Source organism: Scyliorhinus canicula, chromosome 8 (genome assembly GCF_902713615.1).
Source record: "Scyliorhinus canicula chromosome 8, sScyCan1.1, whole genome shotgun sequence".
Lineage (NCBI taxonomy): Eukaryota > Metazoa > Chordata > Chondrichthyes > Carcharhiniformes > Scyliorhinidae > Scyliorhinus > Scyliorhinus canicula.
The window spans coordinates 196,985,814-197,056,888 of record NC_052153.1 but is presented as its reverse complement, the minus strand read 5'-3'; the positions used below and the strand labels follow the sequence as shown (position 1 = coordinate 197,056,888).

General features: G+C 49.7%; 2 protein-coding genes across 2 annotated transcripts in view; one reads left to right on the top strand and one right to left on the bottom strand.

Moving 5' to 3' along the window:
• LOC119970796 (UDP-glucuronosyltransferase 3A1-like) overlaps nt 1–6,558 on the bottom strand; it is a 69,011-nt gene extending 62,453 nt beyond the window's left edge. Inside the window, exon 1 of the mRNA XM_038805970.1 lies at nt 6,150–6,558. Coding sequence (XP_038661898.1) covers nt 6,150–6,243 — 94 coding nt within the window. The 5' untranslated portion in view covers nt 6,244–6,558. The remainder of the gene's footprint in view (nt 1–6,149) is intronic.
• Nucleotides 6,559–25,793: 19,235 nt separating this feature from the next.
• On the top strand, nt 25,794–68,477 carry LOC119970795 (UDP-glucuronosyltransferase 3A1-like). The gene is made up of 7 exons (XM_038805969.1): nt 25,794–26,089; nt 48,379–48,480; nt 48,662–48,782; nt 51,446–51,980; nt 52,184–52,415; nt 59,426–59,645; nt 68,049–68,477. The coding sequence occupies exons 1-7, from the start codon at nt 25,996–25,998 to the stop codon at nt 68,323–68,325; spliced, it is 1,581 nt and encodes a 526-aa protein (XP_038661897.1). The 5' UTR covers nt 25,794–25,995; the 3' UTR covers nt 68,326–68,477.
• Nucleotides 68,478–71,075: the final 2,598 nt, after the last annotated feature.

Here is a 71,075-nt window from a genome sequence, read left to right as displayed (position 1 = left end):
CCAGCGAGTCTGCACCGGCTCTTGGAAAGAGCACCCTACCCAAGGTCAACACCTCCACCCTATCCCCATGACCCAGTAACCCCACCCAACACTAAAGTCAATTTTGGACACTGAGGACAATTTATCATGGCCAATCCACCCAACCTGCACATCTTTGGACTGTGGGAGGAAACCGGAGCACCCGGAGGAAACCCACGCAGACACGGGGAGAACGTGCAGACTCCGCACAGACAGTGACCCAGCGGGGAATCGAACCTGGGACCCTGGAGATGTGAAGCAATTGTGCTATCCACAATGCTACCGTGCTGCCCTTAAGAACAAATTAATCTACATTCCATCATTCTACCACAATCCATGAACCTATCCAATAGCCGCTTGAAGGTCCCTAACGTTTCCGACTCAACTACTTCCACAGGCAGTGCATTCCATGCCCCCACTACTCTCTGGGTAAAGAACCTACCTCTGACATCCCCCCATGTCTTCCACCATTTACCTTAAATGTATGTCCCCTTGCAATGGTTTGTTCCACCCGGGGAAAAAGTCTCTGACTGTCTACTGTATCTATTCCCCTAATCATCTTATAAATCTCTATCAAGTCGCCCCTCATCCTTCTCCGTTCTAATGAAAAAAGGCCTAGCACCCTCAACCTTTCCTCGTATGACCTACTCTCCATTCCAGGCAACATCCTTGTAAATCTCCTTTGCACCTTTTCCAAAACTTCCACATCCTTCCTAAAATGAGGTGACCAGAACTGCACACAGTACTCCAAATGTGGCCTTACCAAGGTTTTGTACAGCTGCATCATCACCTCACGGCTCTTAAATTCAATCCCTCTGCTAATGAACGCTAGCACACCATAGACCTTCTTCACAGCTCTATCCATTTGAGTGGCAACTTTCAAAGATCTATGAATAAAAACTCCAAGATCTCTCTGCTCCTCTACATTGCCAAGAACCCAACAGTTAACCCTGTATTCCGCATTCATATTTGTCCTTCCAAAATGGACAACCTCACACTTGTCAGGGTTAAACCCCATCTGCCACTTCTCAGCCCAGCTCTGCATTCTATCTATGTCTCTTTGAAGCCGACAACAGCCCTCCTCACTATCCACAACTCCACCAACCTTCGTATCGTCTGCAAAATTACTGATCCACCCTTCAACTCCCTCATCCAAGTCATTAATGAAAATCACAAACAGCAGAGGACCCAGAACTGATCCCTGCGGTACGCCACTGATAACTGGGCTCCAGGCTGAATATTTGCCATCCACCACCACTCTCTGTCTTCTATCGGTTAGCCAGTTTGTTATCCAACTGGCCAAATTTCCCACTATCCCATGCCTCCTTACTTTCTGCGTAAGTCTACCATGGGGAACCTTATCAAATGCCTTATTAAAATCCACGTACACTACATCCACTGCTTTACCTTCATCCACATGCTTGGTCATCTCCTCAAAGAATTCAATAAGACTTGGAAGGCAAGACCTACCCCTCACAAATCCGTGCTGACTATCCCTAATCAAGCAGTGTCTTTCCAGATGCTCAGAAATCCTATTCCATTACTTTCCCTACCACCGAAGTAAGACTGACTGGCCTGTAATTCCCAGGGTTATCCCTATTCCCTTTTTTGCTGTTTTTCTTTCATATGTCATTTGCACCGATGTGTCCCACACCACAGGCTGTTCACACTGCCCCAGCAGAATGTCCTGTAGCCGCTCCGAGACATCCTTGACCTGGGCACCAGGACTGGGAGAGTCAGGTGACTCAAGGGCCTCTGGAGCTCCCTCCAGCAGCCCCTCCATCCAGTGGAGACCCCCAGGGCTCTACGGCCACCATCCGGGAGGAGGAAGTGCTGAAGGCCAACCCAGGGCCACCAAGGAGACGATGGCTGTCTCCAGTTCTTCCAAATCCGCCGCCCCCTCCTGTCACTGACTCATCTCAAGGGCAGCGGGCAAAGCAGGGTGTCGCCCGGCGATGCCAGTGACACTGAGAAGTTGGCCGGGGCCCTCAGCTCCAGGCCCCTCCAGACTACATCCCCAAAGGAATGGAAAGCAGCAGGCTGACTCCAACCCTGATGTGCACCCTGGGGACACACCGAGATGCAACAGTAGACCACAGAGGATCAAGAAGAGTGAGGAGCACTGAGTGGGAACAGTGGGGTGGGGACACACCATCTGCATCAAGGGGCAATAGAAATGTCCAATGTTCAGAAGTAGGCTTACATTAACGCTACAATGATGTTACTGTGGGAATCCCCTCGTCGCCACTTTCCAGCTCCTGTTCAGGTAAACGAAGGGAGAATTCAGAATGTCCAATTCACCCAACAGCACGTGAAGCCTCTGTCATGTGACTCTGCACAGAGGCCTACAGGACGATTCAGCATCGGTGACCTCACCAATGACCTCAAGGATACACCTGTGGGCTGTAGCTTGGGAAATGCCGCATTAGTCTCCGGCCGAGCCCTGGAATGAACAGGTTGCTTGGAGGTTGTGGGCTGCAGTGACCTTCATGGCCACCGGGTGGAGGTGTCCCCGTCCTCCACACGGTGCCAAGCCCACGAGGAGGTGGCACAGGTTCTGCACTGTCTCTCTGTGCTGAGAAACAGTATTCCGCGGCCATCAACTGCGCAAAAGACCAACGGTGCCTGTACACCTCTGGGTTCCTGCTCGGCCTGATGGGCGGCTGCGTCTTCAACCCTGCACATGGGTTCTGCCTTCAGGATGTGCCGATGCTGCCACCTTCGCCGGGGTTTGTCTGTCCAGGCTGCCCACAAGCACACCGGGGTGCGGGACCGACATAACCAGCCATCTTGTTATATCTGTAAGGAATGGGCAAAGGACAGCGACCAACAATCAGTTAGAGCTTCTACCCCGGGATCCTCAAATCCCCCAAACCTACCCCAGCCCTATGTGTTCATCCTTCTCACAGGGCCTGGTTTAGCTCACTGGGCTAAATCGCTGGCTTTTAAAGCAGACCAAGCAGGCCAGCAGCACGGTTCGATTCCCGTACCAGCCTCCCCGAACAGGCGCCAGAATGTGGCGACTAGGGGCTTTTCACAGTAGCTTCATTGAAGCCTACTCGTGACAATAAGCCATTTACATTTCATTTTCATATCAGAGTGCCATCCAGCGAGCTGGTTGTGCTGGAGAACCTCGCTCTGTACACCCACCCCGGGCACAGCAGGAGCCCCAGGATCCCTGCCGGGAATATCAGGGAGATGGTGCTCAGGTACCCTCCCCGATCCACACACTTTGCCCTTGGTCGCAAGGATATCCCCAATACTGAAACCCAGCTATTCCTCTGAGTGTTTGATTGTTGGCTGCTGCCTCCGTGGTGCTGACGTTTCTGGAGGTCAAGCGAAGTGTTCAGGAGTCAACATTTGATTAAAATGCGATGCAATAACCATCGGAGACACGGCCCGTGTACCCACGAGAAGCCACTTGAGAATATTTTGTTTATTAAATGGGCAACTGTAACAGAGATTTAAAAATCAACCAAGTAACATTCCAAATATCACATTAACCATTAAACAAGAAGGAAACGTCACTGTTCCATATTGATTTGATTTGATTTATTGTCACATGTACCGAAGTACAGTGAAAAGTATTTTTCTGCGGCCGAGGGAACGTACACAGTACGTACAGAGTAGACAAAAGAATAATCGACAGAGAACATTGAGAAATGATACATCGACAGTGATTGGCTACAGTGCGGAACAAGGGGCCAAACAAAGCAATTACATGAGCAAGAGCAGCATAGGGCGTCGTGAATAGTGTTCTTACAGGGAACAGATCAATCCGAGGGGGAGTCGAGGAGTCTGGTAGCTGTGGGGAAGAAGCTGTTCCTATGTCTGGATGTGCGAATCTTCAGACTTCTGTACCTTCTGCCTGATGGAAGGGTCTGGAAGAAGGCAATGCCTGGGTGCGAGGGGTTTCTGATAATGCTGTCTGCCTTCCTGAGGCAGCGGGAGGTGTAGACAGAATCAATGTGAGGGTGGCAAGCTTGTGTGAAGCGTTGGGCTGAGTTCGCCACTCTCTGCAGTTTCTTGTGATCTTGGGCCGAGCAGTTGCCATACCAGGCTGTGATGCAGCCGGATAGGATGCTCTCTATGGCACATCTGTAGAAGTCTGTGAGAGTCGATGCAGACATGCTGAATTTCTTTAGCTTCCGCAGGAAGTAGACACGTTGTTGGGCTTTCTTGACTGTTACATCAACGTGAGTGGCCCAGGACAGACTGTTGGTGATGGTGACCCCCAGGAACTTAAAGCTATTGGTACCAATACAAAGCTACATCAGCTCATTTTCACAAAAAAAATCAAAGACATGGTATCGCCTCTCGCTGGCCTGCCCTGGTCTGCTTTCAAAGCCAGCGATTTAGCCCTGTGCTAAATAGCCGCTGCTGTTAAAGTGACCTTCAGCATATAACCAAGAGCAGGGCTCTGTACTGGAAGAGTTTTGCAGGATAGACCGGCAGCAGCTGTAGTTGCCCCTGTTCTGAGTATCCACAATATTTAAAGATGGTTTTAAGGCCTCACACAGCACCCACCGGGGTAGATGGTCCAGTCCCCTTCAGCTGAATGCTGGAAACTGGAAATGGTTACTCCCCTCCTCGGTTCCCCTCAGCAGCAATTATACCAGCTTCACATTTATTACAAACCACGCCCAGGTGATTTCCCGCTGGGGAGCCGGTTAATTCCTGGGAGGCTATTGCATTCTCGCTAATGAGATTGAAATGAATGCAAATGAGAGTTAATGACATGCTCGACATATTTGGGTTTGATCAGGACTCAGTCTGGGCTTATGTAGGGTGCTCGTTCCAAGGGCAGGTGCAGTCTCGATGGGCTGAATGGCCTCCTCCTACACTGTAAATTCTATGATTCATCATCGGGAGTGGACCAGTTAGATAGCAAACTGATCTGTGCACAGTATAAATCTCTATTTTAGACATTCCTGCTCTTTAACCGGAGCGGTGGTTAAATCGCTTCCTCCATCTAATTACTCTGAACACTAAGTCCTTTTTAAATATATACTGGATTGGATTTGTTTATTGTCACGTGTACCGAGGTAAAGTGAAAAGTATTTTTCTGCAAGCAGCTCAACAGATCATTAAGTACACGGGAAGAAAAGGGAATAAAAGAAAATACATAATAGGGCAACAATAGAACAATAGAACAATAGAAGGGCAGCACGGTAGCATGGTGGTTAGCATAAATGCTTCACAGCTCCAGGGTCCCAGGTTCGATTCCCGGCTGGGTCACTGTCTGTGCGGAGTCTGCACATCCTCCCCGTGTGCGCGTGGGTTTCCTCCGGGTGCTCCGGTTTCCTCCCACAGTCCAAAGATGTGCGGGTTAGGTGGATTGGCCATGCTAAATTGCCCTTAGTGTCCTTAAAAAGTAAGGTTAAGGGGAGAGTTGTTGGGTTACGGGTATAGGGTGGATACGTGGGTTTGAGTAGGGTGATCATTGCTCGGCACAACATCGAGGGCTGAAGGGCCTGTTCTGTGCTGTACTGTTCCAATTCTAATGTAACTACATAACACCGGCATCGGGTGAAGAATACCGGGTTAGTATTTTTAGAGCAAAGTATACTTTTCTGTTCTTCCTATCCAAGTCAATAACCTCACTCCCTGTTCCGTCTGACCAAAATGACCCATTTAACCGACTCTCAGTTTTCCATCCATTAACCAAACTTCTGTCTGTGTTAATATATTACTCACCCCTTTGATCTGTCACCTTGAGCAATGACCTGATTAAAAGCCATTTGAATATGTAAATATGAAAATGAAAATAGTTTATTGTCACGAGTAGGCTTCAATGAAGTTACTGTGAAAAGCCCCTAGTCGCCACATTCCGGCGCCTGTCCGGGGAGGCTGGTACGGGAATTGAACCTTGCTGTTGGCCAGCTTTCAAAGCCAGCAATTTAGCCCAGTGTGCTAAACCAGCCCCTAGACATGTAAACATGTAAAATACTTTCTCAAACATAAGGCACAAAAATCGAAATGTGTCTTTACAACACTCTTAACAAAGAGAACCTCAAATAACTTGCTAATTAAGTGAGATTTCACAGCATAAATCAGTCCCTGTTAAATTGGGAAGTGTTAAAAGAGGGTCAGAGGCGGCCCCCACTCTGGGCAATGCAGCCTGGACTTACCCAGCAGGACGGTAACCAGCATCTTGGCTGATTCTGCAGAGGTTAGAAACACGAATAGGAAAGGAAACTGGAGCAGTTTGACTCTCCCCGCCATGATCCAGTTGGAGGGCAGCTGGGGGATTGGGAAAGTTGGATCCAACAATCCTAGAAATGCTAGAAATATTCCAAACAGGAAGAAGCTATTGCTGAAAGAGCAACAACAGAAACAGCGAGAGCTGAACAATATTCCCCTCCTCCAGCAACAGCTAACTCCTCCTCGGCAACTCCCAGCTCCGCTAGCAATCTACTAGCTTGTTTTCACACTGTTACTGGCTGCCTCTGCAGCTCTGAGAACTAATCCATTAATGGTTATATTGGACCCACGCTGCTGAGAACAGTTGGTTAAAATTGTCCTTTGAGGCTAAGCCCATTCCCTTCCCCCAGAAACAGGAACAAGTTCTGACAACACCTCCAACGCACTTTCACCCTCTTCCTCAAATCAGTTTCCACAAACAAACATTTCTCACGCGATATTTACATAACTGAACCGCCCCCAGCCACTAGATCTTTGTCCAAAATCTTCCCAGATTGGTAACAGGGTGGGGAGGACAAACATGAGCCAGGGAGACAGAGAGAATAGAGAGCCCTCACTGTCACAGCTCAGTGTGAAGCACAGTGTCCTCACTGTCACAGCTCAGTGTGAAGCACAGTGTCCTCACTGTCACAGCTCAGTGTGAAGCACAGTGTCCCCACTGTCACAGCTCAGTGTGAAGCACAGTGTCCTCACTGTCACAGCTCAGTGTGAAGCACACAGTGTCCTCACTGTCACAGCTCAGTGTGAAGCACAGTGTCCTCACTGTCACAGCTCAGTGTGAAGCACAGTGTCCTCACTGTCACAGATCAGTGTGAAGCACAGTGTCCTCACTGTCACAGCTCAGTGTGAAGCACAGTGTCCTCACTGTCACAGCTCAGTGTGAAGCACAGTGTCCCCACTGTCACAGCTCAGTGTGAAGCACAGTGTCCTCACTGTCACAGCTCAGTGTGAAGCACACAGTGTCCTCACTGTCACAGCTCAGTGTGAAGCACAGTGTCCCCACTGTCACAGCTCAGTGTGAAGCACAGTGTCCTCACTGTCACAGCTCAGTGTGAAGCACAGTGTCCTCACTGTCACAGCTCAGTGTGAAGCACAGTGTCCTCACTGTCACAGCTCAGTGTGAAGCACAGTGTCCCCACTGTCACAGCTCAGTGTGAAGCACACAGTGTCCTCACTGTCACAGCTCAGTGTGAAGCACAGTGTCCCCACTGTCACAGCTCCGTGTGAAGCACAGTGTCCTCACTGTCACAGCTCAGTGTGAAGCACAGTGTCCTCACTGTCACAGCTCAGTGTGAAACACAGTGTCCTCACTGTCACAGCTCAGTGTGAAGCACACAGTGTCCTCACTGTCACAGCTCAGTGTGAAGCACAGTGTCCTCACTGTCACAGCTCAGTGTGAAGCACAGTGTCCTCACTGTCACAGCTCAGTGTGAAGCACACAGTGTCCTCACTGTCACAGCTCAGTGTGAAGCACAGTGTCCTCACTGTCACAGCTCAGTGTGAAGCACAGTGTCCTCACTGTCACAGCTCAGTGTGAAGCACACAGTGTCCCCACTGTCACAGCTCAGTGTGAAACACAGTGTCCTCACTGTCACAGCTCAGTGTGAAGCACACAGTGTCCTCACTGTCACAGCTCAGTGTGAGGCACAGTGTCCTCACTGTCACAGCTCAGTGTGAAGCACACAGTGTCCTCACTGTCACAGCTCAGTGTGAGGCACAGTGTCCTCACTGTCACAGCTCAGTGTGAAGCACAGTGTCCTCACTGTCACAGCTCAGTGTGAAGCACAGTGTCCTCACTGTCACAGCTCAGTGTGAAGCACAGTGTCCTCACTGTCACAGCTCAGTGTGAAGCACAGTGTCCTCACTGTCACAGCTCAGTGTGAAGCACAGTGTCCTCACTGTCACAGCTCAGTGTGAAGCACACAGTGTCCTCACTGTCACAGCTCAGTGTGAAGCACAGTGTCCTCACTGTCACAGCTCAGTGTGAAGCACACAGTGTCCTCACTGTCACAGCTCAGTGTGAAGCACAGTGTCCTCACTGTCACAGCTCAGTGTGAAGCACAGTGTCCTCACTGTCACAGCTCAGTGTGAAGCACAGTGTCCTCACTGTCACAGCTCAGTGTGAAGCACACAGTGTCCTCACTGTCACAGCTCAGTGTGAAGCACACAGTGTCCTCACTGTCACAGCTCAGTGTGAAGCACAGTGTCCTCACTGTCACAGCTCAGTGTGAAGCACAGTGTCCTCACTGTCACAGCTCAGTGTGAAGCACAGTGTCCTCACTGTCACAGCTCAGTGTGAAGCACACAGTGTCCTCACTGTCACAGCTCAGTGTGAAGCACAGTGTCCTCACTGTCACAGCTCAGTGTGAAGCACACAGTGTCCTCACTGTCACAGCTCAGTGTGAAGCACACAGTGTCCTCACTGTCACAGCTCAGTGTGAAGCACAGAGTCCTCACTGTCACAGCTCAGTGTGAAGCACACAGTGTCCTCACTGTCACAGCTCAGTGTGAAGCACACAGTGTCCTCACTGTCACAGCTCAGTGTGAAGCACACAGTGTCCTCACTGTCACAGCTCAGTGTGAAGCACACAGTGTCCTCACTGTCACAGCTCAGTGTGAAGCACAGAGTCCTCACTGTCACAGCTCAGTGTGAAGCACAGTGTCCTCACTGTCACAGCTCAGTGTGAAGCACAGTGTCCTCACTGTCACAGCTCAGTGTGAAGCACAGTGTCCTCACTGTCACAGCTCAGTGTGAAGCACAGTGTCCTCACTGTCACAGCTCAGTGTGAAACACAGTGTCCTCACTGTCACAGCTCAGTGTGAAGCACACAGTGTCCTCACTGTCACAGCTCAGTGTGAAGCACAGTGTCCTCACTGTCACAGCTCAGTGTGAGCACACAGTGTCCTCACTGTCACAGCTCAGTGTGAAGCACAGTGTCCTCACTGTCACAGCTCAGTGTGAAGCACAGTGTCCTCACTGTCACAGCTCAGTGTGAAGCACAGTGTCCTCACTGTCACAGCTCAGTGTGAAGCACACAGTGTCCTCACTGTCACAGCTCAGTGTGAAGCACAGTGTCCTCACTGTCACAGCTCAGTGTGAAGCACACAGTGTCCTCACTGTCACAGCTCAGTGTGAAGCACACAGTGTCCTCACTGTCACAGCTCAGTGTGAAGCACACAGTGTCCTCACTGTCACAGCTCAGTGTGAAGCACAGTGTCCTCACTGTCACAGCTCAGTGTGAAGCACAGTGTCCTCACTGTCACAGCTCAGTGTGAAGCACACAGTGTCCTCACTGTCACAGCTCAGTGTGAAGCACACAGTGTCCTCACTGTCACAGCTCAGTGTGAAGCACAGTGTCCTCACTGTCACAGCTCAGTGTGAAGCACAGTGTCCTCACTGTCACAGCTCAGTGTGAAGCACAGTGTCCTCACTGTCACAGCTCAGTGTGAAGCACACAGTGTCCTCACTGTCACAGCTCAGTGTGAAGCACAGTGTCCTCACTGTCACAGCTCAGTGTGAAGCACAGTGTCCTCACTGTCACAGCTCAGTGTGAAGCACAGTGTCCTCACTGTCACAGCTCAGTGTGAAGCACACAGTGTCCTCACTGTCACAGCTCAGTGTGAAGCACAGTGTCCTCACTGTCACAGCTCAGTGTGAAGCACACAGTGTCCTCACTGTCACAGCTCAGTGTGAAGCACAGTGTCCTCACTGTCACAGCTCAGTGTGAAGCACAGTGTCCTCACTGTCACAGCTCAGTGTGAAGCACAGTGTCCTCACTGTCACAGCTCAGTGTGAAGCACAGTGTCCTCACTGTCACAGCTCAGTGTGAAGCACAGTGTCCTCACTGTCACAGCTCAGTGTGAAGCACAGTGTCCTCACTGTCACAGCTCAGTGTGAAGCACAGTGTCCTCACTGTCACAGCTCAGTGTGAAGCACAGTGTCCTCACTGTCACAGCTCAGTGTGAAGCACACAGTGTCCTCACTGTCACAGCTCAGTGTGAAGCACAGTGTCCTCACTGTCACAGCTCAGTGTGAAGCACACAGTGTCCTCACTGTCACAGCTCAGTGTGAAGCACAGTGTCCTCACTGTCACAGCTCAGTGTGAAGCACAGTGTCCCCACTGTCACAGCTCAGTGTGAAGCACAGTGTCCTCACTGTCACAGCTCAGTGTGAAGCACAGTGTCCCCACTGTCACAGCTCAGTGTGAAGCACACAGTGTCCTCACTGTCACAGCTCAGTGTGAAGCACACAGTGTCCTCACTGTCACAGCTCAGTGTGAAGCACACAGTGTCCTCACTGTCACAGCTCAGTGTGAAGCACACAGTGTCCTCACTGTCACAGCTCAGTGTGAAGCACAGTGTCCTCACTGTCACAGCTCAGTGTGAAGCACAGTGTCCCACTGTCACAGCTCAGTGTGAAGCACACAGTGTCCTCACTGTCACAGCTCAGTGTGAAGCACACAGTGTCCTCACTGTCACAGCTCAGTGTGAAGCACACAGTGTCCTCACTGTCACAGCTCAGTGTGAAGCACAGTGTCCTCACTGTCACAGCTCAGTGTGAAGCACAGTGTCCTCACTGTCACAGCTCAGTGTGAAGCACAGTGTCCTCACTGTCACAGCTCAGTGTGAAGCACAGTGTCCTCACTGTCACAGCTCAGTGTGAAGCACAGTGTCCTCACTGTCACAGCTCAGTGTGAAGCACACAGTGTCCTCACTGTCACAGCTCAGTGTGAAGCACAGTGTCCTCACTGTCACAGCTCAGTGTGAAGCACAGTGTCCTCACTGTCACAGCTCAGTGTGAAAGCACAGTGTCCTCACTGTCACAGCTCAGTGTGAAGCACAGTGTCCTCACTGTCACAGCTCAGTGTGAAGCACAGTGTCCTCACTGTCACAGCTCAGTGTGAAGCACAGTGTCCTCACTGTCACAGCTCAGTGTGAAGCACACAGTGTCCTCACTGTCACAGCTCAGTGTGAAGCACAGTGTCCTCACTGTCACAGCTCAGTGTGAAGCACACAGTGTCCTCACTGTCACAGCTCAGTGTGAAGCACAGTGTCCCCACTGTCACAGCTCAGTGTGAAGCACAGTGTCCTCACTGTCACAGCTCAGTGTGAAGCACACAGTGTCCTCACTGTCACAGCTCAGTGTGAAGCACACAGTGTCCTCACTGTCACAGCTCAGTGTGAGGCACAGTGTCCTCACTGTCACAGCTCAGTGTGAAGCACAGTGTCCTCACTGTCACAGCTCAGTGTGAAGCACAGTGTCCTCACTGTCACAGCTCAGTGTGAAGCACAGTGTCCTCACTGTCACAGCTCAGTGTGAAGCACAGTGTCCTCACTGTCACAGCTCAGTGTGAAGCACAGTGTCCTCACTGTCACAGCTCAGTGTGAAGCACACAGTGTCCTCACTGTCACAGCTCAGTGTGAAGCACAGTGTCCTCACTGTCACAGCTCAGTGTGAAGCACAGTGTCCTCACTGTCACAGCTCAGTGTGAAGCACAGTGTCCTCACTGTCACAGCTCAGTGTGAAGCACAGTGTCCTCACTGTCACAGCTCAGTGTGAAGCACAGTGTCCTCACTGTCACAGCTCAGTGTGAAGCACAGTGTCCTCACTGTCACAGCTCAGTGTGAAGCACAGTGTCCTCACTGTCACAGCTCAGTGTGAAGCACACAGTGTCCTCACTGTCACAGCTCAGTGTGAAGCACACAGTGTCCTCACTGTCACAGCTCAGTGTGAAGCACAGTGTCCTCACTGTCACAGCTCAGTGTGAAGCACAGTGTCCTCACTGTCACAGCTCAGTGTGAAGCACAGTGTCCTCACTGTCACAGCTCAGTGTGAAGCACAGTGTCCTCACTGTCACAGCTCAGTGTGAAGCACACAGTGTCCTCACTGTCACAGCTCAGTGTGAAGCACAGTGTCCCCACTGTCACAGCTCAGTGTGAAGCACACAGTGTCCTCACTGTCACAGCTCAGTGTGAAGCACAGTGTCCTCACTGTCACAGCTCAGTGTGAAGCACAGTGTCCTCACTGTCACAGCTCAGTGTGAAGCACAGTGTCCTCACTGTCACAGCTCAGTGTGAAGCACACAGTGTCCTCACTGTCACAGCTCAGTGTGAAGCACAGTGTCCTCACTGTCACAGCTCAGTGTGAAGCACAGTGTCCTCACTGTCACAGCTCAGTGTGAAGCACAGTGTCCTCACTGTCACAGCTCAGTGTGAAGCACACAGTGTCCTCACTGTCACAGCTCAGTGTGAAGCACAGTGTCCTCACTGTCACAGCTCAGTGTGAAGCACAGTGTCCTCACTGTCACAGCTCAGTGTGAGGCACAGTGTCCTCACTGTCACAGCTCAGTGTGAAGCACACAGTGTCCTCACTGTCACAGCTCAGTGTGAAGCACACAGTGTCCTCACTGTCACAGCTCAGTGTGAAGCACAGTGTCCTCACTGTCACAGCTCAGTGTGAAGCACAGTGTCCTCACTGTCACAGCTCAGTGTGAAGCACAGTGTCCTCACTGTCACAGCTCAGTGTGAAGCACAGTGTCCTCACTGTCACAGCTCAGTGTGAAGCACAGTGTCCTCACTGTCACAGCTCAGTGTGAAGCACAGTGTCCTCACTGTCACAGCTCAGTGTGAAGCACAGTGTCCTCACTGTCACAGCTCAGTGTGAAGCACAGTGTCCTCACTGTCACAGCTCAGTGTGAAGCACAGTGTCCCCACTGTCACAGCTCAGTGTGAAGCACAGTGTCCTCACTGTCACAGCTCAGTGTGAAGCACAGTGTCCTCACTGTCACAGCTCAGTGTGAAGCACAGTGTCCTCACTGTCACAGCTCAGTGTGAAGCACAGTGTCCTCACTGTCACAGCTCAGTGTGAAGCACAGTGTCCCCACTGTCACAGCTCAGTGTGAAGCACAGTGTCCTCACTGTCACAGCTCAGTGTGAAGCACAGTGTCCTCACTGTCACAGCTCAGTGTGAAGCACACAGTGTCCTCACTGTCACAGCTCAGTGTGAAGCACAGTGTCCTCACTGTCACAGCTCAGTGTGAAGCACAGTGTCCTCACTGTCACAGCTCAGTGTGAAGCACAGTGTCCTCACTGTCACAGCTCAGTGTGAAGCACAGTGTCCTCACTGTCACAGCTCAGTGTGAAGCACAGTGTCCTCACTGTCACAGCTCAGTGTGAAGCACAGTGTCCTCACTGTCACAGCTCAGTGTGAAGCACAGTGTCCCTCACTGTCACAGCTCAGTGTGAAGCACAGTGTCCTCACTGTCACAGCTCAGTGTGAAGCACACAGTGTCCTCACTGTCACAGCTCAGTGTGAAGCACAGTGTCCTCACTGTCACAGCTCAGTGTGAAGCACAGTGTCCTCACTGTCACAGCTCAGTGTGAAGCACAGTGTCCTCACTGTCACAGCTCAGTGTGAAGCACAGTGTCCTCACTGTCACAGCTCAGTGTGAAGCACAGTGTCCTCACTGTCACAGCTCAGTGTGAAGCACAGTGTCCTCACTGTCACAGCTCAGTGTGAAGCACAGTGTCCTCACTGTCACAGCTCAGTGTGAAGCACAGTGTCCTCACTGTCACAGCTCAGTGTGAAGCACACAGTGTCCTCACTGTCACAGCTCAGTGTGAAGCACAGTGTCCTCACTGTCACAGCTCAGTGTGAAGCACAGTGTCCTCACTGTCACAGCTCAGTGTGAAGCACAGTGTCCTCACTGTCACAGCTCAGTGTGAAGCACAGTGTCCTCACTGTCACAGCTCAGTGTGAAGCACACAGTGTCCTCACTGTCACAGCTCAGTGTGAAGCACAGTGTCCTCACTGTCACAGCTCAGTGTGAAGCACAGTGTCCTCACTGTCACAGCTCAGTGTGAAGCACAGTGTCCTCACTGTCACAGCTCAGTGTGAAGCACAGTGTCCTCACTGTCACAGCTCAGTGTGAAGCACAGTGTCCTCACTGTCACAGCTCAGTGTGAAGCACAGTGTCCTCACTGTCACAGCTCAGTGTGAAGCACAGTGTCCTCACTGTCACAGCTCAGTGTGAAGCACACAGTGTCCTCACTGTCACAGCTCAGTGTGAAGCACAGTGTCCTCACTGTCACAGCTCAGTGTGAAGCACAGTGTCCTCACTGTCACAGCTCAGTGTGAAGCACAGTGTCCTCACTGTCACAGCTCAGTGTGAAGCACACAGTGTCCTCACTGTCACAGCTCAGTGTGAAGCACAGTGTCCTCACTGTCACAGCTCAGTGTGAAGCACAGTGTCCTCACTGTCACAGCTCAGTGTGAAGCACAGTGTCCTCACTGTCACAGCTCAGTGTGAAGCACAGTGTCCTCACTGTCACAGCTCAGTGTGAAGCACAGTGTCCTCACTGTCACAGCTCAGTGTGAAGCACAGTGTCCTCACTGTCACAGCTCAGTGTGAAGCACAGTGTCCTCACTGTCACAGCTCAGTGTGAAGCACAGTGTCCTCACTGTCACAGCTCAGTGTGAAGCACAGTGTCCTCACTGTCACAGCTCAGTGTGAAGCACAGTGTCCTCACTGTCACAGCTCAGTGTGAAGCACACAGTGTCCTCACTGTCACAGCTCAGTGTGAAGCACAGTGTCCTCACTGTCACAGCTCAGTGTGAAGCACAGTGTCCTCACTGTCACAGCTCAGTGTGAAGCACAGTGTCCTCACTGTCACAGCTCAGTGTGAAGCACAGTGTCCTCACTGTCACAGCTCAGTGTGAAGCACAGTGTCCTCACTGTCACAGCTCAGTGTGAAGCACAGTGTCCTCACTGTCACAGCTCAGTGTGAAGCACAGTGTCCTCACTGTCACAGCTCAGTGTGAAGCACAGTGTCCTCACTGTCACAGCTCAGTGTGAAGCACACAGTGTCCTCACTGTCACAGCTCAGTGTGAAGCACAGTGTCCTCACTGTCACAGCTCAGTGTGAAGCACAGTGTCCTCACTGTCACAGCTCAGTGTGAAGCACAGTGTCCTCACTGTCACAGCTCAGTGTGAAGCACAGTGTCCTCACTGTCACAGCTCAGTGTGAAGCACAGTGTCCTCACTGTCACAGCTCAGTGTGAAGCACAGTGTCCTCACTGTCACAGCTCAGTGTGAAGCACAGTGTCCTCACTGTCACAGCTCAGTGTGAAGCACACAGTGTCCTCACTGTCACAGCTCAGTGTGAAGCACAGTGTCCTCACTGTCACAGCTCAGTGTGAAGCACAGTGTCCTCACTGTCACAGCTCAGTGTGAAGCACAGTGTCCTCACTGTCACAGCTCAGTGTGAAGCACAGTGTCCTCACTGTCACAGCTCAGTGTGAAGCACACAGTGTCCTCACTGTCACAGCTCAGTGTGAAGCACAGTGTCCTCACTGTCACAGCTCAGTGTGAAGCACACAGTGTCCTCACTGTCACAGCTCAGTGTGAAGCACAGTGTCCTCACTGTCACAGCTCAGTGTGAAGCACAGTGTCCTCACTGTCACAGCTCAGTGTGAAGCACACAGTGTCCTCACTGTCACAGCTCAGTGTGAAGCACAGTGTCCTCACTGTCACAGCTCAGTGTGAAGCACAGTGTCCTCACTGTCACAGCTCAGTGTGAAGCACAGTGTCCTCACTGTCACAGCTCAGTGTGAAGCACCAGTGTCCTCACTGTCACAGCTCAGTGTGAAGCACAGTGTCCTCACTGTCACAGCTCAGTGTGAAGCACAGTGTCCTCACTGTCACAGCTCAGTGTGAAGCACACAGTGTCCCCACTGTCACAGCTCAGTGTGAAGCACACAGTGTCCTCACTGTCACAGCTCAGTGTGAAGCACAGTGTCCTCACTGTCACAGCTCAGTGTGAAGCACAGTGTCCTCACTGTCACAGCTCAGTGTGAAGCACAGTGTCCTCACTGTCACAGCTCAGTGTGAAGCACAGTGTCCTCACTGTCACAGCTCAGTGTGAAGCACACAGTGTCCTCACTGTCACAGCTCAGTGTGAAGCACAGTGTCCTCACTGTCACAGCTCAGTGTGAAGCACAGTGTCCTCACTGTCACAGCTCAGTGTGAAGCACACAGTGTCCTCACTGTCACAGCTCAGTGTGAAGCACAGTGTCCTCACTGTCACAGCTCAGTGTGAAGCACACAGTGTCCTCACTGTCACAGCTCAGTGTGAAGCACAGTGTCCTCACTGTCACAGCTCAGTGTGAAGCACCAGTGTCCTCACTGTCACAGCTCAGTGTGAAGCACAGTGTCCTCACTGTCACAGCTCAGTGTGAAGCACAGTGTCCTCACTGTCACAGCTCAGTGTGAAGCACAGTGTCCTCACTGTCACAGCTCAGTGTGAAGCACACAGTGTCCTCACTGTCACAGCTCAGTGTGAAGCACAGTGTCCTCACTGTCACAGCTCAGTGTGAAGCACAGTGTCCTCACTGTCACAGCTCAGTGTGAAGCACCAGTGTCCTCACTGTCACAGCTCAGTGTGAAGCACAGTGTCCTCACTGTCACAGCTCAGTGTGAAGCACAGTGTCCTCACTGTCACAGCTCAGTGTGAAGCACACAGTGTCCTCACTGTCACAGCTCAGTGTGAAGCACAGTGTCCTCACTGTCACAGCTCAGTGTGAAGCACACAGTGTCCTCACTGTCACAGCTCAGTGTGAAGCACAGTGTCCTCACTGTCACAGCTCAGTGTGAAGCACAGTGTCCTCACTGTCACAGCTCAGTGTGAAGCACAGTGTCCTCACTGTCACAGCTCAGTGTGAAGCACAGTGTCCTCACTGTCACAGCTCAGTGTGAAGCACAGTGTCCTCACTGTCACAGCTCAGTGTGAAGCACAGTGTCCTCACTGTCACAGCTCAGTGTGAAGCACAGTGTCCTCACTGTCACAGCTCAGTGTGAAGCACAGTGTCCTCACTGTCACAGCTCAGTGTGAAGCACAGTGTCCTCACTGTCACAGCTCAGTGTGAAGCACAGTGTCCTCACTGTCACAGCTCAGTGTGAAGCCACAGTGTCCTCACTGTCACAGCTCAGTGTGAAGCACAGTGTCCTCACTGTCACAGCTCAGTGTGAAGCACAGTGTCCTCACTGTCACAGCTCAGTGTGAAGCACAGTGTCCTCACTGTCACAGCTCAGTGTGAAGCACAGTGTCCTCACTGTCACAGCTCAGTGTGAAGCACAGTGTCCTCACTGTCACAGCTCAGTGTGAAGCACAGTGTCCTCACTGTCACAGCTCAGTGTGAAGCACAGTGTCCTCACTGTCACAGCTCAGTGTGAAGCACACAGTGTCCTCACTGTCACAGCTCAGTATGAAGCACACAGTGTCCTCACTGTCACAGCTCAGTGTGAAGCACACAGTGTCCTCACTGTCACAGCTCAGTGTGAAGCACAGTGTCCTCACTGTCACAGCTCAGTGTGAAGCACACAGTGTCCTCACTGTCACAGCTCAGTGTGAAGCACAGTGTCCTCACTGTCACAGCTCAGTGTGAAGCACAGTGTCCTACTGTCACAGCTCAGTGTGAAGCACAGTGTCCTCGTGACTTAATAAAACTCGTAGTCTCAAATGTGGAGAAGATGCTTTATTGTGAATTTGTTCTCTCTTCAGGTGTTACCTACGGCTACCTCAAGTGCTACTAGCTGGTGTGTCTGTCCTGCTACAAGTTCTGCCTTCCGTGAAGTGTGTCCTCACTTCCTGTCCTGGTCTATTTATATGGCTCTCTCGTGCTCCCTCTAGTGTTTGCTCAGTTGTATTGCATCTAGTTAACTTGTGATCACCACATCCCCCTTTTTTTCTTTACATATTTTCTGTACATCGTTAAAGAAAATTGTACATCCTGTCCCGGTGTATTAATAGCTCTCCCTCTAGTGTTTGCTCAATTGTATTGTATCTAGTCAATCTACGATCACCACATCCCCCTTTTTCTCTTTACATATTGTCTGTACATCGTTAAAGAAAATTATACAAAACAGTTACTTATGATATGCGTATCTATACAAGTGATGGTGCTATTGCATATTTTTACAAAGCCAATGTATTTATGAGTCCAATCTTAATAAAACATTTATGAGTCCAAACTTGATGAATTTGTTCAGTTTTTTTTTTCTTTTTGTTGTTGATGACGTGGTGATATTGATATTGCAGCTCCGTTGTGACTGTTGTTGGTGTTCCTTGTTATTTTAAGTACCCAATGCGTCATCCCGAGGTGTTTGCATGGTCACATCACTGATGTTGACTGGCATGGACTTTTTTCTGTGCTTGTGGTATTGATTTATCATCTCATCCGCCTTGGATGCTGGCGTGCTTGCTTGTTCTGGAGCAGATGTGAGTTTGTGCGATTCGTTGTCATCCCATGACATGTTTGTAGTCTTGTCATCGTTTTGCAGTGTGCTGTGGCATTGTCCTTCATGTGCCGAGTAGTACCATTGTGTACAAGTCGTTGTTTCATTGCTGTTGTTTCTGTCATTCCTGTCTTTGTTGTTTTCGTTGCCGTACTTGTTGCTGTTTTTGTCATTTCTGTCTTTGGTGTTGTCGCCGTCGTTGTTCCTGACTTTGTTGTTTTCATTGCCGTTCTTGTTGCTGTTCTTGTCGTTTCTGTCTTTGGTGTTGTCGCTATCTTTGTTCCTGACTTTGTTGTTTTCGTTGCTGTTCTTGTTGTTTCTGTCTCTGTCGTTGTCGCTATCTTTGTGCCTGACTTTGTTGTTTGTCTTGTCGTGCTTCATGTTGCTTTTGTTCTTGCTGTTGTTGTTCTCGTTTCTGCTGTGCTTCTTTTGACTTTTGTTTTTCTTGTTATACTCTATGAGTGTCCCGTGTGGATAATTTGAGTCATTGAGCATTTCGTCTCGAGAGTGGTGCGAAAGATCTGATGTTGCATCGGTGCTGGTGACATCAATCATTTGTGGAGGATTTGATTCCTCATCTTTGCTTTCTTGGTGCTCCTCTTCTGGAGTCAAATTCTTCTCGATTTCATTTGACGCGGTGTCTCTGGATTCTTGGCGCTCCTCTTCTGGAGTCAAAATCTGCATGATTTCAGTTGACGTGGTGTCTCTGGACTCTTGGTGCTCCGCTTCTGGAGTTAAAATCTTCATGATTTCTGTTGATGTTGTCTCACTGGACTCCAGGTGCTCCTCTTCTGGAGTCAGAATCTGCATGGTTTCTGTTGGCGTGGTCTCTCTGGACTCCAGGTGCTCCTCTTCTGGAGTCAAAATCTGCATGTTTTCATTCGGCGTTGTCTCTCTGGACTGTTGGGTGGCCCGACTCTGTGCTTCTGTACAGACAAGCTGAGAACTGTCAGTCTCGCTGTGATCCTGTACGTCGAGTGTGATCACCTTGTCACTGTTTTCGCTCTGTGCTGTCATCCAATGTATCGACGAGCTGCCATGGCATCATGGCATCATGGTGTTGGATTAATCTACCACGAGTAGATTCGTGTTGAGCTTTGCAACGGTGTCGCTGATGCTGTGATCAGCATATCCAAATAACTCAGCCATCTCTGAGTAGTATTCTCTGAAACCCAAATCAGCTTGGTTGGCTTCTTCTACCACGAGTTGATTTGTGTTGAACTTTGCGACCGTGTCGCTGATGCTGTGATAAGCATATCCGACTGACTCAGCCATGTCTGAGTAGTATTCTTTGAAAACCAAATCATCTTGGTTGGATTCATCTACCACGAGTTGATTTGTGTTGAACTTTGCGACCGTGTCGCTGATGCTGTGATAAGCATATCCGACTGACTCAGCCATGTCTGAGTAGTATTCTTTGAAAACCAAATCATCTTGGTTGGATTCATCTACCACGAGTTGGTTCGTGTTGTGCTTTGTGACCGTGTCGCTGATGCTGTGATAAGCATATCCGACTGACTCAACCATGTCTGAGTAGTAATCTTCGAAAAACAAATCCTCTTTTGTTGTTGCGGAATTCTTTTTGTTCTCTTCACTTGGGGTGGTGCAGACTGCTTTTTTCAGGGTGTTGTGCAAGTTGTTTTTAACTGTTGGTTTAAGTTCAGGCGTTTTTCTGTGTTCTGAGGCAAGAAAATTTGTGTTTACCACTTTAAGTGTCTTGTTTTCAATTTTCGGGCATTTCCCTTTTAAGTGGGCGTGGTCGGGATGCTCAGACGTCAAGACGTCACGCGTAGGAATGAATTGCGCACGCGCAAATCGGCCTTCCTCCTTCACTGTGCGGTTTTGTGTCCATTGCGCATGCGCGGCTTCCGGTTCCGGCGCATGCGCAGACGCAATTTGTAGTTTTTTGCTCGCCCGAGACTGCAAAATGTGCTCCGACGCAATTTTATCGCGGATTTCAGCGTTTTTTTCTTCCTAAAAGTTGTGAGTTACCTTTTCTTTCCGATCTGGACTGGATTTCAGCGTTTTGGCTTTGTGAAAAATTCATGTTATTTCTTCTTTTTGATCTGTACTTTTCATTCGCGATCTCTTGTTCTTTTCGTGATTTTTTAAGTTTTGCATCACTCAGTCTCTGTGCAGTTTGGCCTCTGAGCATGCCTTGCTGTTCAAATTCCTGGCAGTACTCTTCAAATTTGTTTAGTATCGTTTGTAAGCTGTTTCTGTCTTCACCTTTTGAGTATTTAAATCGATTATAAACTTTCGTAGCTTCATGTCCTTCGATGAGAATTGCTATTTTAATTTCGTCTGAGGCTGCTTCTGCATCATTTGCTATGATACCGTAATTGAACCATTGTTTAAACCTTTCCCAGACAGTTTTTACATTTCCAGTCGTGACCAGCTGAAGTGGGAATCCAAGGCACGTCCTCCCATCAGCGATGTCTTCCCAAGTCAAATGTCCAGTAGGAGATTTCCATTCCATTTTGAGCTTTCTGTGTCTGCCACTGAGTTGTCCTGTAGTAAGTGTCTGAAGCCACTCCTGGGTACCATGTGTTGTTACTCGTGTCTTAATAAAGCTCGTAGTCTCAAATGTAGAGAAGATGCTTTATTGTGAATTTGTTCTCTCTTCAGAGCGTTACCTACGGCTACCTCAAGTGCTACTAGCTGGTGTGTCTGTCCTGCTGCAAGTTCTGCCTTCCATGAAGTGTGTCCTCACTTCCTGTCCTGGTCTATTTATATGGCTCTCCCGTGCCCCCTCTAGTGTTTGCTCAGTTGTATTGTATCTAGTTAACTTGTGATCACCACAACACTGAGCTGTGACAGTGAGGACACTGTGCTTCACACTGAGCTGTGACAGTGAGGACACTGTGTGCCTCACACTGAGCTGTGACAGTGAGGACACTGTGCTTCACACTGAGCTGTGACAGTGGGGACACTGTGTGCTTCACACTGAGCTGTGACAGTGAGGACACTGTGCTTCACACTGAGCTGTGACAGTGGGGACACTGTGTGCTTCACACTGAGCTGTGACAGTGAGGACACTGTGCTTCACACTGAGCTGTGACAGTGGGGACACTGTGTGCTTCACACTGAGCTGTGACAGTGAGGACACTGTGCTTCACACTGAGCTGTGACAGTGAGGACACTGTGCTTCACACTGAGCTGTCACAGTGAGGACACTGTGCTTCACACTGAGCTGTGACAGTGGGGACACTGTGCTTCCCACTGAGCTGTGACAGTGGGGACACTGTGTGCTTCACACTGAGCTGTGACAGTGAGGACACTGTGTGCTTCACACTGAGCTGTGACAGTGAGGACACTGTGCTTCACACTGAGCTGTGACAGTGAGGACACTGTGCTTCACACTGAGCTGTGACAGTGAGGACACTGTGTGCTTCACACTGAGCTGTGACAGTGAGGACACTGTGCTTCACACTGAGCTGTGACAGTGAGGACACTGTGCTTCACGCTGAGCTGTGACAGTGAGGACACTGTGCTTCACACTGGGCTGTGACAGTGAGGACACTGTGCTTCACACTGGGCTGTGACAGTGAGGACACTGTGCCTCACACTGAGCTGTGACAGTGAGGACACTGTGCTTCACACTGAGCTGTGACAGTGAGGACACTGTGCTTCACACTGAGCTGTGACAGTGAGGACACTGTGTGCTTCACACTGAGCTGTGACAGTGAGGACACTGTGCTTCACACTGAGCTGTGACAGTGAGGACACTGTGCTTCACACTGAGCTGTGACAGTGAGGACACTGTGTGCTTCACACTGAGCTGTGACAGTGAGGACACTGTGCTTCACACTGAGCTGTGACAGTGAGGACACTGTGTGCTTCACACTGAGCTGTGACAGTGAGGACACTGTGTGCTTCACACTGAGCTGTGACAGTGAGGACACTGTGTGCTTCACACTGAGCTGTGACAGTGAGGACACTGTGTGCTTCACACTGAGCTGTGACAGTGAGGACACTGTGTGCTTCACACTGAGCTGTGACAGTGAGGACACTGTGCTTCACACTGAGCTGTGACAGTGAGGACACTGTGCTTCACACTGAGCTGTGACAGTGAGGACACTGTGTGCTTCACACTGAGCTGTGACAGTGAGGACACTGTGCTTCACACTGAGCTGTGACAGTGAGGACACTGTGCTTCACACTGAGCTGTGACAGTGAGGACACTGTGCTTCACACTGAGCTGTGACAGTGAGGACACTGTGTGCTTCACACTGAGCTGTGACAGTGAGGACACTGTGCTTCACACTGAGCTGTGACAGTGAGGACACTGTGCTTCACACTGAGCTGTGACAGTGAGGACACTGTGCTTCACACTGAGCTGTGACAGTGGGGACACTGTGCTTCACACTGAGCTGTGACAGTGAGGACACTGTGCTTCACACTGAGCTGTGACAGTGAGGACACTGTGCTTCACACTGAGCTGTGACAGTGAGGACACTGTGTGCTTCACACTGAGCTGTGACAGTGAGGACACTGTGCTTCACACTGAGCTGTGACAGTGAGGACACTGTGCTTCACACTGAGCTGTGACAGTGAGGACACTGTGCTTCACACTGAGCTGTGACAGTGAGGACACTGTGCTTCACACTGATCTGTGACAGTGAGGACACTGTGCTTCACACTGAGCTGTGACAGTGAGGACACTGTGCTTCACACTGAGCTGTGACAGTGAGGACACTGTGCTTCACACTGAGCTGTGACAGTGAGGACACTGTGCTTCACACTGAGCTGTGACAGTGAGGACACTGTGTGCTTCACACTGAGCTGTGACAGTGAGGACACTGTGTGCTTCACACTGAGCTGTGACAGTGAGGACACTGTGCTTCACACTGAGCTGTGACAGTGAGGACACTGTGTGCTTCACACTGAGCTGTGACAGTGAGGACACTGTGTGCTTCACACTGAGCTGTGACAGTGAGGACACTGTGCTTCACACTGAGCTGTGACAGTGAGGACACTGTGCTTCACACTGAGCTGTGACAGTGAGGACACTGTGCTTCACACTGAGCTGTGACAGTGAGGACACTGTGCTTCACACTGAGCTGTGACAGTGAGGACACTGTGCTTCACACTGAGCTGTGACAGTGGGGACACTGTGCTTCACACTGAGCTGTGACAGTGAGGACACTGTGCTTCACACTGAGCTGTGACAGTGAGGACACTGTGTGCTTCACACTGAGCTGTGACAGTGAGGACACTGTGCTTCACACTGAGCTGTGACAGTGGGGACACTGTGCTTCACACTGAGCTGTGACAGTGAGGACACTGTGCTTCACACTGAGCTGTGACAGTGAGGACACTGTGTGCTTCACACTGAGCTGTGACAGTGAGGACACTGTGTGCTTCACACTGAGCTGTGACATTGGGGACACTGTGCTTCACACTGAGCTGTGACAGTGAGGACACTGTGCTTCACACTGAGCTGTGACAGTGAGGACACTGTGCTTCACACTGAGCTGTGACAGTGAGGACACTGTGCTTCACACTGAGCTGTGACAGTGAGGACACTGTGTGCTTCACACTGAGCTGTGACAGTGAGGACACTGTGCTTCACACTGAGCTGTGACAGTGAGGGACACTGTGCTTCACACTGAGCTGTGACAGTGAGGACACTGTGTGCTTCACACTGAGCTGTGACAGTGAGGACACTGTGTGCTTCACACTGAGCTGTGACAGTGAGGACACTGTGCTTCACACTGAGCTGTGACAGTGAGGACACTGAGCTTCACACTGAGCTGTGACAGTGAGGACACTGTGCTTCACACTGAGCTGTGACAGTGAGGACACTGTGTGCTTCACACTGAGCTGTGACAGTGAGGACACTGTGTGCTTCACACTGAGCTGTGACAGTGAGGGACACTGTGCTTCACACTGAGCTGTGACAGTGAGGACACTGTGCTTCACACTGAGCTGTGACAGTGAGGACACTGTGCTTCACACTGAGCTGTGACAGTGAGGACACTGTGCTTCACACTGAGCTGTGACAGTGAGGACACTGTGCTTCACACTGAGCTGTGACAGTGAGGACACTGTGCTTCACACTGAGCTGTGACAGTGAGGACACTGTGTGCTTCACACTGAGCTGTGACAGTGAGGACACTGTGCCTCACACTGAGCTGTGACAGTGGGACACTGTGCTTCACACTGAGCTGTGACAGTGAGGACACGTGTGCTTCACACTGAGCTGTGACAGTGAGGACACTGTGCTTCACACTGAGCTGTGACAGTGAGGACACTGTGCTTCACACTGAGCTGTGACAGTGAGGACACTGTGTGCTTCACACTGAGCTGTGACAGTGAGGACACTGTGCTTCACACTGAGCTGTGACAGTGAGGACACTGTGCTTCACACTGAGCTGTGACAGTGGAGGACACTGTGTGCTTCACACTGAGCTGTGACAGTGAGGACACTGTGTGCTTCACACTGAGCTGTGACAGTGAGGACACTGTGTGCTTCACACTGAGCTGTGACAGTGAGGACACTGTGTGCTTCACACTGAGCTGTGACAGTGGGGACACTGTGTGCTTCACACTGAGCTGTGACAGTGAGGACACTGTGCTTCACACTGAGCTGTGACAGTGAGGACACTGTGCTTCACACTGAGCTGTGACAGTGAGGACACTGTGCTTCACACTGAGCTGTGCACAGTGAGGGACACTGTGTGCTTCACACTGAGCTGTGACAGTGAGGACACTGTGCTTCACACTGAGCTGTGACAGTGAGGACACTGTGCTTCACACTGAGCTGTGACAGTGAGGACACTGTGTGCTTCACACTGAGCTGTGACAGTGAGGACACTGTGCTTCACACTGAGCTGTGACAGTGAGGACACTGTGCTTCACACTGAGCTGTGACAGTGAGGACACTGTGCTTCACACTGAGCTGTGACAGTGAGGACACTGTGTGCTTCACACTGAGCTGTGACAGTGAGGACACTGTGCTTCACACTGAGCTGTGACAGTGAGGACACTGTGTGCTTCACACTGAGCTGTGACAGTGAGGACACTGTGCTTCACACTGAGCTGTGACAGTGAGGACACTGTGTGCTTCACACTGAGCTGTGACAGTGAGGACACTGTGTGCTTCACACTGAGCTGTGACAGTGAGGGCTCTCTATTCTCTCTGTCTCCCTGGCTCATGTTTGTCCTCCCCACCCTGTTACCAATCTGGGAAGTTTTTGGACAAAGATCCAGTGGCTGGGGGCGGTTCAGTTATGTAAATATCGCGTGAGAAATGGCAGCGTTTGTTTGTGTGAAAACAAGCTAGTAGATTGCTAGCGGAGCTGGGAGTTGCCGAGGAGGAGTTAGCTATTGCTGGAGGAGGGGAATATTGTTCAGCTCTCGCTGTTTCTGTTGTTGCTCTTTCAGCAATAGCTTCTTCCTGTTTGGAATATTTCTAGCATTTCTCGGATTGTTGGATCCAACTTTCCCAATTCCCCAGCTGCCCTCCAACTGGATCATGGCGGGGAGAGTCAAACTGCTCCAGTTTCCTTTCCTATTCGTGTTTCTAACCTCTGCAGAATCAGCCAAGATGCTGGTTACCGTCCTGCTGGGTAAGTCCAGGCTGCATTGCCCAGAGTGGGGGCCGCCTCTGACCCTCTTTTAACACTTCCCAATTTAACAGGGACTGATTTATGCTGTGAAATCTCACTTATTTAGCAAGTTATTTGAGGTTCTGTTTGTTAAGGGTGTTGGAAAGACACATTTCGATTTTTATGCCTTATGTTTGAGAAAGTATTTTGCATGTTTACATGTATAGGGGCTGGTTTAGCACACTGGGCTAAATCGCTGGATTTAATAAAAGACCAAGGCAGGCCAGCAGCACGGTTTGATTCCCGTACCAGCCTCCCCGAACAGGCGCCGGAATGTGGCGACTAGGGGCTTTTCACAGCAACTTCATTGAAGCCTACTCGTGACAATAAGTCATTTTCATTTACGTATTTACATACTCAAATGGCTTTTAATCAGGTCATTGCACAAGGTGACAGATCAAAGGGGTGAGTAATATATTAACACAGACAAAAGTTTGGTTAATGGATGGAAAACTGTGAGTCGGTTTTGGTCAGACGGAACAGGGAGTGAGGTTATAGACTTGGATAGGAAGAACAGAAAAGTATACTTTGCTCTAAAAACACTAACCCGGTATGCTTCACCCGATGCCGGTGTTATGTAGTTACATTGTTGCCCTATTATGTATTTTCTTTTATTCCCTTTTCTTCCCATGTACTTAATGATCTGTTGAGCTGCTCGCAGAAAAATACTTTTCACTTTACCTCGGTACACGTGACAATAAACAAATCCAATCCAGTATATATTTAAAAAGGACTTAGTGTTCAGAGTAATTAGATGGAGGAAGCGATTTAACCACCGCTCCGGTTAAAGAGCAGGAATGTCTAAAATAGAGATTTATACTGTGCACAGATCAGTTTGCTATCTAACTGGTCCACTCCCGATGATGAATCATAGAATTTACAGTGTAGCAGGAGGCCATTCAGCCCATCGAGACTGCACCTGCCCTTGGAACGAGCACCCTACATAAGCCCAGACTGAGTCCTGATCAAACCCAAATATGTCGAGCATGTCATTAACTCTCATTTGCATTCATTTCAATCTCATTAGCGAGAATGCAATAGCCTCCCAGGAATTAACCGGCTCCCCAGCGGGAAATCACCTGGGCGTGGTTTGTAATAAATGTGAAGCTGGTATAATTGCTGCTGAGGGGAACCGAGGAGGGGAGTAACCATTTCCAGTTTCCAGCATTCAGCTGAAGGGGACTGGACCATCTACCCCGGTGGGTGCTGTGTGAGGCCTTAAAACCATCTTTAAATATTGTGGATACTCAGAACAGGGGCAACTACAGCTGCTGCCGGCCTATCTGGCAAAACTCTTCCAGTACAGAGCCCTGCTCTTGGTTATATGCTGAAGGTCACTTTAACAGCAGCGGCTATTTAGCACAGGGCTAAATCGCTGGCTTTGAAAGCAGAGCAGGGCAGGCCAGCGAGAGGCGATACCATGTCTTTGTTTTTTTTGTGAAAATGAGCTGATGTAGCTTTGTATTGGTACCAATAGCTTTAAGTTCCTGGGGGTCACCATCACCAACAGTCTGTCCTGGGCCACTCACGTTGATGCAACAGTCAAGAAAGCCGAACAACGTCTCTACTTCCTGCGGAAGCTAAAGAAATTCAGCATGTCTACACCGATTCTCACAAACTTCTACAGATGTGCCATAGAGAGCATCCTATCCGGCTGCATCACAGCCTGGTATGGCAACTGCTCGGCCCAAGATCACAAGAAACTGCAGAGTGTGGTGAACTCAGCCCAACGCATCACACAAGCTTGCCACCCTCCCATTGATTCTGTCTACACCTCCCGCTGCCTCAGGAAGGCAGACAGCATTATCAGAGACCCCTCACACCCAGGCTTTGCCTTCTTCCAGAACCTTCCATCAGGCAGAAGGTACAGAAGTCTGAAGATTCGCACATCCAAACATAGGGACAGCTTCTTCCCCACAGCTACCAGACTCCTCGACTCCCCCTCGGACTGATCTGTTCCCTGTAAGAACACTATTCACGACGCCCTATGCTGCTCTTGCCCATGTATTTGCTTTGTTTGGCCCCTTGTTCCGTACTGTAACCAATCACTGTTTGTCGATGTATCATTTGTCAATGTTCTCTGTCGATTATTCTTTTGTCTACGATGTACGTACTGTGTACGTTCCCTCGGCCGCAGAAAAATACTTTTCACTGTACTTCGGTACATGTGACAATAAATCAAATCAAACCAATATGGAACAGTGACGTTTCCTTCTTGTTTAATGGTTAATGTGATATTTGGAATGTTACTTGGTTGATTTTTAAATCTCTGTTACAGTTGACCATTTAATAAACAAAATATTCTCAAGTGGCTTCTCGTGGGTACACGGGCCGTGTCTCCGATGGTTATTGCATCGCATTTTAATCAAACGTTGACTCCTGAACACTTCGCTTGACCTCCAGAAACGTCAGCACCACGGAGGCAGCAGCCAACAATCAAACACTCAGAGGAATAGCTGGGTTTCAGTATTGGGGATATCCTTGCGACCAAGGGCAAAGTGTGTGGATCGGGGAGGGTACCTGAGCACCATCTCCTTGATATTCCCGGCAGGGGTCTCGGGGCTCCTGCTGTGCCCGGGGTGGGTGTACAGAGCGAGGTTCTCCAGCACAACCAGCTCGCTGGATGGCACTCTGATATGAAAATGAAATGAAAATGGCTTATTGTCACGAGTAGGCTTCAAATGAAGCTACTGTGAAAAGCCCCTAGTCGCCACATTCCGGCGCCTGTTCGGGGAGACTGGTACGGGAATCGAACCGTGCTGCTGGCCTGCCTTGGTCTGCTTTCAAAGCCAGCTATTTAGCCCAGTGAGCTAAACCAGGCCCTGTGAGAAGGATGAACACATAGGGCTGGGGTAGGTTTGGGGGATTTGAGGGTCCCGGGGTAGAAGCTCTAACTGATTGTTGGTCGCTGTCCTTTGCCCATTCCTTACAGATATAACAACATGGCTGGTTATGTCGGTCCCGCACCCCGGTGTGCTGGTGGGCAGCCTGGACAGACAAACCCCGGCGAAGGTGGCAGCATCGGCACATCCTGAAGGCAGAACCCCATGTGCAGGGTTGAAGACGCAGCCGCCCATCAGGCCGAGCAGGAACCCAGAGGTGTACAGGCACCGTTGGTCTTTTGCGCAGTTAATGGCCGCGGAATACTGTTTCTCAGCACAGAGAGACAGTGCAGCACCTGTGCCACCTCCTCGTGGGCTTGGCACCGTGTGGAGGACGGGGACACCTCCACCCGGTGGCCATGAAGGTCACTGCAGCCCACAACCTCCAAGCAACCTGTTCATTCCAGGGCTCGGCCGGAGACTAATGCGGCATTTCCCAAGCTACAGCCCACAGGTGTATCCTTGAGGTCATTGGTGAGGTCACCGATGCTGAATCGCCCTGTAGGCCTCTGTGCAGAGTCACATGACAGAGGCTTCACGTGCTGTTGGGTGAATTGGACATTCTGAATTCTCCCTTCGTTTACCTGAACAGGAGCTGGAAAGTGGCGACGAGGGGATTCCCACAGTAACTTCATTGTAGCATTAATATAAGCCTACTTCTGACAATAATAATGATTATTATTTTAATAGTGAACATTGGACATTTCTATTGCCCCTTGATGCAGATGGTGTGTCCCCACCCCACTGTTCCCACTCAGTGCTCCTCACTCTTCTTGATCCTCTGTGGTCTACTGTTGCATCTCGGTGTGTCCCCAGGATGCACATCAGGGTTGGAGTCAGCCTTCTGCTTTCCATTCCTTTGGGGATGTAGTCTGGAGGGGCCTGGAGCTGAGGGCCCCGGCCAACTTCTCAGTGTCACTGGCATCGCCGGGCGACACCCTGCTTTGCCCACTGCCCTTGAGATGAGTCAGTGACAGGAGGGGGCGGCGGATTTGGAAGAACTGGAGACAGCCATCGTCTCCTTGGTGGCCCTGGGTTGGCCTTCAGCGCTTCCTCCTCCTGGATGGTGGCCGTAGAGCCCTGGGGGTCTCCACTGGATGGAGGGGCTGCTGGAGGGAGCTCCAGAGGCCCTTGAGTCACCTGACTCTCCCAGTCCTGGTGCCCAGGTCAAGGATGTCTCGGAGCGGCTACAGGACATTCTGCCGGGGCAGTGTGAACAGCCTGTGGGGTGGGACACATTGGTGCAAATGACATATGAAAGAAAAACAGCAAAAAAGGGAATAGGGAAACCCTGGGAGTTTGGTGACTGAGGGAGTTAGGTGACTGAGGGAGTTTGGTGACTGAGGGAGTTAGGTGACTGAGGGAGTTTGGTGACTGAGGGAGTTTGGTGACTGAGGGAGTTAGGTGAGGAGGGAGAAAGGTGCTCCTTTCATTTCATTTCCGCAAAGAGCGAGAAGGGAGCCAGGAGTTTGCAGAGTGCAGCTGGCTGGGAGCAGAGTCAGAGGGCGGAGGTCCAGTTGGTCCACAGGGCAGTCTTACTTCGGTGGTAGGCAAAGTAATGGAAATGACATATGCAAAAAAATACAGAGTATAGCGAGTTAGGAAGGAATTTTTAAAAGTAGGACTCCGAAGTGAATGATCATGTTAGTCAGAGCAGAATAAACAGGATATATCGGATGAATACGTGGCTGAAGGGATGGTGTGAGGGGGATGGTTTCAGATTCCTGGGGCATTGGGGCCAGTTCTGGGGGAGGTGGGACCTGTACAAACTGGACGGGTTACATCAGAAGAGTGGTTGGGGAGAGTTTAAACTCTTTTTGTTGGCACAGAGTGCTGAACTTGGTGCATTTGAGTGCTATAGTGAAAGTTTGGTGACTGAGGGAGTTAGGTGACTGAGGGAGTTTGGTGACTGAGGGAGTTAGGTGACTGAGGGAGTTTGGTGAGGAGGGAGTTTGGTGACTGAGGGAGTTAGGTGACTGAGGGAGTTTGGTGACTGAGGGAGTTTGGTGACTGAGGGAGTTAGGTGAGGAGGGAGAAAGGTGCTCCTTTCATTTCATTTCCGCAAAGAGCGAGAAGGGAGCCAGGAGTTTGCAGAGTACAGCTGACTGGAAGCAGAGTCAGAGGGCGGAGGTCCAGTTGGTCCACAGGGCAGCTGTATTCTGTAAAGTAAGAGGGGGTGGAGGTTAGGGCAGTTGCCTGCTCCTCCTGTAGTATGTGGGTGGTGTCCCCGCTGACTATACCTGCGGGAAGTGCACCAACTCCAGCTCCTCCAGGGAACTGGAGCTCAAGCTGGATGAACTTCAGATCATCCGGGAGGCAGAGGGGGTTATAGAGAAGAGTTACAGGGAGGTAACCACACCCAAGGTATAGGACAAGAGTAGCTGGGTTACAGTCAGGGGAAGGAAAATGAACGGGCAGACCGTGCAGGGATCCCTCGTGGCCGTTCCCCTTCAAAACAAGTATACCGTTTTGGATGCTGTTGGGGGGGATGACCTACCGGGGGAAGGACCTCGCGGCCAGGTCTCTGGTTACTGAGTCTGGCTCTAGGGCTCAGAGGGAAGGGGGAGGTATATAAAAGCAATAGTGATAGGTGATTCAATGGTTAGGGGTATAGATAGGAGATTCTGTGGTCGCGAGCGAGACTCCCAGAAGGTATGTTGCCTCCCGGGTGCCATGGCCATGGATGTCTCGGAACGTGTCTTCAGGATCCTGAAGGGGGAGGGTGAGCAGCCAGAAGTCGTGGTGCACATTGGTACCAACGACGTAGGTAAGAAAAAGGATGTGGAGGTAATAAACGAGTTAGGTTAGAAGTTGAAAGCCAGGACAGACAGATTTGTCACCTCTGGTTTGTTGACGGTACCACGTGATAGCGAGGCTAGGAATAGGGAGAGAGTGCAGTTGAACATGTGGCTGCAGGAATGGTGTAGGAGGGAGGGCTTCAGGTATTTGGATAATTGGAGCGCATTCTGGGGGAGGTGGGACCCCGGACTGGATGGGATCTATCCCAGGTTACTGAGGGAAGCGAGGGACGGAATAGCTGGGGCCTTAACAGATATCTTTGCAGCATCCTTGAGCACGGGTGAGGTCCCGGAGGACTGGAGAATTGCTAATGTTGTCCCTTTGTTTAAGAAGGGTAGCAGGGATAATCCAGGGAATTATAGACCTGTGAGCTTGACGTCCGTGGTAGGCAAACTGTTGGAGAAGATGCTGAGGGATAGGGTCAATTCACATTTGGAAGAAAATAGACTTATCAGTGATAGGCAGCATGGTTTTGTGCAGGGAAGGTCATGTCTTAAAAACCTAATAGAATTCTTTGAGGAAGTAACAAAGTTAATTGATGAGGGAAGGGCTGTAGATGTCGTATACATGGACTTCAGTAAGGCTTTTGATAAAGTTTCCCATGGCTGGTTGATGGAAAAAGAGAAGTCGTATGGGGTTCAGGGTGTACTAGCTAGATGGATAAAGAACTGGCTGGGTAGCAGGAGACAGAAAGTAGTGGTGGAAGGGAGTGTCTCAAAATGGAGAAAGGTGACTAGTGGTGTTCCACAGGAATCCGTGCTCGGACCACTGTTGTTTGTGATATACATAAACGACCTGGACGAAGGTATAAGTGGTCTGATGAGCAAGTCTGCAGATGATACTAAGTTTGGTGGAGTTTCAGATAGCGAGGAGGACTGTCAGAAAATACAGCAAAATATAGATAGATTGGAGAGTTGGGCAGAGAAATGGCAGATGGAGTTCAATCCAGGCAAATGTGAGGTGATGCATTTTGGATGATCTAACTCAAGAGCGGACTATATGGTCAATGGAAGGGTCTTGGGGAAAATTGATGTACAGAGAGATCTGGGAGTTCAGGTCCATTGTACCCTGAAGGTGGCAACGCAGGTCGATAGAGTGGTCAAGAAGGCATACAGCATGCTTGCCATCATCGGACGGGGTATTGAGTACAAGAGGCGGCAGGTCATGTTACAGTTGTATAGGACTTTGGTTAGGCCACATTTGGAATACTGCGTGCAGTTCTGGTCGCCACATTACCAGAAGGATGTGGATGCTTTAGAGAGGGTGCAGAGGAGGTTCACCAGGGTGTTGCCTGGTATGGAGAGTGCTAGCTATGAAGAAAGGTTGAGTAGATTAGGATTGTTTTCGTTGGAAAGACGGAGGTTGAGGGGGGACCTGATTGAGATCTTCAAAATTATGAGAGGTATGGACAGGGTGGATAGCAACAAGCTTTTCCCAAGAGTGGGGGTGTCAATTACAAGGGGTCACGATTTTAAGGTGAGAGGGGGAAAGTTTAAGGGAGATGTGCGTAGAAAGTTTTTTACGCAGAGGGTGGTGGGTGCCTGGAACGCTTTGCCAGCGGAGTTGGTAGAGGCGGGCACGATAGCATCATTTAAGATGCATCTGGACAGATATATGAACGGGCGGGGAACAGAGGGAAGTAGATCCTTGGAAAATAGGAGACAGGTTTAGATAAAGGATCTGGATCGACGCAGGCTGGGAGGGCCGAAGGGCCTGTTCCTGTGCTGTAATTTTCTTTGTTCTTTGTACAAGCTGGACTGGTTGCATCCGAACCAGAGGGGCACCAATATCCTGGGGGGGAGGTTTTCTAGTACTCTTCGGGAGGGTTTAAACCAATTTGGCAGGGGAATGGGAACCGGATTTGTAGTCCAGCAACTAAGGAAGCCGATATTCAGGACGCCCAAGCACGTAGTGATGCAGTGGGGAAGGGAACACTGTCAAAGGAGAGCACTTGCAGGCACGAGATGGGTTGAAGTGTATATACTTCAATGCAAGAAGCATCAGGAATAAGGTGGGTGAATTTAAGGCATGGATCGGTACTTGGGACTACGATGTGGTGGCCATCACGGAAACTTGGATAGAAGAGGGGCAGAAATGGTTGTTGGAGGTCCCTGGTTATAGATGTTTCAATAAGATTAGGGAGGGCGGTAAAAGAGGTGGGGGGGGGGGGGGATGAAATTGTTAATTAGAGATAGTATAACAGCTGCAGAAAGGCAGTTCGAGGGGGATCTGCCTACTGAGGTAATATGGGTTGAAGTCAGAAATAGGAAAGGAGCAGTCACATTGTTGGGAGTGTTCTATAGGCCCCCCAATAGCAGCAGAGATGTGGAGGAACAGATTGGGAAACTGATTTTGGAAAGATGCAGAAGTCACAGGGTAGTAGTCATGGGTGACTTCAACTTCCCAAACATTGAGTGGAAACTCTTTAGATGAAATAGTTTGGATGGGGTGGTGTTTGTGCAGTGTGTCCAGGAAGCTTTTCTAACACAGTATGTAGATTGTCCGACCATAGGGGAGGCCATATTGGATTTAGTACTTGGTAATGAACCAGGGCAAGTGATAGATTTGTTAGAGGGGGAGTATTTTGGAGGTAGTGACCACAATTCTGTGACTTTCACTTTAATAATCAGAGGGATAGGTGCGTGCAACAGGGCAAGGTTTACAATTGGGGGAAGGGTAAATATGATGCTGTCAGACAAGAATTGAAGTGTATAACTTGGGAACATAGGCTGTCAGGGAAGGACACAAGTGAAATGTGGAACTTGTTCAAGGAACAGATACTGCGTGTCTTTGATATGTATGTCCCTGTCAGGCAGGGAAGAGATGGTCGAGTGAGGGAACCATGGTTGACAAGAGAGGTTGAATGTCTTGTTAAGAGGAAGAAGGAGACTTATGTTGGACTGGGGTGGGCACAGTAAGAAGTCTTACAACACTAGGTTAAAGTCCAACAGCACTGCTCCGAAAGCTCGTGTTTGAAACAAACCTGTTGGACTTTAACCTGGTGTTGTAAGAGGTCTGACAAGGATTTAATAGCAGAGCACTTGGAAAGCAGTGGCAGGATCAGACAGAGTCAGCATGGGTTCATGAAGGGGAAATCATGCTTGACAAATCCACTAGAATTCTTCCAGGATGTAACCAGTAGAATTGATGAGGGGAACCAGTGGATGTGGGTTATTTGGACTTTCAGAAGGCTTTCGACAAAGTCCGATGAAGAATTTAGCGTGTTAAATTAAAGCGCATGAGATTGAGGGCATTACATAGAACATAGAACAGTACAGCACAGAACAGTCCCTCCGGCCCTCGATGTTGTGCCGAGCTTTGTCAGAAACCAAGATCGATCTATCCCATTCCCTGTCATTCTGATGTGCTCCAATAACCATTTGAAAGTTCCTAAAGTGTCCAACTCCACAGCAGGCAGTCCATTCCACACCCTAACCACTCTCTGAGTAAAGAACCTACCTCGGACATCCCTCCTATCTCTCCCACCCTGAACCGTATAGTTATGCCCCCTTGTAACAGCAACATCCACCCGAGGAAATAATCTCTGAACGTCCATTCTATCTACCCCCGTCATCATCTTATAAACCTCTATTAAATCGCCTCTCATCCTCCTCCGCTCCAAAGAGAAAAGCCCTAGCTCCCTCAACCTTTCCTCATAAGACCTAGGCAGCATCCTGGTAAATCTCCTTTGCACCCTTTCCAATGCTTCCACATCCTTCCTATAATGAGGTGACCAGAACTGCACACAATACTCCAAATGTGGTCTCACCAGGGTCCTGTACAGTTGCAGCATAACCCCGCAGCTCTTAAACTCAAGCCCCCTGTTAATAAACGCTAACACTATAGGCTTTCTTCACGGCTCTATCCACTTGAGTGGCAACCTTCAGAGATCTGTGGACATGAACCCCAAGATCTCTCTGTTCCTCCACATTCCTCAGAACCCTGCTGTTGATCCTGTAATCCACATTCAAATTTTTTCTACGAAAATGAATCCCCTCGCACTTATTAGGGTTAAACTCCATCTGCCATTTTGTGGCCCAGTTCTGCATCCTATCAATGTCTCTTTGCAGCCTCCAACAGCCCTCCAGCTCATCCACTACCCTACCAATCTTAGTGTCATCAGCAAATTTACTGACCCACCCTTCAGCCCCCTCCTCCAAGTCATTGATAAAAATCACAAATAGCAGAGGACCCAGCACTGATCCCTGTGGTACACCGCTGGTAACTGGTCTCCAGTCTGAAAATTTTCCATCCACCACCACCCTCTGCCTTCTATGTGACAGCCAGTTACTTATCCAATTGGCCAAATTTCCCTCTATCCCACACCTCCTTACTTTCTTCATGAGCCGACCATGGGGAACCTTATCAAACGCCTTACTAAAATCCATGTAAACGACATCAACTGCTCTACCTTCATCTACACACTTAGTTACCTCCTCAAAGAATTCAATCAAATTTGTGAGGCAAGACTTACCCTTCACGAATCCATGTTGACTATCCCAGATTAAGCTGCATCTTTCCAAATGGTCATAAATCCTATCCTTCAGGACCTTTTCCATTAACTTACCGACCACCGAAGTAAGACTAACCGGCCTATAATTACCAGGGTCATTCCTATTCCCTTTCTTGAACAGAGGAACAACATTCGCCACTCTCCAGTCCTCTGGCACTCTCCCCGTGGACAGTGAGGACCCAAAGATCAAAGCCAAGGGCTCTGCAATCCCATCCCTTGCCTCCCAAAGAATCCTTGGATATATCCCATCTGGCCCAGGGGACTTGTCGACCCTCAGGTTTTTCAAAATTGCTAATACATCCTTCCTCAGAACATCTACCTCCTCCAGCCTACCCGCCTGTATCACACTCTCATCCTCAAAAACATGGCCCCTCTCCTTGGTGAACACTGAAGAAAAGTATTTATTCAAAGCCTCTCCTATTTCTTCTGACTCCTTGCACAAGTTCCCACGACTGTCCTTGACCGGCCCTAACCTCACCTTCGTTATTCTTTTATTTCACACATAAGAGTAAAAAGCCTTGCAGTTTAACTTGATCTGACCCGCCAAGGACTTCTCATGCCCCCTCCTAGCTCTCCTAAGCATTTTTTAAGCTCATTCCTTGCTACCTTCTAACCTGTTGTTGAAAACTCACCACTATTCTTAGAATTACCCCGATACCAAAACGGGCCAACATTCTAAATGGTGAGCCGGGATTCTCACTCCCTGACTCCGATGCAGGCTTCAGTGGGTGCTATTCAGGTCAAACTATGTTTTCAAGTTATCCCCCGGTATAACCCATACCTTCACCGAAGATTTCATCTACTTACCCCTTAGTAGCATCGATCCTGGGTCCCGCATTGCTAAGTAAGTAAAGTAGACTTAAGAATAACCACTGTTTCAGGTTAAATTAAGTTATTTTATTATATTTTTTCTTTTAAAAGCTGCAATCCCTTTCTTTACAGAAAAGTAAAAAGATCTTGCTGCTGGATCCTGCTGGTTGGTTGTAGAGACCTTCAGGCCCACCTTGACAATCAATCTTCTTTTTAAAATCTGGTCTTCTTTAGCTCTGTTGCTCTGTTAGCTCTGTTGCTGTGTTTTGTTGATCCCATGTACTAAGCTATGAGAGCTGGCTCTGCTGGCTATCTCTGAGCTGACTCTGACTCCTGTTTAAATTCTAGTCTTCCTTAGATGTATTAGCTGTTTTAGCTCGGCTGCTATGTCTTATCTTTCCCATGACCGAGCTGGCCGTAAGATGAATCTGCTTGCTTCTCTTCATAGAATTATAGATTATCATAGAATTTACAGTGCAGAAGGAGGCCATTCGGCCCATCGAGTCTGCACCGGCTCTTGGAAAGAGCACCCTACCCAAGGTCAACACCTCCACCCTATCCCCATAACCCAGTAACCCCACCCAACATTAAGGGCAATTTGCGACACTAAGGGCAATTTTGGACACTAAAGGCAATTTATCATGGCCAATCCACTTAACCTGCACATCTTTGGACTGTGGGAGGAAACCGGAGCACCCGGAGGAAACCCACGCACACACGGGGAGGATGTGCAGACTCTGCACAGACAGTGACCCAAGCCGGAATCGAACCTGGGACCCTGGAGCTGTGAAGCGATTGTGCTATCCACTATGCTATAGTGCTGCCCTCTTGTTCCTTCTCTCCTTCTCTGTGAATTCTGGTAGTTCCTGCCCTGGTCTCTGGTTTTATATTCTCTTTCTAACAGTTATTAAGTTTTTATGACCTTATTGTAAAGTAACTATTATTTCACTTTGATTGTAAAAAGTATCTTTGGTCTAAACAGTCTAATGCGACTAAGTATTCATTTTGACATGACCTCACCTCTCAGGTCTCTGATTACATTGTTTCCTTTGTGATGTTCAAAGTTCCTTTGTGATATTCAAAAACGCTTTAGTTTCAATGGGGGTGTGAATTTTGGTTTGGTTCCTGTCATTTCTATAGTTTTATTTTCCAATTGTGTCCTCAGCTCATAATTTTGACTTTGATTTTGGCTTTAAATTATGTTTCTCGTAGACTGATAGTCTCCAATTTTCTTTAATTTACTTGGTGTTCACAGAATTTCACACCTAGAATTGTCACCAAATTCAACTGACCCTCATCCTTTCCTTTCCAGTGCTTACTAAGATAGTTACTTTCAATGAAGGTGTGAATCATTGCTTTTAGCTGGATGCTAAAATCCACTTGGTTATAACTTGAAAGGTTTCCATTTATCACCGAGCTCAACTGAAACCCTCATCCATGTTTTTCCAGCTGCTTACTAAGATAGCTACTTTCAATGAAGGTGTGAGCCATTGATTTTAGCTTCATACAAAAATCCTGTGTGTTTCTTTGGTAGAAGGAATCTGCATTTTATAATCCTGCTCTTTGCAGCTGCTATTAACCCTTTGTGGGATCTTGCCCTGTATTCTCTCATGTTTCTCTCAGACCAGATATTGCCAGACTTCCATGTTTCAAATGACACATCTTTCCATAAAATCAATTACCCTCAAGTGACCCAACTGAACCTTGTTTTCCCATCCTTACATACTCTTCCTTTTTCACCTTGACAAGACATTCAACCTCTTTTGTGAACCATGGTTCCCTCGCACGGCCATTTCCTCCCTGCCTGACAGGGACATACCTTTCAAGGACACGCAGTATTTGTTCCTTGAACAAGCTCCACTTTTCATTTGTGCCTTTCCCTGACAGTTTTTGTTCCCATCTTATGCTCCCTAATTCTTGCCTAATCACATCATAATTACCCCTCCCCCAGTTATAAACCTTGCCCTGCCGTATGGCCCCCATCCCCCTACATTGCAATAGTGAAAGACACCGAATTGTGGTAGTGTATTGAGATGGATAGAAAACAGGTTGGCAGACACGAATCAAAGAGCAGGAATTAATGGGTCCTTTTCAAATTGGCAGGCAGTAACCAGTGGGGGTACCACAGGGATCGGTGCTGGGACCCCAGCTATTCACAATATATATTAATGATTTGGATGAGGGAACAAAATGTCATATCTGTTTTGTTATGCTCTTGACGTAGCATAAGCTGCTTCCTTGATGTGCTCTCTGCCAAAGGAAGGTTCAGACTTGGAGATAGCTTTAACACATTTATTAAACTGTTAACAATTCTCCTTCTTGGATTCGATCCTCCTGTTAATCCTGCGAAAGCTACTCAGACTGACAGAGCAGTCTGCTACAATCCACGTGGTAGGTGGAATGTGTTCAATCAACCCTGTATGCACTCACTAAGTGTCTCCACTGGAAAGATGAAGATCATGTGTGTTGTGTCCTTATATATGGGTTGGTGTAATGCCCTCCTGTGGTAGTGTCACCTCTGTGTGGTGTGTCGTGAATGCCCATTGGTCGTGTCCTATTTTACTGGCCTATTGGTTGAATGTCTGTGTGCCATGTTTCTGGTGCTCCCTCTAGTGTCTAGCTTGTCTACGTGTATTTACATTAACCACTTGTATATTTACAGTGATGCATATCACCACATCCCCCTTTTTTCGTGTTACATATTTTCTGTACAGTGTTGAAGAAAATTGAACAAAAACAGGTAGATAAGTAATGCTTTGTACAAGTTATGATAACAGTAATGACTATACAATAGTATACAAGACCAAATAATAGTTGCAATATTACTTTAAGGATAAGACAATACAAAATAAAAGTTATGAGTCCAATTGTTCATGAATTTATATGGTCTGGTATGGAAGTGTCAATGTGACGTTGTCATACCACTGTGAACGCCGTCAGTGTCCTAGTGTTTGGTCATCAGGAGGTGTTCAAGTGTTCAAATCACTTCATTGACTGATTTGGAGTCTTTCTTTTTTTTTTCAATGCTTATGGTAGCAATTCTTGATTGGATTTGTTTATTGTCACGTGTACCGAGGTACAGTGAAAAGTATTCTTCTGCGAGCAACTCAACAGATCTTTCAGTACATGGGAAGAAAAGGGAATTGAACAGAATTCAAGAAAATACAAGAAAATACATAATAGGGCAACACAATATATACAATGTACTACATAAGCATTGGCATCGGATGAAGCATACAGGGTGTAGTGTTAATGAGGACAGTCCATAAGAGGGTCATTTAGGAGTCTGATGGCATCAGTCCTGAAAGTTGGGTTGCCTGTTGGTAGTGTAGCAAACGTGAATTGGTAAGATGCATCGCCCTGCCGTGGTATGTCATTGTACTGAGCTGAGCAGTAACAGTGTCCCTCATGAGCAGAGTTGTACCATGTCATACCAGGTGTTGTTTCTGTCGTGCTTGTTGTCGGCGTTGTTGCCGCTGGTACGCTTCTTGTTATTGCCTTTGATGTGTTTGCTGCGATCAAGGACCACACTCTGTGGGTAATATGAGTCCTTCACACAGTTACTCGTGTCAGTGTGCTTTGTGGCATCCGCTGTTTTGTTGAGCGTGCCGTCGCTGAGTTTGCAGGGCTCCCTGTCTGGATTCATGTCTGGCTTACTTGAATCAGCTTTGGCCTGTCGATGCTCTCCGTCTGGAGTCTGGTCTGTTTCACCTGCGTCAGTTTTGGCTTGTCGATGCTCCCCATCCAGAGTCATTTCAGGTTCACTTGAGTCAGCTGAGGTTTCTTGATGCGCCACGTCCGGAGTCAAAACATTCAGGAATTCATTTGCTTGTGGAGAGGCTCGAGCGGATGAGGATTGAATTAACGTGGTGTTACCGGGAGTCACCAGTAGTCTCACCATGATTGTCGAGTGCCTCTGTACAGACTCGCTGAGGTCTGTCACATTGCACATCTTGTATGGGAAGTGGGATGCCGTCGTCACTCGTCTCACATACAGTGGGTAGAGCTTCAGTGTCTTCTTGCTGTTCACTGGAGCTGGGCAGACTGTCACAAACTTTCTGTTGTTCACTTGAGCGCGGCAGACCTGCATCGTCTGCTGCTGGTTGCTCAGAGGAGGTTGCTAGACCCTCATGGTCTTGTTCATGCAAGGACTGCGCTTTGGAGTCCAGCTTTGCTTCCATCATGGAGTCTGTCCACGAGCTCGCTGTGGAGGCTTGTGTCACTCCCTCAGTGGAGTCTTGCAGCGTTCCCTGTGTGGAATCGTGTATTAGCCTCGATGTGGAGACTGTCATCCCTTCTTGTTCATTTGTGGAGTCTTTCATCGCTTTCTGTGTGGAGTCGGGGACTCTTTGCGGTGTGTGGACCACTCTCTGTGTGGCAGCAGGCCGCTGTCTGTGTGGCAGCAGGCCGCTCTCTGTGTGGCAGCAGCTCTCTGTGTGGCAGCAGGCCGCTGTCTGTGTGGCAGCAGCTCTCTGTGTGGCAGCAGGCCGCTCTCTGTGTGGCAGCAGCTCTCTGTGTGGCAGCAGGCCGCTCTCTGTGTGGCAGCAGCTCTCTGTGTGGCAGCAGCTCTCTGTGTGGCAGCAGGCAGCTCTCTGTGTGGCAGCAGGCCGCTCTCTGTGAGGCAGCAGGCCGCTCTCTGTGTGGCAGCAGGCCGCTCTCTGTGTGGCAGCAGGCCGCTCTCTGTGTGGCAGCAGGCCTCTCTGTGTGGCAAGCAGCTCTCTGTGTGGCAGCAGCCCGCTCTCTGTGTGGCAGCAGGCCGCTGTCTGTGTGGCAGCAGGCCGCTCTCTGTGTGGCAGCAGGCAGCTCTCTGTGTGGGAGCAGGCCGCTCTCTGTGTGGCAGCAGGCCGCTCGTCTGTGAGGCAGCAGGCCGCTGTCTGTGTGGCAGCAGGCCGCTGTCTTGTGTGGCAGCAGGCCGCTCTCTGTCTGTGTGGCAGCAGGCCGCTCTCTGTGTGGCAGCAGGCAGCTCTCTGTGTGGCAGCAGGCCGCTCTCTGTGTGGCAGCAGCCGCTCTCTGTGTGGCAAGCAGCTTCTCTGTGTGGCAGCAGGCCGCTCTCTGTGTGGCAGCAGGCCGCTCTCTGTGTGGCAGCAGGCCGCTGTCTGAGTGGCAGCAGGCCGCTCTCTGTGTGGCAGCAGGCCGCTCTCTGTGTGGCAGCAGGCCGCTCGTCTGTGTGGCAGCAGGCCGCGTCTGTGTGGCAGCAGGCCGCTCTCTGTGGGCAGCAGGCCGCTCTCTGTGTGGCAGCAGGCAGCTCTCTGTGTGGCAGCAGGCCGCTGTCCTGTGTGGCAGCAGGCCGCTCTCTGTGTGGCAGCAGGCCACTCTCTGTGTGGCAGCAGGCCGCTCTCTGTGTGGCAGCAGGCCGCTCTCTGTGTGGCAGCAGGCCGCTCCTCTGTGTGGCAGCAGGCCGCTCTCTGTGTGGCAGCAGGCAGCTCTCTGTGTGGCAGCAGGCCGCTGTCTGTGTGGCAGCAGGCCCTCTGTGTGGCAGCAGGCCGCTCTCTGTGTGGCAGCAGCTCTCTGTGTGGCAGCAGGCCGCTCTCTGTGTGGCAGCAGCTCTCTGTGTGGCAGCAGGCCGCTCTCTGTGTGGGCAGCAGCTCTCTGTGTGGCAGCAGGCCCGCTCTCTGTGTGGCAGCAGCGCTATCTGTGTGGCAGCAGGCCGCTCTCTGTGTGGCAGCAGGCAGCTGTCTGGTGGCAGCAGGCAGCTGTCTGTGTGGGAGCAGGCCGCTCTCTGTGTGGCAGCAGGCCGCTCTCTGTCTAGCAGGCAGCTGTCTGTGTGGGGCAGCAGCTCTCTGTGTGGCAGCAGGCCGCTCTCTGTGTGGCAGCAGGCGCTCTCTGAGTGGCAGCAGGCGCTCTCTGTGTGGCAGCAGGCCGCTCTCTGTGTGGCAGCAGGCCGCTCTCTGAGTGGCAGCAGGTCGCTCTCTGTGAGGCAGCAGGCCGCTCTCTGTGTGGCAGCAGGCCGCTCTGTGTGGCAGCAGGCCGCTCTCTGTGTGGCAGCAGGCCGCTTCTTGTGGCAGCAGCTCTCTGTGTGGCAGCAGGCCGCTCTCTGTGAGGCAGCAGGCCGCTCTCTGTGTGGCAGCAGGCCGCTCTCTGTGTGGCAGCAGGCCGCTCTCTGTGTGGCGCAGGCCGCTCTCTGTGTGGCAGCAGCTCTCTGTGGTGGCAGCAGGCAGCTCTCTGTGTGGCAGCAGCTCTCTGTGTGGCAGCAGCAGCTCTCTGTGTGGCAGCAGCTCTCTGTGTGGCAGCAGGCCGCTCTCTGTGTGGCAGCAGGCCGCTCTCTGTGTGGCAGCAGCCCGTCTCTCTGTGTGGCAGCAGGCCGCTCTCTGTGTGGCAGCAGGCCGCTGTCTGTGTGGGAGCAGGCAGCTCTCTGTGTGGCAGCAGGCTCTCTGTGTGGCAGCAGGCCGCTCTCTGTGTGGCAGAGGCAGCTCTCTGTGATGGCAGCAGCGCTCTGTGTGGCAGCAGGCTCTCCTGTGAGGCAGCAGCCGCTCTCTGTGGGCAGCAGCCGCTCTCTGTGAGGCAGCAGGCCGCTCTCTGTGTGCAGCAGCCTACTCTGTGTGGCAGCAGGCCGCTCTCTGTGTGGCAGCAGCCGCTCTCTGTGTGGCAGCAGGCCGCTCTCTGTGTGGCAGCAAGCCGCTCTCTGTGTGGCAGCAGGCCGCTTGTGTGGCAGCAGGCCGCTCTCTGTGTGGCAGCAGGCCGCTTCTGTGTGGCAGCAGGCCGCTCTCTGTGTGGCAGCAGCTCTCTGTGTGGCAGCAGGCCGCTCTGAGTGGCAGCAGACCGCTCTCTGTGTGGCAGCAGGGTGTGGCAGCAGGGCCGCTCTGTGTGGCAGCAGAGCATGCCTCTGTGCAGCAGGCGCTCTCTGTGTGGCAGCAGGCGCTCTCTGAGTGCATCAGGCCGCTCTCTGTGTGGCAACAGGCCGCTCTCTGTGTGGCAGCAGGCCGCTCTCTGGGGGCAGCAGGCAGCTCTCTGTGTGGCAGCAGGCCGCTCTCTGTATGGCAGCAGGCAGCTCTCTGTGTGGCAGCAGGCCGCTCTCTGTGTGGCAGCAGGCCGCTCTCTAGTGGCAGCAGGCCGCTCTCTGTGTGGCAGCAGGCCGCTCTCTGTGTGGCAGCAGCTCTCTGTGGGGCAGCAGGCAGCCTCTGTGTGGCAGCAGCTCTCTGTGTGGCAGCAGGCCGCTCTCTGTGGGCGCAGCTCTCTGTGTGGCAGCAGGCTCTCTGTGATGGCAGCAGGCAGCTCTCTGTGTGGCAGCAGCTCTCTGTGTGGCAGCAGGCCGCTCTCTGTGTGGCAGCAGCTCTCTGTGTGGCAGCAGGCCGCTCTCTGTGTGGCAGCAGGTCGCTCTCTGTGTGGCAGCAGGCGCTCTTGTGTGGCAGCAGGCAGCTCTCTGTGTAGGCAGCAGGCAGCTCTCTGTGTGGCAGCAGCCGCTCTCTGTGGGGCACGCAGGCCGCTCTCTGTGTGGCAGCAGGGCAGCTCTCTGTGTGGCAGCAGGCCGCTCTCTTGTGTGGCAGCAGGCCGCTCTCTGTGTGCAGCAGGCCGCTCTCTGTGTGGCAGCAGGCCGCTCTCTGTGTGGCAGCAGGCCGCTCTCTGTGTGGCAGCAGGCCGCTCTCTGTGTGGCAGCAGGCCGCTCTCTGTTGAGGCAGCAGGCAGCTCTCTGTGTGGCAGCAGGCCGCTCTCTGTGATGGCAGCAGGCCGCTCTCTGTGAGGCAGCAGGCCGCTCTCTGTGTGGCAGCAGGCCGCTCTCTGTGGTGCAGCAGGCCTCTCTGTGTGGCAGCAGCCGCTCTCTGTGTGGCAGCAGGCCGCTCTCTGTGTGGCAGCAGGCCGCTCTCTGTGTGGCAGCAGGCCGCTCTCTGTGTGGCAGCAGGCCGCTCTCTGTGTGGCAGCAGGCCGCTCTCTGTGTGGCAGCAGGCCGCTCTCTGTGTGGCAGCAGGCCGCTCTCTGTGTGGCAGCAGGCCGCTCTCTGTGTGGCAGCAGGCCGCTCTCTGTGTGGCAGCAGGCCGCTCTCTGTGTGGCAGCAGGCCGCTCTCTGTGTGGCAGCAGGCCGCTCTCTGTGTGGCAGCAGGCCGCCCCTGTGTGGCAGCAGGCGCTCTCTGTGGGACAGCAGGCCGCTCTCTGTGTGGCAGCAGGGCCTCTCATGTGTGGCAGCAGGCCGCTCTCTGTGGGCTTGTACCGCTCTCTGTCTCTTGCTTCAGGCCGCAGCATAATCCTGCACTCACGAGTCGGGATGTTACACTTCTGGGCTGAAGATTCCCCAATCCGAAGAATTCGTCGTCGGGTCTTCAATGTACAACACGTCTAGTTGCGGCTTGGATTTGGTACTGGGGTAGCCACCTCCCAAGGTGAAATCTTCGTCTGAGTCCGTTGTCTTCAAGACCATATCATCTCTAGGGCGGTGCTTACTGCTTGTTGCAGGGTTCTGCGGAGGTTACCTTCAGCTACTGGTCGAATTTCAGGCATTGTGCTGTCGTTCCAGGTGAAAGAATCGGTTTTAACGGCTTTAAAAACTTTTTTCCCGTGTTTGGGACATTTCTCATTTAAGTGGGCGCGGTCCGGGGCCTCTGATGTCACGAAACGTGTGACGTAGGTCGTAGGAAGTGATTGCGCATGCGCAGATCGGTGTTCCTTTGCTTGGCATCTTTTTCGCAGTTGCGCATACGCGGCTTCTCGCGCATGCGCAAACGGACCTTCCCGTTCTGTGCGCTCTTCGCCTAACTGCGCATGTGCAGCTCAATTTTCAAGATGGCTGCAAATGAAAACTGCCGTTTGTTGCTGCACGCCTACATCGTGGTGAGTTTTGGCGCCTGTTTTACCGCTTTTTCTTGTATGTTCCTCGCAGAATTCTTGGAATTTATCCAGGATTACCTGGAAGTCGCTCTTGCTTTGCCTCTTTGAGTATTTGAAGGGCTGGAAGATTTCAGCTGCTTCTGGACCCGCAATGGTAAGTAGAAGCTTTATTTGGTAAGTAGAAGCTCTGTATCCCCCACGCCATCCAAGTGGGACTCTACCAGATAGATCTCGAATCTCTGCCTGAACGCACGCCAGTTTTCACTGAGATTGCCGTGGTACCTGAGCTGCTGTGGAACCGGAATCTTGAACATCATCTTGCCTGGCTGCTGTTGCTGTTTGTCCCTGTTCGCTGAGTTGTAACTATACGGATTTAACAGTCACTCCTGGGTACCATGTTTTGTTCTGCTCTTGGCGTAGCATAAGCTGCTTCCTTGATGTGCACTCTGACAAAGGAAGGTTCAGACTTGGAGATAGGTTTAACACATTTATTAAAACTGTTAACGATTCTCCTACTTGGATTCGACTCTCCTGTTAATCCTTCTATAGCTACTCAGACTGACGAACCAGTCTGCTACAATCCACGTGGTGGGTGTGATGTGTTCAATCAACCCTGTTTACTCACTGAGTGTCTCCATTGGAAAGAGGAAGATCATATGTGCTGCGTCCTTTATATATGGGTTGGTGTAATGCCCCGCTGTGGTAGTGTCACCTCTATTGTGTGTCGTGAATGCCCATTGGTCGTGTCCTATCTTACTGACCTATTGGTTGAGTGTCTGTGTGTCATGTCTCTGGTGCCCCCTCTAGTGTCTAGCTAGTCTACGTGTATTTACATTAACCCCTTGTGTATTTACAGTGATGCGTATCACCACAATATCTACAAATTTGCAGATGACACCAAGTTGGGTGGGAGGGTGAGCTGTGAGGAGGATGCGGAGATCCCTCAGTGTGATTAGGACAGGCTGAGCGAGTGGGCAAATGAATGGCAGATGCAGTATAATGTGGATAAATGTGAGGTTATCCACGATGGTGGCAAATACAAGAAGGCAGACTATTATCTGCTTGGCTATAGATTGAAGGAGGGGAATGTGCAACGAGATCTGGGTGTCCACATACACCAATCACTGAAGGTAAGAACAAAGAACAATACAGGAACAGGCCCTTCGGCCCACCAAGCCTGTACCGGTCATGATACCCCCTTGGCCAAAATCCTCAGCACTTCCTTGTACCGTTTCCCTCTATACCCATTGTTGTCCCTTCTAAACTACAGTGTGCATTTCACCCGTATATAATGGACAAATGATCACAAAAGTTGGTTAATACAATAATAGTTTACTAACAAATACACAAGGTTAATATTAATCAATCACACACACATGCAAGTTGAACTCTAAACTAATACACTAAATGACCTGAAGTTAACTTGCAGGTGGCAAGTACAGAGCAGATATGGCCGTATCTGTCATCCTGTAGTCTGGCAGGGCTGGAGATCTTGTAGCTGGTCATCTCTGTCCTCTGCTCTGCTCCCTCTGTGGATGGGGTGGATGGTCTTCTTCTTGGCTGGTGAAGGGTTCACCATTGTTGTAGGTTGTCAAAAGCTGTAGTTGAGAGAGTGAGTGGTGGGCTGCGCAGCTCTTTTGAGGCCGTCCCAGGTGAAAATCCAATTAGGTTTGGATCACCTTAATCGATCTTAGCCAATTGGGGGCGGACACCTTGATGGTTGGGCAGGTCCCGGTTGGCCATGGCCGTTAGTATCTGAGGCATGTAGGCCTTCCCAAATAAGGAAAGCAGGCGCTGTCGAATCTGCCACTTATTGTCAGTTTCTACCTGGAGCCCATTGTCCCCGGAAGGCCTTTTCATGGCCTTTCTCCTGTGTCAGTTTCTGCATCAGTCTGAGCTGCAGCTTTTGTATATTTGCAGACGGCAGCCTGTCTGCGCTCTGGTTTGGCCACTTTTCCCAGCGATCTCTGGCGGGCAGCCATTTTAGGTGGCTACACCATCCTATATATTTATTTGTCGATATGCCTTTTGAACGCTGTTAATGTATCTGCTTCCACAGCCTCCCCTGGCAATACGTTCCAGGCACTCACCACCCTCTGTGTAAAAACCTGCCTCACACATCTCCTCTAAACCTTTCCCCACGGACCTTAAACCTATGCCCCCTGGTGACTGACCTCTCCACCCTGGGAGAGAGTGCCTGCCCATCCACTCTATCCATGCCCCTCATAATCTTGGTAAGTCTCACAACACCAGGTTAAAGTTCAACATGTTTTTTTCAAACACTAGCTTTTGGAGCACTGCTCCTTCCTCACCTTTAACCTGGTGTTGTGAGACTTCTTACTGTGCTCACCCCAGCCCAACGCCGGCATCTCCACATCATGGCTACCATCGACATCATCATCTTGCATTTTGCACAAATGTGGAATATTGCCTGTGGGGATCTGAGCGGGTTTCAGAATTTTGGAAATATTTCCTTGTTTTGTCTGCAGGCGGAAGCCACTATCTGCTCTTTGATGAAATTTCTCACGTGCTTCACGAGGATGGTCATGACGTGAACATGTTGGTGCAGATCGATAACCCCAAAATCAAGGGTAGGTCTACTCGCCCCTCTCCCCTATTCCCTACAGATGGCATAAATGCTCCTGTTACCCACGTTGGGGATGATAGCACCAGGTCCGTTCATTGGCGATGGAGTCCCTGTACGCGGGAACACCCGTACCTGTTGTCAGATGTCGGTTTCTAAGGGACTCTGCATTTTTCTGATTGTCACAGGTGTAAACTACACTGGGAGAAACAACAGTTACCGAATCACATCGTGGTCCGCGGGTGAAGAATACCTGTCCAGTTACAACACATGGTTCCTGGAGCAGCAGAAATTGTTCCTTCAGGGGAAGTATGATTCTTATTTATATCATACACATGGGCTGCCCTGCTCATTATATCTCCTGTCACTTCATATAACTGCCCCCCATCTCCGTTACGAATCCAGCAAATTACCCCAACATCCTCTCTACCATCATGAGATCCCTCCTGAAATATGAGCACAGAACTGGACACTGTGGCCTAGCTGTGTTCAGTGGAACTGCCTCACTTTTATCCTCTTATTAATTACGCAGGAAGTCTGTCATGTGGCACTGTACTGAATGTTTTTGAAAGTCCATGTGCACCACATCAACAGCATTACCCTCATCGACCCTCTCTGTTACCTCCTACAAAATTCCAGTAAGTTAGTTAAACATGATTTCCCCTTTCGAAATCCATGCTGGCTCTTTCTAATCAACACATATTTTTCAATGTGCCGACTAATTCTATCCTGAATAATTGTTTCTAGAATCTTCCCTATCACTGAAGTTAAACTGACTGGATTTTAAAAAATAATCATTTATGGGGTGGGGGAACGCTGTCGAGCCCAGCATTTACTGCCCAGCCCTAGCTGCCCTTCAGAAGGGTGGTGGTAAGCTGCCTTCTTGAACCGCTGCAGACCCTGAGGTGTAGGTACACCCACTGTGCTGTTAGGGAGGGAGTTCCAGGATGTTGCCCCAGCGACAGTGAAGGAACGGCCAATATATTTCCCAGTCAGGGTGGTGAGTGATTTGGAGGGGAACCTCCAGGTGGTGGGGTTCCCAGGTCCTTCTGGATGGTAGCGGTCCTGGGTTTGGATGGTGCCAGCCACCCGGCATCGACCCAGGCACCGTAAAAGACAACGGCAAACCCAGCCCTGTCTGCCAAGTCCTCCTTACTAATATCTGGGGGCTTGTGCCAAAGTTGGTAGAGCTTCTCACAGACTGGTCAAGCAACAGCCTGACATAGTCATACCGATGGAATCATACCTTACAGACAATGTCCCAGACACTATTACCATTCATAGAATCCCTGCAGTGCAGAAGGAGGCCATTTGGCCCATCGAATCTGCAACAATCGTCTGAAAGACTACTTATGTACACACTCACCTGTCCACCCCATCCCATCCCCGTAACCAAACCTGCACATCCCTGGTCACTAAGGGCAATTTATCATGGCCAATCCATCTGACCTATACATCTGTGGACTGTGGGAGGAAACCGGAGCACCCGGAGGAAACCCACGCACACACGGGGAGAACATACAGACTCTGCACAGACAGTGACCCAAGCCGGGAATTGAACCTGGAACCTGGAGCTGTGATGCAACAGTGCTAACCACTGTGATACCGTGCCACCCAATCCAATCCAACTCTGGTCCCACACAGTTTCATGGTACCTGGTCAAACATGGGCAAGACAACCTCCTGTAGATGACCACATACTGTCCCCCATCAGCTGATGAATCAGCCCTTCTCAATGTTGGATGGAGGAGGCAGTGGCGTAATGATATCGTCACTGGGAATAGCAATCCAGAGACCCAGGGCAATGCTCTGGGGACCCAGGTTCAAATCCCTCCACTGCCGATGATGGAATTTGAATTCAACATAAATCTGGAATTTAAAGTCTAACGATGATCATGGAACCATTGTCGATTGTTGTAAAAACCCATCTGGGTCACTACTATCCTTTAGGGAAGGAAATCTGCCGTTCTTACCCGGTCTGGCCTACATGTATTGACTCTTAAATGTCCTCAGGGTTGGGCAATAAATGCTGGCTCAGCCCAGACCCCATGAATGAGAATAAAAATTGACCAGCAATTGGAAGGAACACTGAGAGTGCCAGGGGCACAGAATGTACCCTGGGGGGACATCAGTGTCCATCACCAAGAATGGCCTGGTAGCACCACTACTGACCGAGCTGGCCGTGTCCTAAAGGACAGAGCTCGTCGGTGAGGGAGCCAACAAGAGGGAAAAACCTGATCTCACCAATCTGCCTGGTGCAGGCACATCTGTTGATGGCAGTACTGACAGGAGCGACTTGTGGAAATGAAATCCCATCTTCACATTGAGGATATCCTGCATAATGTTGTTTGCTAAATGCCAGGACATGACCACCTCCAACCAGAGAGAATCGAATCAGTTTCTTCCCTGGCCTTCTCCACATTAGGTTTTATTTCGAGAATAGATGCCAATTATTTTTGTAACTGATTTCTTTGGGTGAGGTGAGAGCATCTGACCAACTTTGGCATCATACGTCCTGAGCAAAACTGGTTCAATGGGAATCAGGGGATCAATTCTCTCCTGGTTGGAGTATCACTTTGCAGAGGGATTGGACCTCAGCCATCTGAGCTTCATGATGTAACTGCAGGAGTTCCTCAGGCAAGCTGCTCGCTCCATCTTGAGCTGCTTCATCAATGACCTTTGTTCAATCATAAGGTCAGAAGTGGGGGGGTTTCGCTGTTGATTGCAGAATGTTCTGCATCATTAGCATCATCCATAACTCCTTAGCTACTCAGACAGTCTGTGTCAGATACAACATTGAGGTTTCGGCTGATGGTGGCTAGGAACATTCATGTTGCATAAATTCCAGGACATGACCACCTCCAACCAGAGAGAATCGAACCAGTTTCTTCCCTGGCCTTCTCCACATTTGGTTTTATTTCGAGAATGTAACCAATTATTTTCGTAACTGATTTCTTTTGTTTTTTTTTCCAGATACAGTTTGAATATATTTCTGGATTTTGTGGGCCATTTAGCATTGCAATGTGAGTGGATAATGAGTGACAATGAACTCATGAATTCTTTGAAAGCTGAGCAGTTTGATATTGCAGTGGTTGACATGTTCAATCCTTGCTCATCGCTGTTAGCGGAGAAGCTCCATTTACGTTTCGTGGCGGTCCACTCAGGGAACTTTTGGAATTGGTACTTAGCTGGATTGCCAAGCCCACCCTCCTATGTTCCTGTGGCATACTCTCTGCTGACAGATCAGATGGGATTCTGGGATCGACTGAAGAATTCCATAATGTTCCTGAGCTCATCGTTGGTGGAAAGCATGATCTTTGCAAAGTTTGAGAGAGTCATCAAGACTTGCTTCCCAGTTGAATCTGAACCCAATCTCTCAGAGCTGTACCTAAAGGCTGAGTTAGAAATCTATAATACAGACTTCACCTTGGAATTCCCCAGGCCTCTCCTCCCTAATGTCGTGTATGTTGGAGGGTTACTTGCAAAACCAGCAAAGCCAGTGTCCCAGGTACGTCTTTGAAATATCCAGTGTCTCAGTACATTTTCTCCCTTTCCAATCCCTCTCTCTATCTGTCTTTTGGCCTCTCTCTCTATCTCCTCTCTCTTCTGTCCAATTCTGCTTGGTGTTAATTTTGATTCCTGAGTCTCTGTTCAGTCTTTCTCTTTGCTCTGCAGTATGTTACAATGTTGACCTGTCCACCTTCTTGTTAGGAACTGGAAGAGTTCATACTGGCAGCTGGAGAGAATGGCTTTGTGGTGGTCACTCTTGGTTCTATGCTTGCCTCTGTCAACATGCCCATAGTGCTGAAGGAAATGAACACGGCCTTCTCACAGCTCCCACAGGCGGTTATCTGGCGGCACGTGCACAGTGATTGGCCGAGCGATGTCCAGCCCGCCCCTAACATCAAGCTGGTGGATTGGCTCCCTCAGAATGACCTACTTGGTGAGATATTGTGTCTACAGACCGTTATGATAGCTGTTTGCTTCGTTTCACCTCATTTTGGTCCGACTTTTCACATGTTAGGGTGGAGGGGCTGATGCGGAACAAAGGAAAGTACAGCACAGGAACAGACCCTTCGGCCCTCCAAGCCCGTGCCGACCATGCTGCCCGTCTAAACTAAAATCTTCTACACTTCCTGGGTCCGTATCCCTCTATTCCCATCCTATTCATGTATTTGTCAAGGTGCCCTTAAACGTCACTATCGTCCCTGCTTCCACCACCTCCTCCGGCAGCGAGTTCCAGGCACCCACTACCCTCTGTGTAGAAAAACTTGCCCCTCGTACCTCAAACCTACGTCCGGGTAACTGACTCTTCTGATTTTCATCACTCAAGAGGTTGATGGGCAAATTTCAGAAAGATAGGAATTGGCAGAACATTAAATATGAATTTCAAAGAAAGTTGAGTTTTAAGAAAAGAAACAACTTGCTGAGCATAGGTGAGCAAAACAATACGGACATCAAAACATCGGAAATAGGAGCAGGAGGAGGCCATTCAGCCCTTCAAGCCTGATCCACCATCCATTCTGATCATGGCTCATCATCCAACTCAATAGCCTAATCCCGCTTTCCTCCATATCCTTTGATCCCCTTTGCTGGAAGTTCTATATCTAACTGCTTCTTGTAATATACAATGTTTTGTCCTTAACTACCTCCTGTGGTAATGAATTCCACAGGCCAACTACTCCCTGGGTGAAGAAATGTCTCCTCGTCTCTGTACTAAATGTTCTCCCCCGTACCCTCAGACTGTGACCCCTGGTTCTGGACACACCCACCATCGGGAACATCCTTCCTGTATCTACCCTGTCCAGTCCTGTTAGAATTTTATAGGATTCTATGAGATCCCCCCTCATTCTTCGAATCCTAACCAACCCAATCTTTTCTGATATGTTAGTCCCACCATCCCAGGAATCAGTCTGGTAAAGCTTTGCTGCCCTCCCTCTATAGCTGGAACATCCTTCCTCAGAGAAGGAGACCAAAACAGCCCACAATACTCCAGGTGTGGCCTCACTAAGGCCCTGTATAATTGCAGCAACACATCCCTGCTCCTGTACTCCAATCCTCTGGCAATGATGGCCAACATCCCAGTTGCCTTCTTTACCGCCTGCTGAACCCGCCTGCGTACCTTCAGTGACTTGTGTACGAAGACACCCAGATCTCGTTACACGTGCCACTCTCCTAATTTATGGCCATTCAGATAATAATCTGCTTTCCTGTTAATGCCAGATTTTTATTGAATTCAGATTTCACCATCTGCTGTGGTGAGATTTGAACCTGGCCCTGGGTCTGTTTATACTGAAATATTTCGGAGGACATTTAAAAGCTGTGGGTCTGATGTCCCATTGGAAATAGGATCAGGAGTTGGCACTTTTTCAACCATTTAACTCGAATACGTTTGAATGTGGCGACTAGGGGCTTTTCACAGTAACTTCATTTGAAGCCTACTCGTGACAATAAGCCATTTTTATTTCATTTCATTTCTACCTCAGCACCATTTCCCTGCATTATCCCCATATCTCCTGGTAACGGACATCTATTGATCTCTGCCATATATCTCCTCAATGACGGAACCTCCACAACCATCTAGCAATCTTCAATTCCAAAGATTCACTACCCTCAGGCCTAAAGTGCGGCAGATTCCCCTCTCTAAAGGACATCAGTGAGGCGGATGGGTTTTTGTAACAGCCATTAACCATTTTGGATACTGTTGCGGGGGACGACTTACCAGGGGTAAGCAATAGGGCACAGGTCTCTTGCACAGAGTCTGTCCCTGTTGCTCAGAAGGGAAGGGAGAAGAGGAACAGAACATTTGTCATTGGGGACTCCATAGTTAGAGGAACAGACAGGAGGTTCTGTGGGAACAAAAGAGACTCACGGTTGGTGTGTTGCCTCCCAGGTGCCAGGGTTCGTGATGTCTCTGATCGTGTTTTTGGGATCCTTAAGGGGGAGGGGGAGCAGCCCCAAGGCGTGGTCCACATAGGTACCAACGACATAGGTAGTAAGAGAGATGGGGATGTGAGACAGAAATTCAGGGAGCTAGGGTGGAAGCTGAGAGCTAGAACAAACAGAGTTGTTATCTCTGGGTTGTTACCCGTGCCACGTGCTAGCGAAGTGAGAAATAAGGAGAGAGAGGAGTTGAACACGTGGCTACAGGGATGGTGCAGGAGGGAGGGTTTTGGTTTCCTGGATAATTGGGGCTCATTCTGGGGTAGGTGGGACCTCTACAAACAGGATGGTCTTCACCTGAACCAGAGGGGTACCAATATCCTGGGGGGGAGATTTGCTAGTGCTCTTCGGGGGGGGTTTAAACTAATTCAGCAGGGGGATGGGAACCTAAATTGTAGTCCCAGTGTACAGGATGTTGAGAGTAGAGAGATCAGGGATAGGGTTAAAAGTTCGAAAGAGGGCACCGGCAAGCAAGACGCTGGTTTGAAATGTGTCTACTTCAACGCCAGGAGCATCCGGAATAAGGTGGGTGAGCTTGCAGCATGGGTTGGTACCTGGGATCTCGATGTTGTGGCGATTTCGGAGACATGGGTAGAGCAGGGACAGGAATGGTTGTTGCAGGTTCCAGGATTTAGATGTTTCTGTAAGAACAGAGAAGATGGTAAAAGAGGGGGAGGTGTGGCATTGTTAATCAAGGAAAGTATTATGGCGGTAGAAAGGACGTTTGAGGACTCGTCTACTGAGGTAGTATGGGCCGAGGTTAGGAACAGGAGAGGAGAGGTCACCCTGTTGGGAGTTGTCTATAGACCTCCGAATAGTTCCAGAGATGTAGAGGAAAGGATTGCAAAGATGATTCTCGACAGGAGCGAGAGTAACAGGGTAGTTGTTATGGGGGACTTTAACTTTCCAAATATTGACTGGAAATACTATAGTTTTTGTACAGTGTGTGCAGGAGGGTTTTCTGACACAGTATGTAGACAGGCCAACAAGGGGCGAGGCCATATTGGATTTGGTACTGGGTAATGAACCCGACCAGGTGTTAGATTTAGATGTAGGTGAGCACTTTGGTAATAGTGATCACAACTCGGTTATGTTTACTTTAGCAATGGGCAGGGATAGGTATACCGCAAGGCAAGAATTATAGCTGGGGGAAAGGCAATTATGATGCTATTTGGCAAGATTTAGGATGTATAGGATGGGGAAGGAAACTGCAGGGGATGGGTACAATCGAAATGTGGAGCTTTTTCAAGGAACAGCTACTGCGTGTCCTTGATAAGTATGTACCTGTCAGGCAGGGAGGAAGTTGTCGAGCAAGGGAACCGTAGTTTACTAAGGAAGTTGAAGCACTTGTCAAGAGGAAGAAGAAGGCTTATGTTAGGATGAGACATGAAGGCTCAGTTCGGGCACTTGAGAGTTACAAGTTAGCCAGGAAGGATCTAAAGGGAGAGTTAAGAAGAGCGAGGAGAGGACACAAAAAGTCGTTGGCGGATAGGATCAAGGAAAACCCTAAGGCTTTCTATAGGTATATCAGGAACAAAAGAATGACTAGAGTAAGATTAGGGCCAATCAAGGATAGTAGTGGAAAGTTGTGTGTGGAATCAGAGGAGATAGGGGAAGCGTTAAATGGATATTTTTCGTCAGTGTTTACACTGGAGAAAGACAATGTTGTCGAGGAGAATACTCAGGTTCAGTCGACCAGGCTAGATGGAATTGAGGTTTCAAAAGGAGGAGGTGTTAGCAATTTTGGAAAATGTCAAAATAGATAAGTCCCCTGGGCCAGATGGGATTTATCCTAGGATTCTCTGGGAAGCCAGGGAGGAGATTGCAGAGCCTTTGTCCTTGATCTTTATGTCGCCTTTGTCGACAGGAATAGTGCCGGAAGACTGGAGGATAGAAAATGTTGTCCCCTTGTTCAAGAAGGGGAGTAGAGACAACCCTGGTAATTATAGACCTGTGAGCCTTACTTCGGTTGTGGGTAAAATGTTGGAAAAGGTTATAAGAAATAGGGTTTATAATCATCTTGAAAAGAACAAGTTGATTAGCGATAGTCAACACGGTTTTGTGAAGGGTAGGTCATGCCTCACAAACCTTATTGAGTTTTTTGAGAAGGTGACCAAACAGGTGGATCAGAGTAAAGCGGTTGATGTGGTGTATATGGATTTCAGTAAGGCGTTTGATAAGGTTCCCCACGGTAGGCTATTGCAGAAAATAAGGAAGTATGGGATTGAAGGTGATTTAGCGGTTTGGATCAGTAATTGGCTAGCTGAAAGAAGACAGAGGGTGGTGGTTGATGGCAAATGTTCATCCTGGAGTTCAGTTACTAGTGGTGTACCGCAAGGATCTGTTTTGGGGCCACTGCTGTTTGTCATTTTTATAAATGACCTGGAAGAGGGTGTAGAAGGATGGTTTAGTAAATTTGCAGATGACACGAAGGTCGGTGGAGTTGTGGATAGTGCTGAAGGATGTTATAGGATACAGAGGGACATAGATAAGCTGCAGAGCTGGGCTGAGAGGTGGCAGATGGAGTTTAATGCGGAAAAGTGTGAGGTGGTTCACTTTGGAAGGAGTAACAGGAATGCAGAGTACTGGGCTAATGGCAAGATTCTTGGTAGTGTAGATGAACAGAGAGATCTCGGCATCCAGGTACATAAATCCCTGAAAGTTGCCACCCAGGTTAATAGGGCTGTTAAGAAGGCATATGGTGTGCTAGCCTTTATCAGTAGGGGGATTGAGTTTCGGAGCCACAAGGTCATGCTGCAGCTGTACATAACTCTGGTGCGGCCGCACCTGGAGTACTGCGGGCAGTTCTGGTCACCACATTATAGGAAGGATGTGGAAGCTTTGGAAAGGGTTCAGAGGAGATTTACTAGGATGTTGCCTGGTATGGAGGGAAGGTCTTACGAGGAAAGGCTCAGGGAACTTGAGGTTGTTTTCGTTAGAGAGGACAAGGCTGAGAGGTGACTTAATAGAGACATATAAGATAGTCAGAGGGTTAGATAGGGTGGACAGTGAGAGTCTTTTTCCTCGGATGGGGATGGCCAACACGAGGGGACATAGCTTTAAATTGAGGGGTGATAGATATAGGACAGATGTCAGAGGCAGTTTCTTTACTCAGAGAGTAGTAGGGGTGTGGAACGCCCTGCCTGCAACAGTAGTAGACTCGCCAACTTTAAGGGCATTTAAGTGGTCACTGGATAGACATATGGATGAAAATGGAATAGTGTAGGTCAGATAGGCTTCAGATGGTTTCATAGGTCGGCGCAACATCGAGGGCCGAAGGGCCCGTACTGCGCTGTAGTGTTCTATGTTCTATGTTCTATTACTGAAATGAAATGAAAATCACTTATTGTCACGAGTAGGCTTCAATGAAGTTACTGTGAAAAGCCCCTAGTCGCCACATTCCGCCGCCTGTTCGGGGAGGCTGTTACGGGAATCGAACCGTGCTGCTGGCCTGCTTGGTCTGCTTTAAAAGCCAGCGATTTAGCCCAGTGTGCTAAACAGCCCCTGAGAGGAGTTCCATAATTTTGGACTTCTGTTTTTTACAGTAAACTAAAAACAAGAAAACAATCTAATCTACACAATGCTCTCCTCTCTCAAAACAAGCCCTCCCACATCCCCCCCCCCCCCCCCCCCCCCCCCTCCCCCCCTCTCTAACAGCTAGCAGGAGATGAAAATCGCACACGGGACACTTGCCTTTCACAATCGAAGTATAGATTACAAAAGCTGGGAGGTCATGTTGGAGTTGTACTGGATTTTGGTGATGGGCTGGAACGCACTCCCTGGGAGGGTGGTAGAGGCGGGTTGCCTCACATCCTTTAAAAAGTCCCTGGATGAGTACTTGCCACATGGCTGTGGGCCACGTGCTGGCAAATGGGCTAAGGATGGCAGGTCAAGTGTTTTGTGAAAATCCCCCAGTCGCCGCATTCCGGCGCCTGTTCGGGTACACAGAGGGAGAATTGAGAATGTCCAATTTACCTAACAAGCCACCCATCACATACCAGTGGAGTTGTGATTTATTTTAGTAGAAAGAACATGGAGGGATCAAGGCACAGGTCTGAAGGAGACCCAGTAACACAGAGAGCAGAAGGTATATCTGCTTAATCAGTGAAGCTGGCCAGACAGTTGGAGTGGGGTCAATGGACAGATTGTATTCTGGGTTTTATTAACAGGGTCATAGAGTACAGGAGCAAGGGGGTTAAATTGAATTTGTACAAATCACTAGTTTGGCTTCATGGGGAATATTGTGTCCAGTTCTGGACTCCGCACTTTAGGAAGGATGTGAAGGCTTTGGAGACAGTGCGGAAAAGATTCAGGAGAATGGATCCAGGGATTCGGAACTTCAGTAATGAGGATGGATAGGAGAGGTTGGGCTTGTCCTTGGAGAAGAGAAGGTTGATTGGAGATGTGATAGAGATGAAGGGGCTGGAGAGAGCAGACGGGGAGAAACAGTTCCCATTGGCGGGAGGATTGAGAATCAGAGGGAACAGATTTAAAGTAACTGGGAAAAGAGGCAAAAGTGATCATGGAATAGAATCTGTACAGTGCAGAAAGAGGCCATTTGGCCCATCGAGTCTCCACCGACCCTCTGAAAGAACACTCTATCTAGACAGACGGCCCCACCCCACCCCACCTAACCTTTGGACACAAAGGGCAATTGATCACAGCCAATCCACTTAAGCTGCACATCTTTGGACTGAGGGAGGAAACCGGAGCACCCGGAGGAAACCCACGCAGACACGGGGAGAACGTGGCTGAGTTTGGGAGAGTATGGTGACATCAGGTCCATTCAAAGTATCCAGAAGAGAATTAGACTGTTATCTGAAAAGGACAAATATGCAGGGTTACAGGGAGAAGGTGGGAGAGCGGCACTGGGGGAGGTGCTCATTTGGAGGGCCAGTACAGACACGCAGGCCGAATGGCCTCCTACAATTCTGTGATTGTGTTAACAGCCTGAAGGTGAGACTGTGACCTCTCCAAATAATGCTATGTTAACCCTATATGTGCTGTTAGGTCACCCAAAGGCTCGTCTCCTGGTGACTCACGGTGGCCTGAATAGTCTGATGGAAGCGACGTACCATGGTGTGCCAGTGATTGGCATCCCGCTATTCGGAGATCAGTTTGATAACATGGTGAGAGTGGAGGCAAAGGGTCTGGGTTTGACCATCCAAGTCAATCAGCTGAAAGCCCAGCAGCTAAGCAACGCCATGGCAACAGTTATAGGAGACAAACGGTATGTACAACCTTGCCAAGGTATATCGCACAAATAGATGTAAACGGTGGTGCAGTGGTTAGCACTGCTGCCTCATGGCACCGAGGTCTCAGGTTCGATCCTGGCTCTGGGTCACTGTCCGCGTGGAGTTTGCACATTCTCCCTGTGTCTGTAGTTCCCTGGATTATCCTTGCTAACCTTCCTAAACAAAGGAACAGCATTGGCTATTCTCCAGTCCTCCGGGACATCACCTGAAGACAGTGAGGACACAAAGATTTCTGTCAAGGCCTCAGCAATTTCCTCCCTTGCATCCCTCAGTATTCTGGGCTAGATCCAATCAGGCCTTAAGGACTTTTCTAACCTAATGTGCTTCAAGATGCCCAACACCTCGTTTTAGATCCAAAAGTGACCTAGACTTAGAAATGTGATCTATACACCTTTCCACAGACCACCAAGTCCTTTTCTTTGGCAAATTTTGATGCAAACTCCTCATTTAATACCTCACCCATTTCCTTTGGCTCCAAGTATAGATTCCCTCCCCTGTCCTTGAGTGGGCCAACCCTTTCCCTGGCTACCCGCTTGCTTTTTATACATGAATAAAAAAACCTTGTAATTTTCCTTAATTCTGTTTGCCAAAGACTTTTCGTGACCCCTTCTAGCCCTCCTGATTCTTTGCTTAAATTCCTTCCTACTTTCCTTATATTCCACACTTGCTCCGTCTGTTCCCAGCCTCCCAGCCCTGACAAATGCCTCCTTTATTTCTTTTGGATGAGGCTCTCAATATCCCTCGTTATCCAAGGTTCCTGAAATTTGCCATATTTATCCTTCTTCCGCACAGGAACATGCCGGTCCTGAATTCCTTTCAACTGACATTTGAAAGCCTCCCACATTTCAGATGTTGATTTACCCTCAAAAAGCCGCCCCCAATCTACATTCTTCAGTTCCTGCCTAACATTGTTATAATTAGCTTTCCCCCAATTTAGCACCTTCACCTGAGGACTACACTTACCTTTATCCATCAGTACTTTAAAACTTACTGAATTATAGTCACTGTTACCGAAATGCTCCCCTACTGAAACTTCTACCACCTGGCCGGGCTCATTCCACAATACCAGGTCCAGTACAGCCCCTTCCCTAGTTGGACTGTCTACATATTGCATCAAGAAGCCCTCCTGGATTCTCCTTACAAACTCTGCCCCGTCCAGGCCCCTAGCACTAAGTGAGTCCCAGTCAATATTGGGGAAGTTAAAGTCTCCCATCACAGCAACCCTGTTGCTTTTATTCCTTTCCAAAATCTGTCTACCTATCTGCTCCTCTATCTCCCGCTGGCTGTTGGGAGGCCTGTAGTAAACCCCCAACATTGTGACTGCACCCTTCTTATTCCTGATCTCTACCCATATAGCCTCGCTGTATGAGCTCTCCGAGGTGTCCTCCCGCAGTACAGCTGTGATATTCTCCTTAACCAGTAGCGCAACTCCTCCACCCCTTTTACATCCCCCTCTATCCTGCCTGAAACATCTAAATCCTGGAACGTTTAGCTGCCAATCCTGTCCTTCCCTCAATCAAGTCTCTGTAATGGCAACAGCATCATAGCTCCAAGTACTAATCCAAGCTCTAAGTTCACCTACCTTACCCGTTATACTTGTAGCATTAAAACAAATACACTTCAGACCATCAGTCCCGCTGTGTTCAGCAACATCTCCCTGTCTGCTCTTCCTCAGAGTCTGAATGGCCTTCGTCTCACGTTCCTCCTCTAGTTCACCTTCTAACCTGTTGCTCCGGTTCCCAGTTTAGATGTAACCCGTCCTTCTTGTACAGTCCCCATCTGCCCCGGAAGAGATCCCAATGGTCCAGAAATCTAAAACCCTCCCTCCTACACCATCAGTTTAGCCACGTGTTTAGCTGCACTATCCTCCTTTTTTGAGCTTGACTGGTACGTGGCACAGGGAATAACCCTGAGATTACCACCTTTTTAGTTTATTGCCTAACTCCCTGAACTCCTGCTGCAGGACCTCATGCCCCTTCCTGCTATGTTGTTAGTAGCTATCTGTACTACGACCTCTGGCTGTTCACCCTTCCCCTTCAGGATGTCCTGTGTTCATTCAGAGATATCCTGGACCCTGCTGAATATCAGAGCCAGCCGTGGTGCCGCTGCTCTGGCTGCTGCTGTTTTCCCTGATAGGCTATCCCCCCGACAGTATCCAAATTGATAAACCTGTTAGAGAGGAGGTCAGCCAAGGGGGATTCCTGCACTGACTGCCTGCCCCGTCTAGTGGTCACCCATAGAATTTCATAGAATTTACAGTGCAGGAGGAGGCCATTCGGCCCATCGAGTCTGCACCGGCTCTTGGAAAGAGCACCCTACCCAAGGTCAACACCTCCACTCTATCCCCATAACCCAGCAACCCCACCCAACACTAAGGGCAATTTTGGACACTAAGGGCAATTTATCATGGCCAATCCACCTAATTTGCACATCTTTGGACTGTGGGAGGAAACCGGAGCACCCGGAGGAAACCCACGCACACACGGGGAGGATGTGCAGACTCCGCACAGACAGTGACCCAAGCCGGAATCGAACCTTGGACCCTGGAGCTGTGAAGCAGTTGTGCATTGCTACCATGCTGCCCCATCTATAGAAGATCAGCCATGGTCAATAGTGGAGCAGGCTCGAAGGGCCAATTGACCTCCTCCCGCTCCTCTGTTTCTATGTCAGCCTCTCTGTGCCCTCCCCACAGCTTACCTTCCCATGTCTGAAATTATTGTCACAAGTAGGCTTCAAATAAAGTTACTGTGAAAAGCCCCTAGTTGCCACATTCCGGCACCTGTTTGGAGAGGCTGGTACAGGAATTGAACTGTCCTGCTGGTCTGCCTTGGTCTGCTTTCAAAGCCAGCGATTTAGCCCTGTGCTAAACCAGCCCCTTGTGTCTGCCACAGAATCTACCTTCCCACATCGAAGGGTCTCCTCAGGGCATTTTGTTTTGTTGCATTATTCTGTTTCTTCATCTAAATTGTTAATACTGTATTGATAATATTGCTTGATATAGTCCTGAAAAGTCACATGAATTTGAAACATTGGGCTCGATTCTCTGGAACGATTTCCAAGTCCAGTTTCGGGTGCGTTTTATGGGGTGTTTCTCATGAGCTGCAGTGTGGAGAATGACATCACTATTCAACGGCACGCTGCCATTTTGTTGGGCTTCGGGGAGTTGCTTTTTTTAAAATAAATTTAGAATACCCAATTATTTTTTCTAATTAAGGGGCAATTTAGCGTGGCCAATCCACCTGCCCTGAACATCTTTGGGTTGTGGGGGTGAAACCCACGCAGACACGGGGAGAATGTGCAAACTCCGCATGGACAGTGATCCAGAGCCGGGATTCGAACCCGGGTCCTCAGCACCGTAGGCAGCAGTGCTAACCACTGTGCCACCGTGCTGCCCTTCAGGGAGTTTCTTCCCGTCAAGGTCCCAATGGAAAGTTTTCCTGCAGTGCGGAGCTGAGTTCACCAACAGGACCGGCTCCTCACCGATCGGAGCGCCTGTTTGAATGGCTGCCCCGATCTCTACAGCTGCCCCCTTTCAGGGGCCCACTTTCAGAAACCTCCCTTCATCCCAAATCTTTCTGTGGCCCCCTCATAACCGCCCCCCTCACACCCCCTTTCAGAGCATGCCCCCACCCCCCCAAGCCCGACCCTTGGCAGTGCCAACCTGGAACCCAGGCACCTTGGCACTAGGTTGGCACTGACAGGGTACCAGGATGGAAGTGGCAAAGCTTGTGGGAGCCAGGGGGTGTGTCAGGGGACTCTCCTGCCCTGCGCCAAACCACCCGGAGGGCTCTAATAGCCTGAGAGACCCCCGCGGTGCCATCAGTGTGGAAACCAGTGCTAATCATTGTCCAGCCAAAGCCTCGCAGGCCCAGCCGGGAGAATACAGCATCCGGATATTTAAATGTGCCTCGGCATCATCCAGATTTAATATAGATATAAATATCTGAGGCCCCCTCACTGACCCTGGCAGGATTCACTGCATTTAGTTTCCCTGTTTATACCCACTCTTTGTGTCCTATCCATGAGCCATTATTTTGCCTATTAGCCTCTGGTACGGCACCTAATCGTATGTCTTTGGAAATCCAAATAAATGAATGAAATGAAATGAAAAAAAAATATACTACATCTACTGGTTCCCCTCTAGTTACATCTTCACAAAACCCAAATAAATCTGTCCAACAGCAGGATTCTTTTGAAATTAATTTATGGGATGTGGGCATCGCTGGCTAGGCCAACATTTATTGTAGTAACGACACCCTGGTTAGTATACGGTCAATTCCAACCCCACAAACCCCAGAGTCCCAACATAAGTGATTTAACAATAATTCATATGAAGGTTTCAGAATCTCAGGCCCCTTGACTGCTCAATGAGTTGTAGGCACCAGGTTTGTAAATTGAACACAATAACTGTTTATTTATAACATGAACAGAGTTGAAATATGCAGTAATTGTAGTAGAATGATGGCCAGCTATTTCCCCCTTCTACCGTCCCACCCTGTACCCAAACATGGACAAGACAGACACACACAGAGGCAGGGGAAGGGAATAAATAATAGGAATTAAAATGAAATGAAAAATGAGTGTCCTTGATCTGATGTCAAGGTCGTTGCAGCAGGCTGCCTTCCTCGGATGCTTAGGAATGGAAGCCATTGGCTGGATTGCTAATGAGGATCTTCTGGCAGGAACATTGAGTCTGATCTCTCAGGCTGTAGGATTCTCTCTGGGGAGTCACTTTAACTTTTATTAAACTGGGCCTTCGCTCAGGCCTGTTTAATTCTTACTTGCCTTCAACTCCAGCAGATAACCAGCAGCCTTATTGCGATTTGGCCACATGAGATTTTAAAAAGGGTTTTTAAACAACTGACCCTGGACTGAATGTCTCTGCAGTTTGATCTGGTTGTGGAAAGAGAAAAATCTTTACTTTGATCTTCAGAAAGAATCCATTGAATGAGGGAGAGAGCAATCAGGGCTGTGATCCTGCAGCTTCTGACCAAAGCAAAAGTAGAACCAGTCATACAGAGGAAGGAACATACCATAGAAAACCCCAACAATTTGCTTGGGGCCTTTGAAAAGGCCCAGCAGTTCGAAACAGTCCATTGGCTGACAGCCAAGTCCATCATGATATGCCAGCAGTGATATCCCTTTAATCTGCTGATCTGAAATACAAACAGCTCTTTGCAACCTGCCTTGCCAGAGGCCATGGGTCAATCCTCAGTTTACCCGCCATTTGAATTAATAGTGCAGTTGCTATTTAAGCAACTCTTGGACAGGCACATGGACAGCAGTAAATTGAAGGGGTGGTTAGGTTGATTTTAGATTAGGATAAATGGTCGGCACAACATCGTGGGCCGAAGGGCCTGCATTGTGCTGTACTGTTCCATGTTCCATGTTATATGTTCATCTTAAAGACATAGGTTCCATTAATTGTCCAGGTACAAAAATTTAAATAGCAAAATAACAGAAATTAACAGGAAAAAAGAAGGTACTGACGGCGATCAACAGGATAATCCTTACAATTGCCCATCCCTAGTTGCCCTGGTGAAGGTACTGGCTTTTTGAACCACTGCAGTCCCTGAGATGTAGGTGCACCCACAGTGCTGTTAGGGAGGGTGTGCCAGGATTTTGACCGAGAGACACTGAAGTAATGGTGATATATTTCCAAATCGGACGTTGAGTGACTTGGAGGGGAACCTCCAGGTGGTGGGGTTCCCAGGTATCTTTGGTATGAAGTTACTGTGAAAAGCCCCTCGTCGCCACATTCCGGCACCTGTTAGGGTAAGCTGGTACGGGAATTGAACCGTGCTGCTGGCCTTCTTCTGCATTACAAGCCAGCTGTATAGCCCACTGAGCTAAACCAGTGCTATGATATTGCTCATTATCCCTGCTCATTCCACAATACTGAGGTAGCTTTATCCCTGCTCATTCCACAATACTGAGGTAGCTTTATCCCTACTCATTCCACAATACTGAGGTAGCTTTATCCCTGCTCATTCCACAATACTGAGGTAGCTTTATCCCTACTCATTCCACAATACTGAGGTAGCTTTATCCCTACTCATTCCACAATACTGAGGTAGCTTTATCCCTGCTCATTCCACAATACTGAGGTAGCTTTATCCCTGCTCATTCCACAATACTGAGGTAGCTTTATCCCTGCTCATTCCACAATACTGAGGTAGCTTTATCCCTGCTCATTCCACAATACTGAGGTAGCTTTATCCCTACTCATTCCACAATACTGAGGTAGCTTTATCCCTGCTCATTCCACAATACTGAGGTAGCTTTATCCCTACTCATTCCACAATTCTGAGGTAGCTTTATCCCTGCTCATTCCACAATACTGAGGTAGCTTTATCCCTGCTCATTCCACAATACTGAGGTAGCTTTATCCCTGCTCATTCCACAATACTGAGGTAGCTTTATCCCTGCTCATTCCACAATACTGAGGTAGCTTTATCCCTGCTCATTCCACAATACTGAGGTAGCTTTATCCCCGCTCATTCCACAATGTATTGCTCCAAACATTCTACAAACTTATCTTCTCAGAGAATCATAGAATTGACAGTGCAGAAGGAGTGCATTTGGCCCATCGAGTCTGCACCGACCCTTGGAAAGTGGACCCTACTTTAGCCACACCCTCACTCTATTCCCGTAACCCAGTAACCCCATCAAATCTTTTTGGACACTGAGGGCAATTTATCATGGCCAATCCACCTAACCTGCACATCTTTGGACTTTCGGAGCACTCGGAGGGAACCCACGCAGACACGGGGTGGAATTGAACCCAGGTCCCTGATGCTATGAGGAAGCACTGTGCCATCGGGCTGTTCAACCATTCCTAATTTGATTTTCCCAATCTGTGTGAAGTTTAAGGTCCTCCACAATGATTATACTTCCATTTTTTTATTCCCTCTTGGGATGAGTGTTGCTGGTTAGGCCACCATTTATTGCTCATCCTCAACTGTCCTTCAGAAGGTGGTGGTGAGCTGCCTTCTTCAACCACAGCAGTCCATGAGGTGTAGGTACACCCACTCTGCTGTTAGGCAGGGAGTTCCATGATGTTGCCCCAGCAACAGTGAAGGAACGGCGATATATTTCCAAGTCAGGGTGGTAAGTATTCAGAGGGGAACCAGCAGCTGATGCGTTAAGGCTAGATTGCTTTTTTTCTATATGACATAGACACGATGGACCACATGACCTCTTGTGCCCTAAGCATTGTCTGTTTCTGTCGTGGCTTTCAGTGTGTTCACAGGTTTATCATTGTCCCTCTGGAACCCTCCCACCTCAACCCAATCCGTTAATATTGAACTCTAATCCTACGCAACACGGTTATTAGATCTGAACTTTGGTTAGTGTATCTTATGTGTCACCGCACGTTATACACTACTCGTCAGATTATGAAACAGAGCTTCATGCATGAAGTAAATTGGCTTTATTCAGTTAGCTTTGCAGATGTCTCTCATCAGTTTTTAAGCAAATACAGAGTTTTGTAAAGTTTGTTTAGTCAAAGCAAATACAGAGTACTGAGTTAAATTCAGTACAACTTACAGCTCTTGACGTTTCTTCTAACTGATTATACGATACACAAAGGTTGAAAATAAAAACATAATGGCTGTTCAAAGTGATGGCGCAGAAGAGTAGCCTCAGAAGTTGAAGATAAGTGATCCCGGAATGAGTTGTTCAAAGCGGCACCTATTTTTAAAAGATTATTGCTGTCACTAATGGTACGCCCCTTTTTGGCTGTGATTGGGTTGAAGTAATTACACAGTTAATTCAATTCCATCAACATTTTAACATGAGGTGATGAAATGCGTCTTTATTATGAGTCCTATCCATTGCCATGGAGACAGTTTCTGGGAATGTTGCCCAAAAGCTGTGACTTGGCCAAATGTGTCCGTGGTCTGTCTGGCTTTCTTATCTTGATGATTCCGATAGGGAACAGCATCATTTTACTGGATAAAAGCAAATTACTGTGGATGCTGGAATCTTTGACCAGCTTTGAGAAAGAGCCATCGGTCTCGAAACGTTAGCTCTTTTCTCTCCCTACAGATACTGCCAGACTTGCTGAGATTTTCCAGCATTTTCCCTTTCGCATGATTTTACTGTCTTGTTTGATTTTAACATTCCATTTCAAGAAGCCATTTCAAAGCTTGGTCCATTTATTCCTTTAATTTGTTATATACCAAAACGATAGAATCTACCTTTTTAGTATAGAATCTATCAATGGTTGACCACACCTCAGGGCAACTAGGAATGGGCATTGCCCCACAACAAGGACGGGTATGTACGGGTTTGCTGCCAGCTGCCGACTGGGCAAAGAATCCTCTTTCAAATTCCAAAAATTGAAGGAAGAACATTATTATTTTTGTTTCAAACAGGTACAAGAGATCAGCGCTGGCTCTGAGCCGCATTCACCGCTCTCACCCATTCCCTCCACGTGAACGGCTAGTCCGGTGGGTAAAACATATCGTGCAGCTTGGGGGAGGAAGTCACCTTCGGGCATATGGATTACAGCAGCCCTGGTACCAGCTGTACCTCATTGATGTCATCTTGTTCCTGCTGGTGGTTAGTTCTGTGATATTGTACATTATAATCAAGGTAGTGAAGAGTGTAATCGGAGCTCTGTGCAGGGGAAGAAAATCCAAAGTGGCTTAAAGTGATTCGATCGCTGACGAATAGACCCAGTTACTTTTTCCAGATACGGACTTTGCATTTCATTTTTATGTTGTTTTGCAATGCACCACGAGAATTTACTTACTGTATAATGATGCGCATCTCGATTTTGAATTAAATCTGATTGGATTGGATTGGATTTGTTTATTGCCACGTGTACCGAGGTGCAGTGAAAAGTATTTTTCTGCGAGCAGCTCAACAGATCATTAAGTACATGGGAAGAAAAGGGAATAAAAGAAAATACATAATAGGGCAACACAACATATATAATGTAACTACATAATCACCGGCATCGGATAAAGCATACAAGCCCCTGAGTGGGAGTGGGGAAGAAGCTGTTTTTGAGTCTGTTCATGTGTGTTCTCAGACTTCTGTATCTCCTGCCCGATGGAAGAAGTTGGAAGACTGAGTAAGCCGGGTGGGAGGGATCCTTGATTATGCTGCCCACTTTGCCCAGGCAGCGGGAGGTGTAGATGGAGTCAATGGATGGGAAGCAGGTTTGTGTGATGGACTGGGCGGTGTTCACGACTCTCTGAAGTTTCTTGAAGTCCTGGGCCGAGCAGTTGCCATACCAGGCTGTGATGCAGCCCAATAGGATGCTTTCTATGGTGCATCTGTAAAAGTTGGCAAGGGTTAATATGGACATGCCGAATTTCCTGAGATTTCTGAGGAAGTATAGGCGCTGTTGTACTTTCTTGGTGGTAGCGTCGACGTGGGTGGACCAGGACAGATTTTTGGTAATGTGCACCCCTAGGAATTTGAAACTGCTAACCATCTCCACCTCGGCCCCGTTGATGCTGACAGGGGTGTGTACAGTACTTTGCTTCCTGAAGTCAATGAACATCTATTTAGTTTTGCTGGCATTGAGGGAGAGATTGTTGTCGTTACACCACTCCACCAGGTTCTCAATCTCCCTCCTGTATTCGGACTCGTCGTTATTCGAGATCCGGCCCATTATGGTCGTATCATCAGCAAACCTGTCAATGGAGTTGGAACCAGGTTTTGCCATGCAGTCGTGTGTGTACAGGGAATAGAGTAGGGGGCTAAGTACGCAGCCTTGCAGGGCCCCGGTATTGAGGACTATTGTGGAGGAGGTGTTGTTGTTTATTCTTACTGATTGTGGTCTGTTGGTCAGAAAATCGAGGCTCCAGTTGCAGAATGAGGAGCCAAGTCCTAGGTTTTGGAGCTTTGATATGAGCTTGATTGGACTGTGAAAAGCTCACCCAGTAGCACACAATAAATTATAGCTTGTATTGATCGTGCTGTTACAAATTGGTATCAATTGTCTGGGAAACACATCGTTTAACCCGACAAGTGAAATATAGATGTTTACAGCATGGAAACAGGCCCTTCGGCCCAGCCTGTCCATGCCGCCCAGTTTCTATCACTAAGCTCGTCCCACTTACCCGCATTTGGCCCATATCCCTCTGTACCCACCCGGCCCATGTAACTGTCTAACTGCTCTTTAAAGGACAAAACTGTACCCATCTCTACCACTGCCCCGGCTGCTCGTTCCAGATGCTCAGCACCCTCTGTGTGGAAACATCTCCCCTCTGGTCTCTTTTGTATCTCTCCCCTCTCACCTTACACCTCTGCCCTCTCGTTCTAGACTCCTCTACCTTTGGGAAAATATGTTGATTATCTACCTTATCTATGCCCCTCATTATTTTACAGACCTCTATAAGATCACCCCTCAGCCTCCAACAGTCCAGGAAAACAGTCCCAGCCTATCCAGCCTCGTATAACTCAGACCATCAACTCCCGGTCGCTCCTCGTAAATCTCTTCTGCGCCGCCACACTCAGCCGGAATCATGCGGCTGGTTGGGGGGGGGGGGGGGTGGGGGGCTTCTGCAAGTGTTGGGGGGTGGCCAGGGTGTGGGCCATGGGGTTGCGGGCAGGTTGAGGTTGCGCATGTCGGACGCCATGTTGTACGGTGTGACTGATTTAGCTCGTCAGCCGTGCGCATGTGTGGACCAGGACCCAGCTATTCTCTGGACCCAACCCGAAGGTCGGCCGGGTTGGGTCGGGAAGGTCGGCCGGGTTGGGTCGGGAAGGTCGGCCGGGTTGGATCGGGAAGGTCGGCCGGGTTGGGTTGCGAAGGTCGGCCGGGTTGGGTCGGGAAGGTCGGCCGGGTTGGGTCGGGAAGGTCGGCCGGGTTGGGTCGGGAAGGTCGGCCGGGTTGGGTTGCGAAGGTCGGCCGGGTTGGGTCGGGAAGGTCGGCCGGGTTGGGTCGGGAAGGTCGGCCGGGCTGGGTCCCGAAGGTCGGCCGGGTTGGGTCGGGAAGGTCGGCCGGGTTGGGTCCAGAAGGTCGGCCGGGTTGTGTCGGGAAGATCGGCCGGGTTGGGTCGGGAAGGTCGGCCGGGTTGGGTCGGGAAGGTCGGCCGGGTTGGGTCGGGAAGGTCGGCCGGGTTGGATCCCGAAGGTCGGCCGGGTTGGGTCGGGAAGGTCGGCCGGGTTGGGTCGGGAAGGTCGGCCGGGTTGGGTCGGGAAGGTCGGCCGGGTTGGGTCGGGAAGGTCGGCCGGGTTGGGTCGGGAAGGTCGGCCGGGTTGGGTCCCGAACGTCGGCCGGGTTGGGTCGGGAAGGTCGGCCGGGTTCGGTCGGGAAGGTCGGCCGGGTTGGGTCGGGAAGGTCGGCCGGGTTGGGTCGGGAAGGTCGGCCGGGTTGGGTCGGGAAGGTCGGCTGGGTTGAATTCCGAAGGTCGGCCGGGTTGGGTCGGGAAGGTCGGCCGGGT

What these genes read in the sequence shown, in the direction of transcription:
- LOC119970795 (XM_038805969.1), top strand. Translation starts at nt 25,996, where the DNA reads ATGGCGGGGAGAGTCAAACTGCTCCAGTTTCCTTTCCTATTCGTGTTT. An exon ending in CGATAACCCCAAAATCAAGG is followed by an intron (nt 48,481 to 48,661) that starts GTAGGTCTACTC and finishes TGATTGTCACAG; the next exon opens with GTGTAAACTACACTGGGAGA. An exon ending in CCCTCAGAATGACCTACTTG is followed by an intron (nt 52,416 to 59,425) that starts GTGAGATATTGT and finishes ATGTGCTGTTAG; the next exon opens with GTCACCCAAAGGCTCGTCTC.